A 72,089-nucleotide genomic window follows, 5' to 3' on the forward strand; every position below is an offset into this window, starting at 1 on the left:
CCTACAAGCACACCAGCTACTGTGCTTCTAAGCCCTCTGTACCTTAAAATCCTGCCACTGGGGAATGGAGGGGTTGCAGTAAAGCTTTGGACTCTCAGATAAATCTGTGCCACATTAATTTCCCACTGCTGTTCTGGGTCATTCCTGAACCTGCTGCACAAACTGCCAGTGGCTTGTATGCCTGAGTTAAGAGCTGTTGGAAACCAGTGGGAAGATACTGTCAATAATTCAGGTAGTATGTTGGTTGCATTGTGAAGGTCTTTAATGCCAATGCTTTCTTTCGTGTTAATGAAGGTTAATGATCCATCTATGTGTAAGAACACACACTATTCCTGGATCCTCTGCCAAGTTATGCTGGTTTCATGTTGGGTATTGTAATTATCTGAGGTAGTTACAATGATGTCGGATTAACTGAATAAAGTGAAAAATGAATATTTGAAATAAAAACTAAATTCTACTTGAGATTTTCAATAGCCTCCATCACTGTAGAGTGCCTCACAGTTTATGTTGCATTTAGCCTGACAACAACACTTTACTGTCATTATGCCTCTTTATTGTTTAGGGAATTTGCATCAGGCTAACAAAGTAATTTCCAAGACTGTGCCAGAGTTGAACTAGAACATTTATTTTTCCAATCCCAAATAAGCATCTTGATCAGCTTGAGGGGTTATCCTCATCACCCAGAAGTATGCATGGGATTCTCGGTGATGGGATGGGAAACTACTGAAACCAGATTACAACCTGGCATCAACACACCCTTTGCAGCCAAGGCCAGGCTGAATGTCTTGGCCCTGCTACTTATCTTTGGAGTTTCTCATGTAAATCCATATTAATTTACAAAAATGCATAGCTCTTTTTGAAGACTTTTCAGATTTAGTTATTTGAGAATATTTGTGAAGTTTTGGGAAGTATGTATAAAAGATAGAAGACTTATTAATTAGTTAATCTCCTTCAGCACTTTACACCTTTAAGACTCTCTAACTCAGGGGAAAGGAAAAGAAACATGAAACCTCTAAACTTTTTTTCCCCCCATCTTATAATTTATAATGGCTAAATGGATTATTTTTGAATGTGTGTAATAAAACTCACTCTTAGGCTGAAACACTGTATTTCAGGTTCAAGCTGAATCCAGTTTTTACAGGCAACCTGTTAACCTCTAGGCCAAAAATAGGTAGGGTCGTAATGGAGACACTGATGAACCTTAATAAAACAACTCTACCAAACTACACAGTTTCACCTGTGTACTTATGTATATATGTGTACTTATATATGTATACATATATATGTGTACTTATGCTATATGACTCCTATTATACATACTGTAAATGACACATGAACAAGACAAAATAATGTCAAATACAACAAATATGTGTCACATTGGTGCAGAGATTTTTAAAATGCAGTGAACGAGGGAAAACCTTTTATGGTAAAATAAGAATACCATTTTGTAAGCTCTTCTCCTTGCAGTACAATTAATTGCTGAGTTCATTAATTAATGAACATATTAGAGAAAGAACACCATTACTGACCAGTGGAGACCTGATATATTACTGAGACAATAAACTATCGAACATGAAACAGAACCTTTCAGGAGAATTTTTTTCTCACAAACCACAAACACATGTATTATTCTTGCATGGTCAGCACTTCTTTGGTACTGTTATATTTTGTATTACTAGTTCTTTTAATCACACATATATGCAGCAGTGTTTTATAACCTAGCTAATGAGTAATCGGACAGGTGACATTGGGACCAAGGCCCTGTAGCGTCAGGCATAATAGAGCAGGATATTTTTTTCCCCACTATGTTTTTGAGAGTAAAAGGCAGTGAAAAAGCAGATAGGATAGGAGGGAGAGGGGATTCTTGTACTAGAAATTTGTGAGACAAATACAGATTTTAAGTGGATCAGTGAACTATAAATGGCTTTAAATTGCTGTCTGATGCAGATAAATAAGTAGAGGTAAAACATTTTAAATAACTCTGAACCTTTTCCATTGTCAGCAACCAAGGAGTTTAGCTTTGTGAAGATAAAGGTGAATGTAATTTTGTTTAAGTCAGTATAGTTAAGGTAATTCTTTTTTGGTAAGGAAAGTGGGTGTGAGTGGATGTTAATTGTTTGGAAAAGGCAAAAGCCTTAATAATGCTTCAGTATTTCAGTAGCCATAGGTACCAAGCACCCGTCCCCCACCTTAGCCCCCAAGTAATCATTGATTGCATCTAAATCTATAGAGATATCTTTTCCTGGCAGCTCTGGTAGTTACAGTAGATTGTTAATCTGAGAATGATCAGAATAAACCTCTGTGTCTCAGAAATCTCCATGCAAATTACATCTAAATGCATGCCATAAATTTATTGGTAGCAGTTTAAAGTGCACAGGTCATCTACACTATTTAAAAACATATGTCTGTCACACATTAAAAAGAGTCTCATTCAATTTATAGTCACTTTTCTGTGGAAATAGCTAGCCCCTGTCAAAGTAAAACTGTAGTTTTTGAAATTATTTTAGAAAGGGAGATGAGATATTAATAAGGTGTATTATTTAAGCAAATTCTAGATCTCTGCATGGGACTAGAGTTCTAGCATAACTACTATGAAATAGTTTCATCTTTAGCTAAACAGAGAAATGTATGTTTGACAAACAGGGAGTGCTAAGAGGTAAAGGGTTATGCCTAGATATTAGAAAAAGTGATAGCTGCAAAGGAAAGTTAAAGGATGTTTTATGAACCAGTCCTATTCTTGTACTTTGATAATTTTATCCTATTTTGAGAACAGATCAAATCCATGACTCTTTTCAGTCGCGAAGTTATATCTTATGTGTACTCCAAAAAGAAAACAAGAATAACCTTTGTATACCATAGGGGAAGGGGAAAGAGATGTGTAGTTTTCCTTTCTGTATGTTTTTGTTTCCTCATTTTACTCTTGGTCTTAATCAAGCTGATATGCTGATACAGTAAGACATCACTACTAACATTTTCCTTCAGGCAGTTGATGCAAAACCAGGAAATTTGTGGAACACCTACAGAATCCTCATCCTACAACTTTTTTTTTTTCCTAAAGGAAATAGAGCATTTTTTTTGCATACTTTAGGAATGTATTCATCTCCATGGGACAACAGACTATGTTATTACTGAAGAAGCATTTTGGTTGTCATTGCTCAAGGTTACCCATATATGTTTTTGAAAGAAAATTAATCTCTACTTAAAGGAATGAACAATGCTTTGATTGTTTGAAGGCTGATTTTTTGTCGTACAGCTAATACTCTTTTAACCCTCATAACGGACATGTACGAGAAGAAATAAAGACATTAATATGTGTTTTCTGTTTCTTTTTCCAGGCCATCCGCTGTACACTGGTAAATTGCACATGTGAATGTTTTCAGCCAGGGAAGATTAACCTGAGAACCTGTGATCAGTGTAAACATGGCTGGGTGGCACATGGTAAGAAATGTCTGTTCCAGGCTTGTCATCTCTATTCTGTCCACCTTTCCAGTATCTTTAAATATTGAGAGCTGGAGCTGCATAGACAGTAGTGGTGTCTGTTTGTCTATACATGCATGTGTGTGCATTCTGGGTTTCTGCATGCGTGTGCATGTACCTGCTATTTTACAGCTATTTCTGAGATGGAAAAGTGAAGGTCTGTTATTCTGGCAATAGCTTCAAGTGCCACTGGAGTTCAGCAGCTTATGTACAGCTCGAAAGGATATTGTAGCCTCCCTGAAATAATGTAGTTCAAGCAAGATTTTGCAGAAAGGCAGAAAGTTTATTGTGTGGTTGCACAACACAGTTTGTATTGCAAAGAAGCATCAGCCCATAAATCACTAAGCCTAATGGAAATTAAGACAAAGCTTTCAGAGCTTGAGTGTCAGAATGGAATTAATATATCCTATATGGCTCAACAGAAGTTTGCATATATGATCTGTGAGTTGAACCTCTCTTCCCATGTTTAAGTAGCTAAATAAAGAAAGGAGGGATTAGAATGCCCAGATCCTATATAAAGGCATCAAAATGCACTTATGGATCTTCCATTTTATTTATCCTTTACTATTTTATGTTTGGTGGTTTTTTTTTCATTACAGTTTTGATTAAGCTATGCATGACAGAGGAAGAGAGAGAGCTGTATACACAGTTAGAAGGCAAATAAGGACAATATCTAAAGTGGTCGAAAAAAAAAGAAAAAAGGGAAAAGAGAGAAAGATTACTATGTTTGCAGAAAAAATTAGTGTTGGAGTTTTCTTCTCATGGTCTACTTTATTGACACCCAAGCAAGCACTGTCTTCTTTCCCCAGTTGTGGTAGACATTTATATTCTATAAATTTTATTTTATTTTGATGAGACCTAGGGTTGAAGCTTAGTACTTTCCTCCTAAGATGCACTTGATCTCTATTCATATAGTTCATGTCTGAGTGTGTTTATGTCCAAGCATGCTGGCATATGCCAAGTGTCAATGCTCAACAAATTCAGCAGCACAAACTGCCAGAGACGTTGATAAAACATTCACATACATGAAAAGGAAAGCGGGAATGCAGGTACCATGCAGTCCCATATCACTGTATAGTAATATATACAGCCTGCCTAGAGATACCCTAACACCACCAATCTGGTAACTGGTTGCAGCTTTATTATATACTAGATTCTCTAGAGGCACAGCTTATTTTCACTCCTTTTAATTCCCAGAAAGATACCTATAGTCACAGTATAACCAGACTCACCTTTCTTGAAAGGATCACTAAAGCTTGCAAAATTTCTATAGTTCAGGTATGCTTCAGGCTTTGTGTAGAATCAGCATCTGAGATTTTGCTGATCCACAGATAGGGAAGACTTGTCTAGCCATTTTGCAGGGTGTCCTCCTGTTGAGTAATAGAAATTAGCAGTCTAACACTTAAATTCTGGCATATGGGCATCTCACATTTTCCTTTTAACCAGTACATCTTAGAAGAGTGTGATCAGATTATCCTCATAGATTCTTCCCTGTTGAATTCAAAATCAGAATACTTGACAGTAATCTGAGATCACCACAGTGTGTACAATAGAAATGTCCCTGTTTTACAAATCCAGAAAGTTGAAAGGTGAATGTGATGATCAAGGATAACACCACCTGCTCCCATACATGAGTGCTTAACATTCTGAATAGAAATCTTAATACAGCTATTTATTATTAGACAGTGTTTGTTTTACTACTGCACCAAGCGAAGAATGCTCTGATTTTTTTTTTGTAGTACGCTTTCTGTACATTCCTCTGGAGTATTTACATTTTATAGCAGAGCAATACAAGTCAGATGTATGTTTCATATACATATTCAAAGACAGGCTTATAAATTACTTCCTGGAGACTATGATGCATCTGCTTCAGTTCTTGATCTTAGCTGTTATCCAAGATTTTGAGGGCACCATTCAGGAGACTGACCAATTCATTGCATTGTAGCGCCTGGATTTCGAAATGACTGAATCAGGTTGCTGTTCAGAAGTGATTTTATTTAAACCGTTAGCATGGTACTTTCAGAAGTTGTTCCTTGAATGCAAATAGTATTTCCTGCTGCTTTAATTAAAGGGTTTCCTTCTGATTTTTATTAATGAATTTCAACTCAGCTCCTTGACACATGAGGTACTACTTTACTGAATGTAATTATCAAAGAATAGGTGTTTCCAACAGGAAGTACCATGCTTATTCAGTTGTGATGACCTGGAATCATCATTAACTGAATAGATCAAAAATAGCTTAGTACTGCAGTCTTCTCATGCTGTACTTGACTAATCTGTGCAGAGTTAATTCATGTTAACAACTGCCATTTAAAATGCTGGAGTTCTTGGAGTGAGGAAGGAAGGGCATGCAGCCACCACAGTATTATTGCAGTTAACAACTACTGGCCTGTTTTCTTTTTTCCTGCTTCCGTTGTCTTTCTCATGTTTTTCTTCACTCACCTAAAATGAGCTGCCTACATCTTGAAATGGAAGGTTTCCTACAAGTTCAGTTTTTCTGTCTGGAATTGCCAAATGTAGGATTGTCAATATATGAACAGATTTATCAGGGGACTTCTTTTGTGGCAAGATAAATGTTTCTGTTGGCAAAAGTTCAGCTTATCAAGTTTTGACCCTGCCCCCTGTGCTACAGTGGTAATCCTACCATCAGTGTTTTTAAGGCTGAAGCCAAAACTGCATAGAGCATAGCAGCCTTCTCTAGTGCTGCTGTGTGTAATGGAGAATGGGTTATTGCTAGTGTGCATCTGGATACTTTAAGGGATGTGGATAACTAAACTGTTTAAATTTGTTTTCAGCTGAAGCCAGGTTTTCATGTTGTCAGCTTGGGTAGAGATTTATTTTCTAAAGCAAAATATAAATGTTTTTAATTTGATGAGACATTTCCTAGGCTTCAAGCAGGCAAACTGGTAACAGTTAGAAGTTTTTCCTTCTACTTTTTGTTAATGGATAACATACTTTCTATAGTCCATAGGGTGAAAAGTAAAATCTTATTAAAATATTAATGGTTTGTGTTTGGTTTTTTTTAAGAAAGGGGATTTTTTAACACAGGTAATTGCTATTTTGTGGCTTTAAAATAATGTAGGGATAAGATGACTACAAAAAATTAAGACTCTCTTAAGCACTTGAATTGATTTCTTCTGATTTTTTAATATTAAATGTGACATACTATGCTATGAAGATAGTCACGACATTTTACTAGCCTTAGCACAAAAATCACGTATTCTAACTTTGTTGGAAATAATGATAAATACTGACTTTATTTGCTGCCCCGTTCCCCTAGCAGAAGTATATTACCCTGTGAGGAAAGAAATTAAGCAAGTCTGCAGTAAAAAGATTTTGATTTCATTGACTTTGCAGTTTGCCTTGTATGCTTGTCATTAATGTCAGAATAACATCTACCATACTGCTAGCAGAAATACTCTTATTATGCCTAGTCCAACAGATCAAAGGACCGAGTGCAGTATCAATGGGAAATACAGTCTACCCTTTCATAACCATTTTGATCTAAAAAGGTGTGCCCAGGTGACATATAGTGGACTAAATCTATTATTTGTTACATTAATTCTATTTATTTTAGTTGCAGTCTCTCAGAATTTGAAGTAATTTTAAAAAACACAGAATAATAACATTTTTAAGTTTCTCAGAAATCGTCACCTTGTTTCAAAGAGAGTCCAAAAATCAGAAATACTACTTCTCTGTCTTGCCCTCAAACTGATCACTAGTAAAATTAATTCATTCAGACAGCAGCAGCATGTTTTTCAGATGTTTTTGTTACACTGTGCATTCTTGAACTAGCTGAATTTCACACAGTTCAATCTACTCTTGGAAAGAAAGTATCCTGTGAACATTTTTGCTGTCTTCCTTTTTTTTTTCCTCTCAGAGAAAACTGATCCTATGTCCTCTTCTGATCTCTGATGTCTTTTCATCTGGATCTTGCCAATTGACATGGCTTGGGGCTGGGCTCTTTATTAAAGCAGGCTTTAGTACCTCTCTGAGGTATGATGAGGCCACTATGGCCCCTCCTCCAGTCCAGGCCTTTTCTCTAGTAACTTTGAGATTAGGTTACTTTCAGTTTTAATGAAAATTACATTAACTAGTAGATGTTGGCAGTATGTAGGGCAAATCCATTACTCTTTCTCAGTTTAAAAGCTGCCATCCAGTGAATACTCATACTCAAGAGACTTGCCATGTGAGTTACACTTTCACCTTGTGAAGAAAATTTTCTGCTGCCAGCATTTATAAAATGTGTGTACTAGCTTTTTGTAAAGGAGACTAGCAATGAAAAGAGCAACCTCCACTAGAAAGCGGAGAATGCTCTGTCATGAAGTGAGGTGCATGACATGACTGTCATTTCCTAATTCAGAATGGTTGAGTATTCTGAATTTCTACACGGCAGTTCATGAAATTGTCAGGTAAAAGAAACACGAAGTGAGAACAAAAGAAAAGAAGGACAGGTATAAATAAATAAAGAAAAGAAAAAGAAGAACACTGTAGAAATTTTAGGAATCACGTCTCTCCATTACCCTGAAGTTGCTGAAAGGACATGGTCCAGGAGGAAGGTTTAGATTTCAAATGTGAGCTGCAAGGGATTGAGGCCCGAAAGAAGAGGAGTGCTGTATTGAAATAAAAATCAGCAGGATTCCTGTATTTGTCTCAGTCCAAAGATGTTAAGTGAAAGAAATCCAGGTTTGCAAAACAAAACGAAACAGAACCACATCACAGATTTTAGAGTCTCTCTAAAAGCTGGCAGAACTGCCATGTTGTTTCTTATTAAAAAATGGAGGTAGTAGAGAGAAAACTGTAAAAAGGGAAACGAGAAATGTAATCCTATTATTGTATTATTACTGATAAAATAATTGGGTTATTTTTGTATTATTCCTTTGGATAGAAGAAATAATCACAATTTTAGCATACTGAACATTCTTATTTCCTTCAGTTTATTTAATTCTATAAAATTACTCGAGTAATTATCAAACTAATTATCTACAATTCATTGATAACAAAGGTTAACTCTTCAGGTCTTTTAAAGCAAAACCAGTCTAGATCTGGTCTGGCTTTTTGCTGTCTTTTACATACAAAATAATTTTAATCCATCTGTTATGAATTCCTTTTGACTCTGAAGGCTGAGGCATATTTTTCATTACTCAGTTGCTTCCAGGGACCATACCTGATTAACATTTATTACTGGTAAACACTTTTTAAATTCCCCCTCTTCTGCCTATGCCATCCCTTTTTACTTTCCTTCAGCAGCAATTCCCAAAACAGCCAGTGCAGCACAGAGAAGATGTACTCTGTTACCTTGTGGGTACACTGACCCAGTGTCTGGTTTTAAAGCCTGCCACATTGGTAGAAATGATGTGATGTAGTGTTTGCTTTGGGTTACTCTGAGATCAGCCTTAATGCAAGTAAAGCTGAGGTAAAAGCAAATGAGAATATCCAAGTATTAGGGCATCCAAGACAAATAATACTCTTTCAGAGGTTTGAAAGACAAGTGACAGCCCTTTGCCTGAAAAACTTAATTTACTAATCACACCTCGTATCTCACAGAACTGGCATAAATACAGTCAGATACTCATTGGCAACTCTGAAATACATATAAGGCCACTTTTATAGCTATGATTTCCCTTGTCTAGCTATAAAATGCCCAGAGAGGTTTAGACTAAAGGCATTTCAGAAGTGCAAGATGCTGTTATTTGGTGCTCATCATTATTGAATTTACATTTTTCAGAGAAGGCTTCATCCCATTCAATACACCCAGTACTGTAGGAACAAATGCTAGTAGGTGTCTTGGACAATGATGTCTTACCCTCTCTTCTTAAGGAGAGAATCAAGTAATGAAAAAAATAGACTTGCTATGTGCAAGATGGAGAATCACAGAATCACACACAGAATCACAGAATCACAGAACGTTAGGGATTGGAAGGGGCCTCAAAAGATCATCTAGTCCAATCCCCCTGCCAGAGCAGGAACACTGAGATGAGGTTACACAGGAAGGCGTCCAGGCGGGTTTTGAATATCTCCAGAGAAGGAGACTCCACAACCTCTCTGGGCAGCCTGTTCCAGTGCTCTGTCACCCTCACTGAGAAGAAGTTTCTTCTCAAATTTAAGTGGAACCTCCTGTGTTCCAGCTTGTGTCCGAGAAAGAAAAGGCAATAAAACCAGTGTATTTTTAATTAGCACTTGAAATTCTTCTTTCTAGCCATCATAGAGGCTGCTTTCTGGAAAGGTAATCAGATCTTGCCCTCTTAAGTGTGGTGATAGGAAGTTCACTACATGACATAGCTTCAGATAGGAGCAAATGAATGTGTGGTGCTTGCTGCTTGATTTCCAAATAAGCAGGATAAATTCTGCGGGACCTGAGAGTGAAAATTGCCAATGGATTTGTGGGGCAGCAGTGGTGGACTTCTGCAGCATGCATCTGCAATTCTCTGAGATGTTTATGTGACAGTACCTGCTTACTGGTCTCTTTAAACACCTATGCTGCTGCACATGAATTGCTGTGATGTGCTAACCACTTTATCATTTTATTATACTTTATTACATCATAAATTTTTATATCTTCTTAACGATCCTACAAGAGGCTTAATTGTTTATAGGAACATCTTAATTAACTAGAGTTCAGTAGGTTAAGCAGAACACAAATTGAAAGAGCTCTAAATGAAACAAACCTTACCACTCCATTCCGTATAGCTTTGTAAGGTTAAAATGGGATTTTACTGCAAGAATGAAAAATTTATACTGTTTTCAGATGTTACAAAGTAAAGATAATGCCATGGGTAACTTTACCTCAGCTGTTTGTTTTTCAAATGTGAAATTCAGTGGGAAAAACGTATTTGTTTGGTTTATCGCCTATTAGGAAGATTTTCAGTTTGAGCTGTAGCAGTATGAGGATCGCCCCAGATTAATTTAACAAACAATACTGTTGTTTTATTATCCCATTTCCATCTGGATTTTACAAATGGAAAAGATAATACAAGAAATGTATAACATAAGTCTCAAAGACTAATTATATTCTAATTGATTACATTCCCTTTTTCTGAAGTATATTTAGCAGTAACTTTGTGAAATGTACATGAATTGGGGTGCAAAAGATTGTTGCAAATTAATGGTAGAACTAGCTGTGTGAACCGGTATTTGCAAGGTCTGAACATCTTCAGCTGTCAGCAACTTTAGGACAGCAGGTTTTCCTGCAAAAACTGAGGTGGGAGAGCATTTCATAGCACTGGAGTTACACTAGACTGAAACACCATCACGGTCTTGTCTTGCCTTTGTGAAATGTTGCTACAACACAGTACTCCATCCAAAAAGAATTATGTTAATGGAGGGGCAGTGCCTGTTGCATTTTCATTACAGTTTTCAAGGCTGCATAAAAGATGCTTGTAGAAATGGTAGAATTTTCCCCGCTATAAATGTCAAAGACTCAGCTTGACAGGGCCAGAGATAACCTAATCTGAGGCCCTGCTTTCAACAAAAGGCTGCACCAGACAATCTGCAGAAATCCCTTCCAACCTAGTCTTTCTGTGACTCTGTGAATCACAGTTAATGAAATTTGAGGTGCGTTTGGATTAAGATACAAAGCAGTATGAAATTCTCCAAATATAGACCACAATCCAGGACTCCCAAATGGGCTTCTGTCTCACTGTATATTTTATGCCAACCAGATGATATTAGGACCATTTAGATACATATTAACTGCTATCTAACCATTATTAAGGGAGAGAATAATTTTAAGAAGGTGTTAATGGCTGATAGAAAGGAGACGTTTGACTTTGGAGACAAGAGATCAGGAAGATTAAAGATGAATGCCTTGTCAAGGTAATAGAGATATATTAATTTAGTGTCTTCCATTATAAATTGTTGATTTCAACAATGACATTGTCAATCCATGTGTCAAGGAGCAGCAAAAGTAGAGCTGCTCAACTAAGAGTTCTGAGCCAAGAGTCAAGGGCAACTCTAGCACTGGCCGTGTCTGCACCCTTGGTGCAGTTCCTCAAGGTCTGATCATGATAGACAGAACCAGCTGCTGGTAGCTGAGTCCCCTGACAACCTCTGGCATGGCAAGGAAAAGAGTCAGGTCAAGGGTCCATCCAGGTGCTCCAGTCAGGAACAAAAGAAGGTAGAGTCAGAGACAGGGCTGAAGACCAGGCTGTAACATGGATCTGAGCATTGTCTAGAAGATAGGACTACATACAGGCACATCTATGATGTACCTCAGGTAGAGAATGAAGATCTAGGCCTGAGCGCTAGTAGAGGTCCTGAACTCATGGACTGAGAATGCAGGATGCCTCTGAAGAGGCTGGTCAGTGCAGTGAAGGCCAGTTGATGCACTCAGGGCTGTTACATCATGAGCTGATCAATAGTTGCTACCTCTAGAGGTTATGATGGATAATACCAACACACGCAAAAGCAGCTGTGTGTTGGGATGCTCACATGATTAATCTACATGTGTTTCTCCATCAGTGTGATCATCAGTGCTGAAGTCCTCCTTAAAACAGGCACAAATGCACACACTGATGGAAAGGACTACAAGGTCCAAATCCCACAGAAGAGAAGAGGCTTAGTTTGGTCTTCCCTACCATGGTCCCCATAGTCAACCATAGGTGTCTGCAGTGATGCAGTGTGCCCATGCAGGAAGTGTCTAGTAGCCCCGGTGCTTTCCTGAGAGCTTGGAATGAAGATCCTTTACAGCTTGTTCCTTTGAACAAATTGACTATCAACAAGGAGGAGGGAGAAAAAGCCTACCACTTTATTTATATAAGGGGTCAATTCTTTATTAAAAACATGCTCATGTTGTGTCACTACACAAAGTTAAGTCTAAGCTTCATTTTTAGGAGAAAGGGTTTTGGGCATATTTTGTTCTTTTGTTCTTTTTTTTTTCCTCTGAAATCATGTTTTCTACTATCAGAAGAAAAGGTTTTTTGTATACAAAGAAAACATAAAAGAAAGCACCTGTTTGACTTGCAAGAATTGGCCAGGGAGGCTGTTTTCCTGACAGGCCAAAAGCGACCAGCACAGGGCCCCTTTAAAAAAAAAGACATTTTTTTTTCCCCTATTTCATGTGAGCATTGGCAGAAACTCTGACAAGCAGTTCTTCATATTTTATTATGTTCTTGTCTGGCAGAATCTCTGTCAGGCAAAAACCTTGTCAGCGGAAAACCTGTCGTAGGATCAGAGGAGACAAAAACAGGTGTCACAGAGGCAGTCAAAACTGAAGGAAAAAAAAAAAGATTAGGCTAAAGAGAGAAAGGCAGACAATTACATTAATGCTATTGCTTTTATCTTATAGATGTGTGTTATTATCTCGGGGTGCTGAGTGCGCAATTGCCTCAAAGAAAAGTAGACAGGAGACAAGGGGAAACTTGATAGTTATTAACTGAAGAGGCAGTGTGTCAAAGCTGGATGGGGTTCAAAGTTTTGCAGAGGCATAAAAAAAATTGCAGACAGCAAGCAACGTCTGTGAACAAACTGTGGTTCTGCTTTTGGCTGCGAAAACCTAGTAGCTATCTAAATGTTTCAACTTGGAATCAGATCATAGACAGAAAAATTAATGAAAGTTTTCATTCAGACTTTTTTAAATAACATTTATTTTGTGTACATGCAACTGAAGTGCTGGGGATTTTTTTTGATCTGTTATAAAAATGTTGTTAGAGCATGAGGCATGGTGAGGCATGAAGACATTTATCAGTTTAGTTGCTGTGTTGTTTGGGTTTGAAACAGCTATTATCAACACACATTTAATTTTAAAATGCTATTAAGAATCCTTTTACTAAGTGTGAACATCTGTACATGCAAGCTGTAAATTAGAAGATCACACATGTGTCCCTCTGTCAGAGACTAAATGCATGTGGCAAATGGTTTCCATTATTAGCTTTTAAGTACAGTGAAAGGCAGAAAGAAAAGTTGGTTTTGCCTATGAATCGAAATATGCTTCACTTACTCTTCTTCCATGCTCTTCTGAAATCTACAGTGTCTTAGTGAACATTTTTCTTCTATCTGGATTAAAATGTGAAAGGGATGAAGACAGAAGTGAAATGGATGCTGTGTTGTAGCTGGAATTTATGCCCAGACTGATTCAGGATGTTCACTCACCCATATAAATGTTAATGTCCCATGCTCTCTGCGCTTGTACCAGGGGTAAATGGGATAATTTCCTACACCATGAAAATATTTGAGCCATTCAGTAAACACTGGCAAGTTTTCCTGTCCTTAGTCATCTTCTAAGCATGATATTTTTGAAAAGCAGTTTTTTCCACGTACAAAATGCACCACATTACACCATGTTACAGGTGATATTAAACCTGCATCCTGAGGAAGGCTAGCTTAGACCATCTCTTACGACTGCAGCAGTTTGCCTGACCCTCTAGCATTTTAGTCATTCGTAAGCTACCTTCTGTTCTTGAAAGGATTTGTTACTTCTTTTTCTGCATTGATGGAAAAGAAAATCTTGAACTCTGAAAACATGAAGCTGTTCATGTACATCTGTAAAATCAACAGCAAATTGCAGTGCTCCACATTGCCATTAATAATACCGTATCTGTTTTACCATACTCAACATGCAGTTGTTGCAGCAGTATTATGGAATCTTTTTATGTTGGTATTATATATTTATTTTCTGTCCATTTCAGTTTCTCTTGCTGCAGAAAGTGGCGCAGTTATTTAGATTAAAAAAAATGTTAGGAAAGCTCTCTGTTATTGTCTGGACACAGACTACATAAAATTTCTTTTTCATTTTCCTGTTGACCCTTCAACAAATCTAATCATCTGGAAAGATTATGATGTTAATGAAATTCTGTATTGTCATGTATATGTGTGTATGCACTTAAACTGTATCCCTCTTTGGTAAGATAGAGAACTGGATAGAGAGCACGCAAGAAAATCTCGAGTGGGACTATTGCAGAGTCCAGTTTTAAAACTGAAGCGACAAGAGATCTATAATGACCTGTTCATTGCAACATACTGACTCTTTTCTGTGTTCTGAGATACACAGCCAGTCAGATCAGCTGAGAGAAAAGGCCTCACTAGACCTTTTCATCACTCTCTAGTATATGTAAATACTTATCTAGGATCAGGAAATTAGCAAGAGGTATGTATACTTACAACTCTAATTGCACTAAGAGCATGATTTTTAAAATTCTTTTCTATTCAGTAAAGGCAAAATGTCATGCTTTTAGTGTAGTTATTCAAAAAACAATATGAGCATATTAAATATATATGTACTTCTGTACAATAATTAATAAGTATATATGTACTTCTGTACAGTAAAGTACAGAATTTATCATGGCATACTTGTATTTCTTTTGCTTAACAAAAAATGGAATCTACCCAGAGAAAGGGCTTTTAATTTGGTTGATCTTGTCCACTGCATATTGGGAAATAAGAGATCTAAAGTCAATGAGTAAATTTGCATATCTGAGGCTAGGAACTGGCCACAGTGTAGATGAAATGAAAGATTTTTGTCTTTATTTTCTATCTTTTGATACATTGAAGAAGTATTTGAGTCTTATTTTAATGTATCATTTGTACTTAATTTCCTTTAAATTACACAGAGTCCTAAAACTTCAATAAAATATAAATGGAGTAGAAGTAGATTTCGCCTCCCTATTTTACTACCAAAACCCAAAATAAAAAAAACCAAAAAACCTCAAAACAACAAAAGGAACCCCAAATACAAATGGAACATATAAGTTCACTCCTTGATTTGTTACAAATAGTTCTAAAGTTTTCTGCTGGAGTTTTGCATAACAAGAATGTTACAGGCTGGAATGTGGAGATTTAGATGCTATCAATTTCAGATTTCTCTTTACAATTCAGATTATACTGAACAGAGTCTCTGTAAAATCTGAGGGATTTTGTTTACTGTTCAAGAAGGTAAAGGGTGGATAAACCAACATGGGGAGGTTCAGACGGGACATTAGGAAGAATTTCTTTACAGAGAGGGTGGTCAGACACTGGAACAGTGTCTAAATTATTATGCTGCACACATGTTACTTCAGAGTTAGGTAAGAAAATAATCACTGAAAGATTCATAGTTCCTATACTAATTAACCAATTAATAATTTCTGGGTGTTGAAGGCAATCTTCTGTAATGCCTTCTACTTCTTTATCAACCTTTTTTGCCCCCTTTTTTCATAGTTAAAATTTCTGAAACAAGTACTTGAAATTTAGAATTCACCATGGAAATATTATTCAGCTGTATGCTGTTATGGTAAAACACAAGGGCTTTTTTAGGCAGTTCCACAAAAAATATTTATTACTCAGGAAGTTCATTATTTTAAGATTCATTAGATCTCTTCTTCCTCTTATCAGTGAACAGCTTTCTACTCATACTGAGGTGAAGAGTATCAAACTACTCTCTGGTGCTAAGAATTTAATTGGGCTGTCAAAAGGCAGCCTTCTTAGTTTAAGCACCTAACTGAACCCATCATAGTCATGTTTTCAGAAAAGATTGTGCAGGTTATGACCAAAAAGTCACAAACACGTTAAGACTTTTCTGGGTGAACTTTGGAGCCCACTGAATGCGTAAGAAGTATGAGTAATACCTCATGCTGCTCCAGGAAAGGACATTTAATATGCGGGTTATGATCTTCAGTCACTGATATCTTCTTAATAAGGGCACATCTGTTTATGTCATTTTTCAAGTATGATAAAGCTCTTTTATATAGCATGTTTCATCTTGAATTCTCCTAAAGCACTTATGAAATAGTACACTGCTGTAGATACTGTTGAATGTATTCACCTGTGAAACATGGCATTGTTCGTTAACATATAGGAATTGAACAAATAGTTTAGAACAGAAAATGGTGAGGAAGGCACTATCTACATGGGCAATTCAGTACAGCAGAATACAACTATCTACTCTGAGATTTAGCAAGAAGGCTAAAGTTGATACTCTTGTTCTTGCAGAAAAATCAACAATGAGACTTAAGTCTCTTCTCTCTTCTAACTTATTTGAAGAAGTATGTGTCTAACAATATAAAGGGCCTCTTGAAACCACCTAGAACACCAGCATTGGTTCACTAATGACAGCAGAGGAGAAATCAGTTAGAAGTACTACAGAAGGCAACTTCTCTCTGTCAACTATTTTCGTGGCAATCTCTTTCAAAGAAACAAGATAATTTTTGTAAACTACAAATTATAGTGAAAAGTTTCATTCTCCTGCCAAGTGCAAGGAGTTTCAATAGTCAGTGATCTGAAAGAATTTCAGATGCTTACCATACTATTATTTCTAATATGAGTGCAAGTGCATTTTCTTTCTCTTCATATACAACCTTTTCCTTTATTTTTTTGTCTGTAACATGGAGTCTGTCTGTAGTTTGCAAATGTTCTTACACACCCATGCAAAAATATGTGCTTTGTTGTGTTACAAATTACAATCTCAGTGCATATCCTGACTTGTACTTCAAAAGGATAAAATACACTGCATATTTGTTTATTACATAATGTGCAGAGTAAGGCCACAAATTAAAATCTGAGGTAATTCCACCACTGTCACTTGGAATGTTAATCCAACATCAGCAACAACACTATTATTTGTGCATGTGTGTTTTGAGAAGCAGATGTCTATAGATTATATTGCTTGAAAACAAATGTCGCAGATAAATGGAATAGTGCAGGGTGTCTGTCTTGTGAAAACTGCTGTCCACTGGTCAAAGAGTGTACTTAGTAATTTAATAGGACCTTTTTTATTTCCTTTTTTTACTTCTGTTTCATCTCAGCCTTTCTTAAGCTATTATCCTCAGAGTGGTCACGTTACATGAAGTGGGTAAATGTCCACAGAGTTTTGTAATCTCATTCTAGATATTAGTTTTATGATCTAGACAATCTAGGTAAAGATATTGTACAGTCATTCTGATTTGGGCCGAAGTAGAATCATGACCTCAAAATCTTCAGCAAGCCAAGTCTTCTTTAGCTGGAAGAACTTGCTTTTCCTCACTGCAAGCAGAATGTTTACTATTAAGAGAAACAAAAACAAACATTAAGATATATTAGAAGTACAGTATGATGCAGCGATTAAAATCCATTGAGTATTCAGAAAATATTAATTTGGGTCTTGACTCTGGTATGAGTTTGTGTAAACTTGGGGAAGCCAGTTAACCTTTCTGGACCCAGTTCTTATTCTGCAAGGCTAAAGGTGGAGCACTCAAGGTGATCCAGATCTGCTTAATTATTTTGATAGTCTGGTGTTACATCTATTAACCCTAATGTTATTTACAGCATTCTTATTGTGAGTAATAGTAGTATTAAAAAAATAATTAATATTTTGCTTTATTTTACCCCTTCCTAAAGGTTGCTCTGCTCCCCAAGTACATCTATATGCATATCACCACACGTACAGCATAGCCTGCACAGTAACAGAATCAATTTTCCGGGCTTTTCTAGCTGAGTACTTTGATGACTTATCTGTTCCAGTAGTAGCAACATAACCATGTGGCAAAAATATCATACATAAAAGGGGTAAAAAAATTAAAAAGTAGGGAAGTATTTGACCTGTTCAAGCTTCAGTCAAATCCCATTCATTAGACGTTGTAAATAAATCAATCCCACATCATGAAGCCTATGTAGCTGAAGTACTTTGGAAGAAGAGGTCTGGAAGAAAAATCCCACTCTTCACATTCTGCAGTATAAATGTCCTGTGGAGAGACATAGGACTGCAGTCCCTAGGCTTGCCAATTCCTTATCTTTTTTGAATGCTAAATTAATATTTAAAGCTATTAATTCAAAGTTGACTTAACCACTAGAATAGGAAAGATCAGACAAATCAGTTGCAAGAAATGAAGTGTGAGGAAACCAGAACTCTTTGACAAAGTATTCCTTGGAGTAAATGTGTTGAATGAAGCCAGCGAGTAAATGATAAGGGCCCTTGCGCTCTGTATGTAAGAAAGCAATTTATCAAGAGTACATGAACTCTCCAGTGACCATAAACCAAGAAGAAACCAAAGTACAGGAAAAGAAGTCCCTATAAAATTATTTTAAATGCTCAGAAAGTTTTGTTTTAAAAAAGCAGTGAGAAGTCTAGGTGTGCAACATAGTCCATAAAATGTAAAGAAAATTAAATTTAAACATTTATATTCAGCAAAGTGCATGATGTCATATGCAATTCCATCGTATTTAAGATCATAAGGGGATAAGAATTACCTTCATCCTGCAAACCTCTCCTCCCCTCATCTCTAAATTATTCATGTCACAGTGAATAACATGATATTCACACAGAAGGGTAAAACAAACTAACAAGCTCAAGTAGCAGTGAATTCGTGATAGAATTTCTGGTAAATCAGGGGACTAATTTTTAACATGTTTGAAAGGCTGGAGTTTAGGGAGTATCTGTTTTCTTCCCCCCCCAAAAAAAAACCCCCCCGAGATTAAGTCTCAAACCTTTAATAGTCCAAATCAATTTTGCATAACTTCAATCTCAGTCATCATCAAATTTCTTTTGAACTTACTTTCTTTACTACTTACTGTAGTCTCTGGGGCTCAGCTGAGTACCCTTCTGCTGTAGGAATTGAATTTAATCATACTTTTTGGAAATTAAGCTTGTTTCGGACTGCATCTGTGAAAAAGAATCACTCAGTGGTGAGTGGTGTCCCTCAGGCATCTGTATTGTATCTATTTAATAACTTCATCAGTGACATAGACAGTGGAATTGAGTGCACCCTCAGCAAATTTGCAGATGACACCGAATTGAGTAGTGTGGTTGACACGTTAGAGGAACAGGATGCCATTCAGTGAGACCAGAACAAGCTGGAGAAGTAGGCCCCTGTGAACCTCATGAGATTCAACAGGTCCAAGTACAAGGTCCTACACCTGGGTTGAGGCCTCTGGTATCAGTACAGTCTAGGGGATGAAGGGATTGAGAGCAGCTCTGCAGAGAAGGACTTGAGGGTAGTGGTGGATGAAAAGTTGGACATGAACTGGCAATGTGTGCTCACAGCCAGGAAAGCCAACCATATCCTGGGCTGCATCAAAAGCAGCATGGCCAGCAGGTCAAGGAAGGTGATTCTTCTTCTCTACTCTGCTCTGGTGAGACCTCACCTGGAGTACTGCATCCAGCTCTGGAGTCCCCAGTACAAGATAGACATGGACCTGTTGAAGTAGGTCTAGAGGAGGGCCACCTGGAGGGCTCGAACACCTCTCCTATGAGTGCAGGCTGAGAGAGTTGGAATTGCTAAGCCTTGACAAGAGAAGGCTCTGGGGAGACCTTATTGCAGCCTTTCAATACTTAAAGAGGGCTTATAAGAAAGATGAGGACAAACTTTTTAATAGGGCCTCTAGCAATACGACAAGGGGTGATGGTTTTAAACTGAAAGGGGCTTGATTCAGGCTGGATATAATGAAGACATTTTTTACAAGGAGGGTGGTGGAACACTGGAACAGTTTGCCCATAACAGAGAGGTTGTAGATGCCCTGTCTCTGGAAACATGGATTGGGCTCTGAGCAACCTGATCTAGTTGAAGATGTCTTGTGTTTATTGCAAGGGGGTTGGACTAGATGACCTTTAAAGGTCCTTTCTAACCCAAGCCATTCTATGATTCAATGAATCATCCAGGTGATATTTCTCTGGAAAATAAGTGCATCCTCCAAATTCAATGTGTTTAGATAATTTTTGGGGATTATTTTCTTGTATTTCCTTTAGCTCTTCTCTTATACTTAATCTCTTTTCTTTCAGCCTTGGACAAGCTTAGTACTCAGCATCTCTACCACCCAACCCAAGTGGAGATTGTGCAGTCCAACGTTGTGTTTGACATCAGCAGCCTGATGCTCTACGGTACTCAGGCTGTGCCTGTGAGACTGAAGATACTGCTTGACCGTCTCTTCAGTGTACTGAAGCAAGAGGAGGTGTTGCATATTCTACATGGCTTAGGCTGGACACTTCGAGACTATGTTCGAGGCTACATCCTTCAGGTAGGAAACAAAGCAAAGCATGCTCCCAAACACAGGTAACTGGTTTTTTTTTCATACAGACATTGTAACTGTGCACCCAAGGAAGTAGAAGGATATGAAGTAAATTTAGTGTGGCACGTTGAAGACTATTGATGATGTTGGCAAAATAAAACATTCAATTTTTCCTAAGCTAAAAAAATGTAGGCTTCTTCGTACCATAGTATTTATTTGTACTTGCTTACTCTTATTGTAGGAAACACCTTAAATGCTGCAAATACTGAGGTTAGCTAGCTGCAAGCCTGATTTGGTCATCAAAGGCAACTGGCAAGTTTTCAAGGGCTACTGTTTGACTGAAGAAACAAGGATTCAAGTCAGCAGCTCTTTCATTTTTTCTTTCCTTTTTTAGCAAGATATCTAGTAAAGGGTAGATTAAATGGTTGTGATAATGGTTTTGTTGGGAAGTATCCTTACACTGTAATGTATAAATAGGAAAATCCTGTTTATAAGGACATTTTTAAAAGGTAGCTTTAAATAAAGTTTTACATGTAGATTGGTTTAGATAAGATAAGCAGACAAAACGTAAAATAAGTAAATAAAAAAACGGACATGTTTGCTTTATGACTGTGGTCATGTATAGGTATGGTTGCTTATTTGAAGAATTTCATAATCTGTTGGGTTCCAAATTAAATTACATTTGATGAACTATTTCTGATTGAAAATCTAGTACTATATACTTCTGAGTTCTCTAGAAGTCATCCAGTTATTGAAGTGGACATGCCTGAAAAAGTTTGAAAATTCTAGTTTCTAACTTATTTGTTTACTTTCTTAGGCAATAATATCGTGCTTAGCACTTTACAAAAAATATGAGAATCTTTATTCCTGCTCTGAGCAATTCTGGCTATATTTTTTAATTCCTCTTCAATATTCTGTCCTTTGCTTGAAAGAAGGAAATTAGCTTTATTTAATTCTATGGAAACTTTCATATTCTATGTTCTTAAATATTTTCTTAAGTACTCTATACACAGATTCTCATAGACAAGTACTCTGTATTGTAGAACAGTCCTAGAGAAAGACTAATAAAAAGGCTGTTACTTTAGTAATGAGATCCTATTATTCTTATTAGGATATGTACAGAATGAAGCTCTTTAATTATTTTAGGACTCTCAGGCATCTGTTTTGTAAAAGCTAAGCGTTACACATGTCCAAATACAACAGAATCCATTTTTTCTATTTCCAGTCCAAAACTTACATATAAGTATATATCCATGGTATTTATACAGTAGACATTTATAAATGTTTGTATGATATTTATGGATGGATATGTCTCCATAAACATTAGATATTATATATAATTTAGATATATGATATATATCTACAGAGATATGTATTGTAATGGCATTATGTGCATATTGCATCATATTTTAGATTCCTAGATTCTGAATGCTAGTGATCAAGAGGTCTGGAGAAATAGGATTGGCAAAGGTGTGCACATTTAAAAATACATCCTTTCTAAGATATGACATTAGAAAATTACTGTTTACTAAATGCAATTAATAGTTAGGCATAATATATTACAAACATAGGATGTAATTCAGTGTCTCTTATAGACAAGAAAACTGACTGAAATCAGTAGTTTTCTTGTTTTAAAGATCATAAAACCAGGCTTATATTGTTTGGGTTTTAATTATCTTTTGGAATGATTTAATATATGTAAGAATGGGTTGTAATATAATTGCATAGATGTTTATACAGAGTGAGATTGTGACCTATGCATCTGAGTGGTGTAAAGGCCTGTAATACGCACTTAGGTCAGAGTTCAGTTTATCTGGCTAAAACTCAATCACACTGTAGCCCTCAAGGCATGAATTTTACCATTACTACATTCAACAACAGTATATTGAATATTATGTCAGTTAAAGGAGAATAATTACCAGTGAAAGTTAAGAGCAGCTGTTACAGTCTTGCCACATATTGACTTGGTTAGCGCTTGACTGTGGATTGTGTTAGTGGGTGAATGAAGACCTATGGTAAGTGTAGTCGAGCCTACCTGTTTGTTTAGCTCTCTGATTTCAAAGAATCACAGATTTGTCAAGGTTAGAAGGGAGGGATCATCTTGTCTACACCGCTGCTCAAGCAAGGCCACCTAGAGGGGATTGCCTAGGACTGTGTTTGGATGGCTTTTGAATAGCTCCAAGGATGGGGACTCAACAGCCTCTCTGGGTGAAAAACGCATTTTGTTTCCATTAAAGCTAGGAATAGTATGTGGCAATATATGGCAGAAAGGGAAACTGCATATTGAAACATATATGAAAAGAAAGCTTAGGAAAACTAATCAAATCTATGATAATAAAAAAGCTTTATTTTAAAAGTAACTTTATTGCAACTATCTGATATAAAGGAGATAAGGGGCAGGGAAACGTGAAAGGAAATGCATAGTAACACTAGCACGGTACAGACGCATAAAGATGAGGACTACAGGTAACATATCCTTCAAGCAAAAGATGTTCTTCCCATGAAGCTCATCATTGTAGAACTGCAACTCTTCACACAATTGATTGAGGCTTTCAAACTCAGCTTTTCCACACAGAAAGCTTCTGATGAAAGAGCCTCCTATAGGAGAAGCAAAAGTATCAAGTACCAAAATAAATCATCCAGAATGTTGCAGAGCTATGGGACTGTTGGTAGGCAGTGAATTCAGGAACATCTGACAGTCAGTCTGGAAACACAGTTCTTTTTAACTTCTTGGTGCAAACCTGTCTAAATTATAACCTAATCCAGTCAACACAGTTAAGTTTACCATACACTCATACATACTCATTGTACATCCAATACACAAACTATATCTCTAAGAAAAGGTTTAAATTTGCTATAATACTGTCGTTAGAAAAGCGTAAACCTAGGTCGTTTGTCTCTAATGTATTTAAAAAAATATTTTAAACTTGTAATGACAAAAGGATGGATGTCACTGTTTGGCATAGGGAAGAAAACAAAGGAAGATTAGAAGCTTTGGGAACATGTGCTGAGAAATACAGAAGTTATTTGGAGCATACAGACTCTGTATCCTAAGTCTCTTCTGCAAGGACTAAGAGAGGTAACAGAATAGGGAAAGGGTACTTCCCTTGTTTGTGACAGATTCCAGAATCTGGAATCCTGGTTGAAGTGCCAGTGTTCACCAGTTACTTGCAGTGCAAAAGATTTGTAAGCTAGTACCAAATTGGAGTTCCATGCTTTGGGAAAGGTCTGAGACATCAATCTGTGCTGAATTTCCCCTGAATTATGGTGGAAGTGTTAAAATATTTTAACATTTTCCCTAAATTGAGTTGAAAGGGAAAAAAAAAATAGAGTAGATTTTTCCACTCAAAATCAATTATTTTAGTATTGTGAGACATTTTATTTTCTGTTCAAGAACCATAATGAAACCCTTCTTCCCGTGAAAGAAAGAAAATACTTTTTCTCAATAACTTTTGAAAAAAACCTGGCTGTTTGCTCCACTTGAGAAACAAGAGAGAACCAGTGCCTCTCTCAAGTTGTGTATTAGTGCTGCAAGGTGGGTGGGATTATTTGTAATACCCTCATTTTGACTAATAGTGTTTCTAAATAGAAAATCCAAAAGCAGTAGGCAGAGAAAAAAAATGCAATATTTATTGCTTCATTCAGTGGATGCAATAGTGGAGCACAGGAAGCGAAGGAACTCTGAAGCCAGCAGAGGTAATGTGATACTTGGCCTTTCACATTTGGGCACAGTCACAACAGTGTCAGTAATGTCTGAAAGGCATTAAGGCCTGGCAAGCTTTCTCTGGCCTCTGTGCAGTAAACCTAGTTTCTGGTGAATAGATGCCTATCTCCAAAATGTCAGTGAGTGACAATTAGAGCAGCAGTCTCATCAGGTTGCTAACAGGATTAATGTTTTAGAGTAGGAGTTCTTGTCTCATCTTTAGAAATTATCCTCAAAAAAGCCTTACTCCGTAGGGAAACCTTCTGTGTCTGCTCCATGGGCATCCAGAGTGCTTCAGTTTCTAGACTTGCTTATCCAGTACCTATCTCAAGGAACCAAGATCCTGTATTTGGTGTGGGGCCATTAGTAGTCATAGGTTTTCTCTTTGGGAACAGCCAACGCAACAACTGTCTTTACAGGATGAGAAATTATTCTGTCAACAACAGTAGCTGTTTTGGGTCAGATCCTGCACCTGCTACTCAAAGAGATGTGAATAGTGGCTCTGTTGATTTGGGTGAAGTTACTTTTGCTGTAAAGAACAGCTCAACTATGAGTAAGTCTCCAGCCCTATTTGGTTCTAGCTGAGCTGAGTGAAGAAGTAACTTTGCCAGCTGTTCTTTTCTGCTCCACCACTGAATAATACTTTATCCCACCCATCTGCTACTGCAGCTGCATGTGTAAGTGCTCCGCAGCCAGGTTCTCTCTAAACAAGCCAGGTTAGAAAAATCCTCCTGCTAAACACGTGCAAGTTAACTCTGATTATTCTGTGAGGAAAGGACCAGAGAGCAGTTACACCACGAGCAGTGAACAGCTGGGGCGTTCAGCTTGTACACTGGCCCAGCTGCAGACAAGAGAACATGTGACCACAACGTAGAGGCCATAAACTGACTCTTTGAAAATAATGATTCAGTGTTTTGAGTAACAGCTCAACATTTTCTCAACTGTTTTGTGATCAAATAGTTGTATTCCCTTGGTGTAATAGAGGGAAATGAATATTATCTTTACAGTATAAAGAGGGAAGCAGAGGCACAGTACAGAACATTGACAGAATCAGGAAAAGGAGCTAGACCTAGAATTCCCACTCTTACCGTCGTTCCCTCACAAAAAGTAGCTCATCGTTTTGCCTGCCAGACTCACTGGTGCCCCTCAGAGCTATGAGAAATTAAAAAAAAAATACATCCCCAAAATAAAAATAAAAACTAAAGCCAACTGGAAAAGTATTGGTATTTTATTGACCCAAAAACTGGCTCACTTTTCCATGGCAATGTCAATGCAGAAAACTGACAAAGTTCAAAGTTATTAGATACCATTTTCTGCTTTGAGAAGACTGGAAATGGGAGTATGATGCTTTTCCTGCCTTGTGGTTCCAGTGTCAAGACTGCTAATTTTAAAAATAAGAAAAAAGCCTCTGAAATTAATGACATCCTCTGCCACCGCAAAGCTTGGGCTTGTGTGTTTCTTTACCCACAGATCATCAGCACAATCCCTACTTTGTGAATTCAGTTAACTATTCAGATGTTGACCACGGTGGACTGCAGTTTACACTTCCATTACTGTGTTGGTTCTGTATGGTTAAAACAACTGTTGAGCAAGAAGAACCGTTTCAGTCCCTGAAGTCAGCTAAGAGTAAACTCTCAGGAGGTATACATTGAGGGGGCAGGGAATGTAGACATTTTTTCAAAAGACAACATCCCGTTAGCTAAACCAAACTAATTCAAATTGTGAAATACATAGGGCAGGTTAAATAACTCAGTTCTGCTATTTTACAAGAAAAAATGGTTATATGCATAGTCAGAATACATACTTATATATATTGGTGTTATATTTGACTGACAGTTTCTCAGATTTTTGTAAAATGTAGTTGTTCTTGGTGGAATGGCTTGTTTTCATTTGCTGTCCTAGTTTACTACAGCTAGATTGTTCATGAACACCATTCTTCCATCCAGATTAGGTCATGAGATTTGGGGAGAGACTAAAGAAAGAAATTTGAGTGCCTTTAATAATACTGTTCTTAATTTCTTTTCTGTTCTTTCTCTGAGTAATCCCTTAGCACCTCATCCATTCTAAGCAGGTGAAATATTAGCCATATGCACAGATGGAAATTGCTTTACTGTTCTTAAAATTAAATATTGCCCACCATTGGCTTGTCTGTGGAGGATTACAGAAAAGCATGGGTTCTGCTGCTGTCTGACCTCTTAGAGACTTTAGAGTCTTAGTTTTCCTGTCTGTACTCATTTGCCTCCTTTAAGAAGTTTGAACTTCTGCTACAGAGCCCAAATGCAAGGTCTGTTTAATTAAATAGCTTGTCAGATAGCCTCCATTGCTTAAATGCGAGGAACTCTAGAAAGAACACAAACTAACAGCAGCTTCACAAGTCATGTGAAGATTCTGACAGTTGTTTTTCTTCCCAAGTGCCATCTGTTGATTTGTTTTTTTCTTTATGACAAGGTGTTCACCTTTAAGACTGTGGTTTGCTGCATCATTTGTGATAAAGAAAATTAAGAAAAATAGGCAAATTGTGATACAGATGGGGAAAAGAAAAATTTAGCTTTCCAATCCAGAAAAGGTTTGATGACAATTATGCACCATTAATACAGTAAAAATGGCTTTTGAAAGTGAAATTTGTGCATTTATTTAATTGATATTGCTTCTCATTCCTCATTGGTCTGTTTTTCAGTCTCTTAATACTTTGCATTTGTTTAGCTGTGGCCACTGAAGGATTTCCTTGCATTTTAAGAAGTAGTCACTTTCTTGGTCTTTCCATGTCTCTATGAGTATTATGCCCTTTTTATGTATAGTAAAACTGATGCGATTAATGGTTAAGTTTAACTGGTAAAGACTGTAACAAAGCCAAAGCACAACCAAAATCTTTCACCTGCAAGCTTTTATTTCCCATAATAACTGCCACGCACATTTGATTACGTGGTAATGAACAGAGAGTTACACTTTTAGAGCTTTATTTACTCTTTTCAGCCTTGTTAGATACACTTCTATATTGTGTTTTCTTTTCCCCCTTGTAATTATCATTAACAGTCATGTGTGTTCTTTTGTTCCAACATTATTTTTTGACAGTGGCCCTCAGAGCGACCAAGGCTCACGACTGGGTAATATTTATCCAGTCTACTCTCCCAGTACAGATGGGATTTAAATCTGGGTCTCTTTACTATGTGCGCTGCCTATTTCTTTTTCTCTGTGCCTGTCTGTTCCCTCCTCTCTCTTTCCACTCCAGCTTACTTAGTCTGTTGTCATTGCCTCCCATTTCCCCCTCCTCACTCTTGCTTATCTTCCCTTCTTTAGCCTCACCTCAGTTTCACTGCCCCTCCTTCTCTGATTTTGCTTCTTTAGCATGAAGAGATGAAAAGGATCTGTTAGATGATGTGTCCATCTCCTGAGTTTTCCATTCCTCCCACAGTATCACTGCATGCTAATATTCACGGCTGTGATCATCTAGAAGAGTTTCTCTTCTCCCATGTGAGTCAGTTTAGCATGACTCCCCTGCACCTCTGTGGAACAGAGATTCTCTGCTATGTCCCTTGCTCTTTTGTATTCATCTTGTCTGTACTGAGCTAGGAGTGACTATCCTATCTCTACTCTAAACAGAGGGTGGAAAAAGCTCAGATAAACCTTTAAGAACTGAAGAGGGAGATAGGAAACAGAGCACAACTGCTGAGCCAGAGGGAGGCATTGCTGTGTGTTTGGGCAAAGCAGTGCCACTTGTTCTGCAGTCTGAAGTGCTTTTAGGTTTTCTCTCTATCTGCACTAACTTGACTAACACCTCCCTGCTGCTTTTAATGCTGTACCTCTAATAGTAACACTACCAATCACACTGGTGCTACATGACTCTTTTTATCACTACTGTTAGCACTTGAACTGGGAAAGAATATAAATAAAGTCCAAAGAGTTTGCTGGCACTTCTGAATGCCAACAGGACAAGTTACGTGGCAACAGATGTCTCAGTAACATGCAACGATCATTTGGATTTCCAGAATATGTGCAGCTGGAGAGCTGTGCTATTGCCGCTCTGTGTCTTGCATCTTGCAAGGGTAATGAAGCAGAGGGCTGTATAACCTCTGGTGATCAACAGCAGTATACATGATGCTAGTTCTTAATGACTACTATGAAATAGTCAGCCTTTATAACCATAGTGTTTCATATGGCTTTGAAATGCAAAGATGGCCTTTTTAATGGCAAACATTTCTGGCTGTCAAAGGCCAGAAGGAAAAAAGAGAGAGAGAGACTTTAGTATAGCTGTGTTTCTCCTACCTGGAATGTGTACTGTTTACAGTACTGGGAGTGAACAGCCATGATTCCACTTGCTGATGTAGTTTCACACAGCTGGGCACAGCTACTGGGATGCAGAGCATGAAAATGGCTGTTACTGAAGGTCCATCAGAGGCATATGCCAGGACTATGCTTGCTTGGTTTTTAAAATGGAGCTGAAAACCTCTTCACCTGCCAAGGCTTGAGTTCATGGTCCTTTGTGTCTCTTGTGATAGTTGATGAAATCACAAACACCTAAAGCAGAGTGAGGGATGAAGGAGGTGGGACGAATTGTTCACTCCCTAGGCTGTTTTAGGTGTGAGTGATGCCATCAAGCATTGCAGGAGAAACAGAGCCCTCAACTTGGGTCTTGGCAGGTAAGCCAAGGAGGAAACTATTTCCAGCTTTCTTGCTCCAGACTTTCAATTTCTGTTAACCATTTATAAGCACTGAAGTTTTCCCGTAAAACACCTATAAACGTGCATGTATATATATGCACATACTTAAATAATCTGTAAAATTTATTTATATGTCTAATAGATCGTGAGTGTGTGTGTCTGTGACAAAAGTCTCCATTTTTGAGACTGACCTTTTGCAGATGAGAGGAAGAAAGAGAAGGGCTTTTGTCCTAGCCTGGAAAATCACTTTTCTTGCTGACATTGCCATGTGGAAGCTCTACCAGAACGTATCCTGCACTATGTCAAAGAAGTATTACCATTGAGTTGAGAACAGGATTTTGGGGTTACTGTCCCTCTAAATTTTCTTGTAGTAAGTGCAGTGACCTGTTATAAAGAAAACAAAAGGACATAAAGCTATTTATTGAAGGGAAATGTGTGTGCGCCCATGTGGAGGAGAGAAAGTTGTGCCAAGAATCCAAGGAATTAACATCATTTTTCTCAGAAAATACAGCTCAGAGATGAGAACTTCTGCTTTTTATAGACTACTCTCTTCACAGAAAACCTCAGGCTGAATTTAAATCATGGTCCTGGAGGTGATAAGGTTGTGATATTAACCATTCAGTTACACATCAGTGGAGATTAACTCAGAGAGTATGGAGTACAGACCATGACACTTTAATGGATTTAAGACTTTTCCCAGTTTAGACACCTCTTGCTCTGAGTTTAGGGAGATTTTGATTGTCTGTGTGTCAGCAGTGGCTTCAGGCACTTAAGAAATTTAGGCCCACAGACACTTAGGAATCAGGAAGGGCCACAGAGAATCAAACTTGTCATCTGTCCAGCATCAGTCGATTTACTGCTTTTCTTGAAGTCCAGGGGATCTCAAGGGGACCTTTTTCCCTTGCAGCACTGATCTTTCAATGAGGTGCTAGTGCCTGTCCTGAGCAATAACAAGGAATAACAGTGAAGTGTGAGTGACTCTTATTAGGAGGGGTAAATGTCATTAGCACTTACTGTTGCCTTCTAGGCAGTAAGAGCACAGCATTGAATGTAGACAGACAACCTCCTTTTACTTATCAAGGTACATTTTGAATCTAATGAAGATGAACTCTTATATTTTAATTAAGAAATTTACTTTCTTTTTCCCTGTGCTGAAATACCTTCTATGATTTGGTTGTCATTTTGCACCATGTCTTAGGATTTTGAATACTTAACTTGAAGCCAGGAAATGTATTATTCTACTGGCTCTAATATATTAACTTGCTGCATGAGTCCTTTGTGCTTCAGCTTGATTTCTCTCCTCCCCCACGGCTTTTACAAAATGTTCTTATCATCCCAATTAATACTTGGATGTTGTTAATTAATGTTTATGAAGTGCTTTGAGATCCTCTAATGAAATAGAATGTGTAATTACAATTGTTCTTTAGTCAAATTCTGAAACATCACCATCACTGGAACAGTAGTTTCACTAAATATTTGTTTTAATAATCTTTTTATCAAATTAAAGAGGAAGAATTTGTTTCATTTCTTTCATTTTTACCTTTTATAGTAGGAGTAAGTATGTCTGTTTATATCCAGTCTTGCTGGATTCATGATGAATCTTACCAGAATTGCACCCCGAAATCTTACATTCCTTCTGCTGGAAAGGGTATGGAAACCTGTGCTACTGACTGACTGTCGTCCTGCAGAGAAGGAAGTCACTTTTAGGACAGGTAGCTTTTTAAGACTGCTAGCCCTGTATATATCAGCTTGCTAGGTCTTGTGTGTATCTGTGTAGCTTGCCTGGTGATGTGGATATAGTAATAGAGTTAACACAATTACTTTTTTATCCACACAGTCTGAATGTTGGATGCCTTTAACTTGTGTCCAGGTTTATATATGGTGCTGACAAACAGGAATAAAGGAAATGAGCCTGCTTATCACATTGCTTGCAACTTAGTTGATATTGCACCAGGCTTTCCATTAAAACAGAATGGCTCTCAGAGTACTTGGAAATAGGTAGAACAATGCCTGGGCAACCTACTCTCAATATATAGCTGAATGAGTGCTTGGTGAATGGCTTCAGAAAAGGATAGTTACTATAGAAGTTCATCATATTCATATGAAGCAGTTTAGTATTACTAGCCACAAACATTCGAAGATCGTAAATTCAGATTCTGAATATTGGGGAATTAGTTTAAAAGATTAATTTAATAGAATTTATTGTTTTTCTTTCCATTTTATACTGGAGAAAGTTAGTTTGTATTTTCAAGTTGGTTCTTCCTGTTACCAAATCTACCATAAAAACAGTGAAAAATGAAAACTTCTTTAGATAAAATGAGAATTAACGCAAGAACTTGAGGAAGCAGGTACAGAAAAAAAAAACCCCAAACCAAAACACCTTGTTATATCAAGAGATTTTTTTATAAGATTGCAAGAATTTACTATTCTGCAGTAGTGTTCCCTAGCATGAAATAAAACATGATAAGTATGTAAGGTTACAATCTACAAAAATACTTTTGTCCAGCCCGTCTCTTTTAGAAAGCATTTTACAAAATAAAATAAATTCCGTTTTAAAGAATTTAATAGTACTAATTCAGTCATGTGTGTGAGCTGGTTTCCTCTTATAGGAATATTTTAAAAAGTACCGCAAAACAGAGCTTTTCTCTCCCCTTCATAGGCTCTAAGGTTGGTGATATAAGACGGATATAAGACCCGTGACATCCATTTTCTGCCACAGCTGAAGGCAGAGATGTATTTCTTGGGAGAAAGGGGTGGGGCATTAATAATGTCTATAGCAGATTGTTCACACTATTGCGTTTGTTGTGAGGCTGCAGAGAACCTGGGTGTTAAAGAACACGAGGAGGTGTTCTGGGACAACTGACCAGCAGAGATGGTGTGGTCCAGAGACAACAGCAGCTGCTTATGATATGCAAACCATCTCTGACTTGGTCACTTCCAGCCTTTGTTTGGAGCCTGTGGCTTGAAGAGCCTATGTTCTCCGCGAGTCACTTACGGCTAGCAAGTTGATTTTACTTAATTGCTTAAGACACGTCTTGAAAGAGTAGGTTTCTCATAGTGCCTACTTGTATATGTTCTTGAAGCCCGGTACTCAATGTGTTATGAACTGAACAGCCCCATAGGCCTGTGTATATTTCAATTTGCTGATTTTGTCACTGTGTTACAACACAGTATTATTGCATATAGTATTAATACTGTCCCGTAACAATTATTAAATGGAAGACTTTTTATTCTGGTAGTTGGATGAGTCTCTGTGCAGCTGAAATAAAGAGGTAGCTCGCTCATTGGGACAATACAACCATTTTTCTTAGGCATGGAAACATGGTGACATACATAAGTAACCTGAGCTTTACACTTTTCCTGGAGTCACAGAGATAATAAAAATATAGATTTTTTTAATTTTTTTTTTTTATTATTTGGTTGGGGTTTTTGTGGTGAGTAATAACCTAAAGGATCAAATAGATCAATGAAAAGGTAGTACATTAGAATAGAACTGCTTGTTATAGCAATGTTAGAATTTGTTTGGAGCCGGGTAAAAATGTCAGTGCAAAAGAAAAGTTTTGCAGGCTTTGAAGCACTTGTGAGAATTTAAATGTCAAACCAGTTTGAGATGCTTCAGAAGTGCTTCAAACTGAAAATTTGAAATTAAAGTATACATGTACTCCTGTGTCTGAACAATAGCTTCAGTAACATAGTAAAAATTTCCAATACTAGTCACACCAGACATTAGGTGTGTGTCTGTATGGTTTTCCCCTGTCACCAGTCTCCTTTATGTTGTAGTACTCTGTAAGTCCCTCTCTAAGGTACTCACTTTCACTTCGGTAGAGCATTTACCCTCCACTTGTACAAGATAATTGTACTGTAATTTCAACAGCTAGTGCACTGTTCAAAAGTCCTTGGGTTTTTTATCCAGCTATTCAAAGGAACAGGACTGATATGACAATGCTTTGTATAACTACTTTCAGCTTAGTTCAAGAGGCGGAAAGGAAGGTGCTGCAAATATATGAAGTCTCTATATGCTTTGTGTATGTGGCCAGGTAGTGGAGAGAGACACTGATAGTTCCTACACTGAAGAAAATGCAACACTCATACCTTTTGAGGCACCAAAGAAATTATACTAGACAGACAGGGGAGAAAGAGTTTATGAAGATGCAAACCAAAAGAATTCTCAGCTTATTGGACACTTAAGACATAAAACTACAGGGAGCCAAATTTAATTTTTTACCCAGAGAACTTCTCAGTCACTGTCAGAGAGTGGGTCCTGATTCGGCAAGGTGCATAAGCACCTACCCAACTTTAAGCAGTTAATGCCCTTGTCTTCAACAGAGCTCTACTCTCATGTTTAGTGTTAAGCATAGACTTATATTTTTTCTGAATTGGGGCATCAGTGAATGTATGTATGTCAGCTTGGTCAGCTGAGGTCACACAGCAGTTCCCTTCCTGTAAGAATTGCCCTTTATTTGAAGAGGAATGAATAGTAGGTTGTGAGAACGATATGAGAGTCTGTTTCAATTAAAAATTATAGGTTTCTGAAATTTCTTTCTTTATTGTTAATTGTTTTCACAGGAGCAGACTCTTATCTCTTTCTGCACTGACATTTATTACATCTTTCAAAACAAGCCATGGATCATTTGTGGCATATTTTGCACTTGGAGACTCAGCTAATGAAGCAGATTCTTATGAGGTCTCCAAGTCAGCTTGGTCATGTCCACGAAGAACAGGGTCTCACTAAAGAAAGGTCTTAACTTCTTTGGTTCAGGTTGCTGCTTTTTTTCTTTTCTGCCCCAAGCAGGAGTTTTGTGGTGTAGGTGGAAGAAATAATCAGTGAGCAGAAGGTCCTTGGCCACCGGGCCATCCTCTCCCCAGCGTCTGTCAGGAATGGATAGCTGCTTGATCCACGATTCCTTTCCCTGCAAGTTGGGTGCCTGCAGACCGCCCTAGAGCACAGTTCTTTGTCTTCGGCTGCGCAAGGAACCAAGACTTTGCCCACAGTGCAGAGCTGATTCCATAGTGCATAGAAATTAAGAGATGAGTTTCTGTTCCCTTTTGAAACATGTGGTCTTAATTTACCACATAACCTCTGTGAAAAAGAAGAAGAGGTTTGCAAAAGTGGTTGAAGTGCTTGTTAATACATGACCGACTGAGGTAATGTGAAGACCACAATACAGCTAGGGATCAAATACAGGGAAGGGAAGAGTCCTTAAGTGTTACATTTCCAACAAACTTTGGCATGTTTAGAAATCGGCCTTCCTTCCAAGTATCCTGGCCTTTTATTGCTATTGATGGCTTGTCCTTTGTGTCACTCAAGAACTGATAATGGATCCATAAAAAACAAATAGTACTGTATTTTGTTTGAAGGAAAACAGGAGACTTCTGCTTTACTGGATGTACTTACTTGGTGTGTGTTGTAAAGAATACAATGTTGGATGTATGTTGTGCATACACATCCTCGGAATATTAATTCTGACCTGGTTACGTGGTAAATAATGATTGATATAAAATAAACACACTTAAGTTTTGCACTATATGTCTTAGAATAATTTTTGTAGTTTTGTTTGTTTGTTTTTGCAGAAAGGTAGCAGACAGATAGAACTTTGAAGTTACTCTTTTTACATATACAATTTTTTAAAAGTAAGTTACTGTTTTACTTTTTGAGCGTGATAGCAGCAGGCACTGATAACTCCATACAGCCTTGACTATCAAAATCTCTGCTTTCAAGTATGGACATCTATCCCTGAAGATGCAATAAAGAAACTGACATTTCAGTTTTCATGTATGAATACAAGAAAATTGTCATTTAGAGTCAGACTCTGATATTTGTTTTAGCAGTGCCTTACTTTACAAGCAGTGGAACCACTTGTGCAGTAAGGCACTGTTTAGTTGAAATGGAGATATCAAAACTAAGCTCAGCTTGTTCAGCCTAAATTCCATGCTTTTTGACAGTTAAAGGTAGTGAATTAACTTTTCACATTTCTCTCTTTGTGAAATTTGGCTTATGCTTTCTAAGCCTTTAGCCAAGCTCCTCTAGCATGTATCTGTTTAAGCAAAAATAAATTTAAAAATAGGAGGAAAGGGAAACAAGGATTTAATCAATAATAACTGGGGATATCAGTGCACATACAGAATTTTCAGAAGGCTACTGAAATCCCACCTTTATTCATTTCCTGAATCTCTCACTGTACCTATAAAAACAATGTTGTGACTGTTTGATTTTTTTTATGCCTAAAAGTTAAGTTGTGTGAAAAGCAGATTCCACAATACATAGTACTTAATAAAAATAATTTAATGGCCAATTGTTCCATGATCCTATGATAAAATGTAGCAGTCTCACTCAGCTTTAGCTATATATTTAAATACTGATTCACGGTGTGAGAAGTTCAGACACTGAGGAATTATACCTGTTGTTAATGAGAACCGTAATGAAACAGATGAGGAAAAATAATTAAATATTATGAAAAGCAGAAAACAAGTTATGAGTAAGCTTGTCTAGTATCACATCCACCCCCAGCATACACACACATGCACACACAGGGCTATTTGCCTTTTACTGATGTTCACTTTGGAATGCCTGAACTGAAAGATTTGGACCAAATCCTGCAAACAGTTATGGTGCTGAGTCAGTTTGTGTCCTTGTATTTTAAAGCCTCAGAAGCTTTTTGAAGTGTACCTCCTCCAGAGCATGTGAGAGCGCAATGCCCCTATGGCAAAGAAATGAGAAGTGGCAGTAACCACAGATATGAAGAGTTTCTTCCCTCCACTTTGGAGGAACTCAGCTGTTGCTGACTAGACCTCTTTTTTCCTGGCATTTTTCAACCTGTTTGAAGCTGCATTTAAAGAAAAAATTAATTTGGAGCTTAAACATTTAGTCTGTTGCCTTTTCTCCTAGTAGTTAATTTTGTTTGTTTGTTTGTTTGCTTGTTTTTTAAGATTAACTGTTTGGCGCATTTTGTTGAAGATCAGAAGTGCTTCTTTCTGGTTAGACTTCCAGTGCAAGGATTCCCAGCCCATGCTTTACAGAATCCTAGAAGTCGGTGGAGCACCTGCTTATTGCCTTGGCACCTGGCTGGTCTTGCTGGTATTTAACTGCTCTACTGCGTTAAAAGACCGCAAAAAAAGGCATCGCATTCTTTCTGAGTTTTTCTCTTCTATGTAAGCTTTTACTGCAGAGATGTATCTTTGCAATCGGATAGGAAAGGGCTCAGAAAGAGTTTATTTCAGGATGAAGTTCACATTATGGTAACATTTCCAAAATCTTGATGTGTTTTGGGTTTAGGTTTTGTTTTTTTTCTGATTCTCTTAGTGCAGGATTGTACAAGAGAAATAGATGTGAAAGATTTTTGTCCGGGCCACTATTAATGTACTCAGTAGTACAATGCCTCATTCCTTCAGGAAATACTGGGCAACTATATTATTGTAGGTATTGTAAGAACATTACAATGTAAGCTTAACAATGTGGCTTTCAAACTTGGGAAGGGGCTAGAGATAGAAGAAATTATCTCCACAATAGAAATATATTATTTCTCATATCAAAGGAAAACTTCTTCGAAAACATTTCCTTTGCTTATTATATTTTCCCCCCCATTTATTCTTGTCAGTGCAGGACACATTCAGCATCTGTTCTCTTGCAAAAGCCCTCAGGAAAAATTAAAAAGCCGTTCTTGCAAATTCATCATTATTATTAAGAAATATAATTCACCTCATGGTTATCTCAGCCCTTCTTTAGCTCTTATCTGCACTCTATGATGACACTGCCTTCTTGAGCAAGGCATCGTTCCAGCCTCATCTCATCTCTCCCACCTTAATTTGTACCGATGCGTTGCAGTTTGGTGACAGGCAGTTGTTCGTGCTTGAATAACCCAAGATTTGAATTCTACAGTTTGTGGCATCCATGTAATGCTTAGCAGTGGGTACAGCTGTTAACTATTCGCTTATAAATAATCTTTTTCCCCTCTCAACCTGTCTCCCAGGTAGTGTACTTGTCACCATTAATAACTCATCGGCATCTCCCCAGTGATTTGACTCATCACTTGTCATTCACAGTGGAGCACTGCTCCGGCCTGCAACTGCAGCTCACACAAGCCTCTTAGGCTATTCACTCATCCTGGCAGCTGCGTTGCTCTATGTCCCCAACTCGCGGGAAATTGTACTGATGGGTCCCACCGTTAGACGCCTCAGTTGTCCCCCCTCATCGCTGACTGCGTGCCAAGCCTTGCCTTTGGGAAGTATAATCTTTCCAGACAGTGAGTTACATAGCAAATTGTTTTAAATCAGCTCTCACCCAGCCTCGTTGATTTCACTGGAAGTGTAACCCTGGAGGTCATTTGGACCAATACATATAGCAATTATGTGCGCACACCTATTTAATACTAAAAAATTTGTCTTGCTGTATATTTTTACTGTGGTAGTAGCCTTACTGATGTACATACTCCAGAAATCAAAGCAAAAAGACAACTGAGACTCTGCAGTGATTACCTGTTTGGGCATGGGAAGGGGAGGAAAGATAGAAGTGACTTTGGTTGCCACCTTGCTATAAAAGATTAATTTATTACTCCATTACTCTGCATAATAGAATAGTTGTCCCTTCTCTTTGAGAGTGATATGCTTCCTTTCCTAAGGAGCCCTGGCTGGGGTACTTACTGTTACCTTGCTTAGTAGAAACTTACTGTAAGCACATTGCTGTCTGTGGACAGGAAATCACTCAGGGTCCAGGCAATAAAGAGACAGGTCTCTTGAACAAAAATAGTGCTTTGGAGAGGCACTCTAAAGTGAAGTGGTACACAGGTAGCTGCTATATTATATCTGTAGCTGTTGGATTAAGACAATTTCTGCTATACCCGTTTCCTGAATAGAAACTAGGGCAAAGTAACTTGTACTGTTAGCAACTATATTTGAATTAGTAGAGATAGTACTCTTTGGTTTGAACACTGAGCTTGATTTAATTGCTAATGTAAAGATTTTCTGGGTGTCCTTCTAACAAATAAGTGAAAATCAAAGCTTTTCTGCAGCAATGACACCACAGGAATGGCACTGCAGGAATGAAAAAGGGAGAAAGTGCCTGTGCTGAGTTTGTTTGGATGATGAGTAAATGGCAACTCCAAGAGACAGATATCCCAGGCAAAAAGACCCAAAGGTGAAATAGTCCCTCCAAGCTCTTCGTAAAACTCTAAGCCATTGATTGTATGGAGGCATATTGTTAATGCATGAGCACTACTGATTCCTCACAAGAATGTTATACCATGAGTACTGAAGTCTTTTTCTCTGGGCTACAAGCTGAGTAGTAATCTCCAGTGACGAACAGTAAGTTAGCAGAAGTGAATTACCCAAAATAACATTTAGTGACATGAGTCAGCAGTGATATATTTGACCCCTAATTCTGTGATCTTGTAACACTCATTGCTGGCCTTACTCGGTTAGGTGCAAATCCCATTGAATTCACTGGGAGCAATTCCACTGCATGCAGGGAATCAGCGTAGGAGGTAGATACCACTTCAGACTTTATTTGAGGATGCAGTGCAGGCTGTGTTGAGGTGATGGTGGCCCTATATGGAGTGGGAACTTTGGCTTGTGAAGGAACAGGCATAGATCTTCCTTTTGGGCATCAGTACACTGGACTGTTCCAGTCTCTTGGGGTTGCTGGTTGGAAGATCTTCTTTTTTTTGAAATAAAAGCTTCTTTCTCACAATTAATTATTAAATGTTCCAGGGCTCTATTATGTATTTATATGTTCTTGAGAGCTCTCCTCTTACATGTGCTCGCTCTCTTTCTCTCTTGGTGTGATAATGTCATTCTGATAGCTGTTCACTCACTTCATTTCCCTCTGTCAGTTTGTGGTCTTGTCACCCAAACAAAAGGACGTGGTATTGCAAGGGGCTGATAAGAGACCAGTAAGGGCTTCAGGCGTTGTAAACTAATGGAAGACTATTTTTAATTCTAACAAATGCAAATTCTGTATTGATTTGAAATATTTAGATTCTACTTACCGTAGACTAGCTACTCCATGTATTTTGCAGATCTCTTTAAGTACACAATAGTAACTTTTTTGCTCCAATTGTTTTCAGGAGGGTAAAAAATCATCTGTCCCCAAGTTTATTACCCATGTATGTTCTTTTTTCCGTTCTTCTCTGTCACACCTTTCTTTTTTCTTGCACCTCTGTTGGTGTGGGTAGTCATTCCTCAAAGAAATCTTTGAATGTACACACACATGCGCACTGACATTGACTCACAATCTCCACTACCTCTTCAGCAGTTGCTCTCAAAAAGCACTCAGCAGCACTTCTCAGACAGTAATGTGTGTTGCTGGTTTGCTTTATTGCACTTGCTTTGGTTTAAAGAACTTGCTTTCTGCTGGACACAGTGGGGTTAAAGAAAAAGTCAGTGGTTTGGCACTTTCCAGCTGCTTCTCAGGAGAATATAAAGTGCCTGTGGATCAGATCCAAACCAGTGGATGTTTAAGAGAAGGAGGAAAAAAAAAAAGCTAGCTGAAGAGCAACATTCTTTTGTGACTTCGTTACCTTCTGTCGTGTTAAAAAAAATTGTTTTGCTTTGCAGTTTTAAACACTCAAAAAAAGTTAGAAGCACCAAATGACCTCCAGGCCTGTTGGCTCTCCAGACTCAGTTTATCAAGTTTCCTCCGCCTTTTTCCCTGTAAAAATCCAGAGTGAAGTGTGAAAAGCATCAGAAAGTCTCATTTGTGCCAGTGCAGCCTTTTAGTCGCTTGCCAGCACCTTCATCTCTTCATATGTTTCTAGCTAAGGTCTAACATGGAACAAAAACCCGACAGCAATAGAGACCAGATGCTGGTATTTCTTCTCTGTCACTTGGCTGCTGAGCAGATGGAATTTATATCAATCGGGCATGCTAGGAGGAAGAGGCCGTGTCAGCCAACATGTGGAACTGGGGCTGAGTGACATTTTTGCTAATGTTTTGTCCTTGTAGAACATTATGCTTCCTCTTTGCTTATGAGCTGTGGTTTTCCTGACTCAGACGAGGTTCCAAGCCCAGCTGGAATGGTTGTCTCCCCACCGCCCCCCTTTTAAGGGAGTGCTGGGAGCGGTGGAGGAGTAGTGGGGCCCTACACAATGGAGCTCTTTATAAAAATACCTGACATCTGCATGCAATGCACCCAAATCATCTTAGCCGAGCAAAGAAATTCACTGGGCATTAGCAGTCACTTTTTGTCTGTTTTTGTATGCTTGTTTGATTTATATGATGAGTGAATGCATCTGGCAATGGAGTACTTTGAGCATATTGTTAGACAGGAGCAATTTTCCAAGAGGTATTGTCATACATGGTCTCAGAATAACAGTATTAAAGGGGTGGGGGGGGAGTAAAACAGGCTTTTTCTTTCTGTTTTCAATCACCTCTTGGAGCAAAAAAAAGGCAAAAAAGCACAAAACCTTGAAAAAGCTTCATAAAGCATAAACTACTCCAGTGCCTACTCACTGTGGCCATTCTGCAAGCAGAAATCATGTAGTGCAGGAGCCATAGAATGAACGTGGGCAGGGAAGTTTCAGGAAGTGGTGTCAAGACTACCTATGCACAAGAAGTAAGTTCCCAATGAGATTTGCCAAGATCAGCAAAGAAACAAAGCAATTAGAGTTAGTTCATTTCAAAAGTAGGAGAAAAATAGAAAAAGAAGTTGTGGAGGGAGCACCACGGTAGTGTGGTATCTGTTCTAGCTGTGAAACTGTTAATTCGCCATGTGAACAGCAGTATGATTAGTAAACAGGGAGCTTCTTGTGAGTAAGGAGCTGCACAAATCAGATTTCAGTATCAGGAATTTATGGTTGTGCCCAAGTTAAATGGTTTATAATTACTCATGCAATTAATTTTAAATCAAGCTTAGATTTACATTACATAAAAGTAAAATAAATACTAGGACTTGAGCACTTCAGTTTGACAGAATTTGTTGCGCTCTTTAAAGGGGGAAAGTGGTGCAGGAAACATGAGTTTTTGGATCCCCAGAGACTTCTGTTTGACCTGCTTGTCTCATCCTAAACTCTCCAGCCAGCCAGCCTCCCTTCATCTGAGAATGCCTTTGTAGCTTGTCAGTTTCTCTCCTGATTCATCTGGAGGGGTCACTAGAGAGTTGGTTTGAGGTGTTACCTCCTCTATCATGTTGTGAGTGAGTTGTCTGATGGCAGCTTTGAGCTGATTTAGGAATGGAGGGCTGAATGCATCCTCGAACTGCAGCCTTGTAAGTGCTGTAAAGCATCCATGTCATGACTGAACTGCTATCTCGTCCAGGAGTTCTGCACAGGTCCGGTGTTTTGCATATTGACCCAGCCAGTCACATGGATTGCAAGACGTTTAGCAAATCAACTCAGGTAACAAGTCAACACAATACACATTTTTGATGAATATTAATTATAGTGGCTTCCTTTTATAAGGCAGCATGCCATATTTAATAACGTGGCAGTAAAGCAACATGTGAGTGTTAGGTGCTGGTAAGATGAACTGAACTTCAGTGCAGCCCAATGCAACATGCAGAGGCCACATGGATTTGAGGCACAGTTGTACGATATCTTGCATGTCATCAGCTGAGTTGTATTTCGTTCCAGTGTAAGCACAAATAGCACCTTCTAGAACTGAACCTTTTTTTTTTTTCCTTCTCTTACCTGGCAGTGCTCTTTGCTTGGTCGAAGTGAGACTATAATGGACTAATTTTTTAGACTTCCTCGAAGTACATCCGTTTGTGACCAGGAAAGTGGCACTTTTTTGTTGTGGTTTTTTTTTTCCTCTCTTCTCTAGTCATTATGAGAGAACATGTAACCAATAAAACACTTTTAAATCTGATCTGTAAAATGAAGCTGGAGGAAATCTATTACAGAATTCTCTGTGCTTCTCACTGGGGGGGTTGCTTCTGATAAGTAACATTTCCACCATGGTTTTGTCACATTAAAATATAGGAGGAGAAAAAATTCGTTGGGGTAAAACCATATTCATGATTAGACTGATTTCTTATCAGTTTCACCCTGTGCTATTTCAGAGTAGTGCAAAAACAGGAGAAAAAGGAGGAATTATCATAGGTCATAGACTTTGCCAGTAAGTTTACAATTATTCATAAAGGAACTCCAATAGGGGAGCAGACTTAATGGGTGGCTCTGGTTTTCCCTTGAAGAATGGGATGCATGTCTTGACTCCCAACTCCTGAACTCTTGCATACACAGAGGTAAACAAATGAGCTTTGTACGTCCCATTGCAGTAAAATCCATAGTTCTTCACATCACTTGAGGAAATGCTTTTTTAAAAAATAATTTTTAAATATTTTTTTTGCTCAGAGTAAAAATCAATTAACCTGTGTTTGTGACAGTACATTATTAAGAGCTTTCTGGTACTGATTTTCATTCTTGCTGATTGAAAATAAGAGATTCATGCACATGGAAACAAATAACATTGTGTCACTTCCTCACATCCTTTTAAGTGTCACTAGGGCTGCAGATTTTGGCTATTATTTAATTGTGTTTTGCTTACACACAGTATGAGAGAAAAATTGCCATATAGGGGTATGTAAATCGCTGATGTTTTCCAACCCAGCTGAGCTAGCCTCTCTCCTTCACATGCACACAGACAGACACACACACATGCCACTGTAAAACAGTGCATAAACTTAATAAATCTGAATCTTATCTGAATCTGCAACATTTGGGGGAATTGCAAGGAAGGCTGTCAGCACAAACAGCCTGTGAAACCTCACATAGGTTTAGAACACAGCTCCCAGATATTCCAGCCATGACATGGTAGTTCAATTTACACTCACTCTTGAGCTCTGTGTTTTGTATGCAGCGTGTCACGTCGCTGCTTTAGTTGTGTCAGGATGGCGCTGATCAGTTTAAGTCACAGTAACAAATACTGCATTTTAATACTAAAGGTAATGAAACTCTGCACTGGTCTTTAGATTTTTTTCGTCAGGGAATGGCTGCCAATATTGTTTCTGATTCTGAGGGATGCAGCCTGGTCTTTTTATCTGGGGAAGAAAATAAGCTGTGGGTAATGTGAAATCATGAAAAAGGACATTTTAGAAGAACATACAGAAAGGCAAAAAATATGCTTGAATACACCAAAATTACTATTTGCAGTTGCTTCTGTGCCAGCTGTTTATTTTACACTTAAAAATGCAAGGTATTTAAATGTGCAGATAGGGGAAAATACTGATTATTTATTTTTAGAGGTGGTTTTCAAAGTTAGCTCCAAATTTTTCTTTCTGTCCCAAGCAAATTAGCCCCTGCGTTGGTATGTCTAGTACGCCATTTTCTTCATAAAGCCTTGGAAAGAACTCCATTACTAATTGTAATGCTCCCTTGCTGTGAATAAGGAAAACAAAATTAGAGTATGGATCATGGTAAGATTGTTCAAATCAGGCTCTTTGTCTGTGTTAGCATATGATGGCACAGCATAAGGAAGCAATAGCATGGACATGTCAGAGGACACAAGCAACAGTCCTCTCAGACTTTTAGCAAGTGGTATATATAGCACTACATGTCTAGAAAGAAATCAGTGCAAGAAACACAGTGGTGTTTTTCTGTGAAGAAGTCCAAGCAGTATGAAAATAAATAGGACATTTGGATATTTGATGACCATATATGCAACACAGGGGCAGATTAAAAAAAAAACAGTAAATAATATGCTTTTTCACTGGATTCACAATTCTCTTTGTAACCTCACTGAGTTAAAAAAAAAAATCATGCTCATAGAGCTGAATATTTAACAGAATTTTGTGGCAGAGGACTGGAAAATACAGAAGAGCTCTTGTGTTTACCAGGCCACCCCGAAAGGCAAGAGGGCATAAGGCACTTATAAACAGTGGCAGAGCACAAGTAATGTTGTCTTTGAAAAGTTTTCATTTTTCCTGTGAATCAGCTACAGTCTCTTGCTTGAGGTCACCACAGTTTGCAATCTTTGGCAGAAGGCTTCTTCCATTTTTGGTAGTGGCAGTCTGAATTTTTTGGAAGTGTTTTCTTCTCAAACTGCCATTATCTTCCAAACCTGTTTCATGTTATCATTGTCAGATGCTTCTTCCCTGAGTTTCTCAGGACAAAATGTTGTGTTTTCCTGGGATTGGGCTGTGGGTTTTTTTTAAGCTTGGAATTGAGAGTCATATGGTTATGATTTGAGAATGTCAAGCCTGATTTTTTTTTAAAGCAGTACCTTTTTCTCTGGGCAGTGAGCTCACTGCAGAAACATCAAAGGGAATGTGTGCTGCTGGATCAAGGTGTTTTTTTTTTCTCGACCACATCGTTGCCAGCTGTGGTGTTTATGATTAGAGGCAGGCGTTCCAGACACCTCTGAGTCCTTGCTAAGCGTCAGATCTTTAACGGGATCCATCCCAGCTGAGTGACACTAAACAGACAGCCAGCGGGAGTTGGTGGGGTATAGCAACAGAGGAGGGGGTCTTTGGTACTCAGTGCACTCACCTGCCAAGCTCATAATAAACTCTGCTAATGCTGGGCTTTAGGCTGCCTAGAGGCCCTGCATTATGCCTTTCAGGACTGCTTTCATTAGCAGAGGGGTTGACTACAGCCCAGCAAATGCTGTCATTGATCCTCTCAGACTGAGTGCATGGATGTGCAGCATTCAGATCACAGCCTACTCAGCTTTGAAGCAGCTCCATTTCACACTCCTGACAGCCACATACTGCCGACTCACCAGGGCTGACACAATTCCCTCTCCGATCTGATGCTCTTCTCTGTGTAGCTAACTACACTGAGTTCCCCATGGATGCTCCTTACACTAGAAATATTAACACTTGTTTACTGGTCCTGTTGACATAAGAATTCTGCAAATAGCGAGCACTTCTGATAGCAGCACTCCATTTCATGTGTTCTTTTTACTGCCCTTGTTGCCCACTTTTGGAGAATATTTTAACTGTGTCAGTGCTAAATTGTTTTCCTGAGCAGAAAAGAGGTGGTACTATCTTCCTCAGAATAAAAGTTAGAAAGTTTAGATCCAGAGTACCTACAGAGTTATGGATTTTTTTGCTTTTAATTGGGACTTTGTTGAGGGGAGGAAGTTTTGAATCCAGCAATTAGCACAGAAGTCAGCTGGCTTGTACCTGAGGTAATGGTGTGGAAGGAGCTATTGTATATGGTACCTTAGAGGCCATCCGGAATAAAGGTCACATAATAAAGGTGCCAGTTAGAGCAAAACCCAGAAGAAGAATGTAAATTAGTCAAACATCACTGTTAAAAAATATCAAGACAGTACATTGTGCTGAAATGGCTCTTTTCCATTGCCATTGTAGCAGATCTTTGGAAGCCCACTTAAAAAGGGCTTTAAAAAATTCTGATGAGTGAAGATTGTTTTCAACCATATGCTGATTTTGCATTTCATTGTCTTCTAACACTCCTGGGCTTGTGCTGGAGCAGTGGAGATCCAAATCTGTACAGAGGAACTCAATTACTTTGTGGCATATAGTAGTAAATACTTACTCAAGTCAGGCATCTCAGTGTAAGGATTTCTTGGTTTTGTTTTGATTCAGAATAAACAATAATAGTTGTTTCAGTCTAAGAGAGAAGAGTTCCTGAAATCAATCAAGTTCCATTAATGTAAAATCAGTGCAAGGTGAGAATCAAGCTGATGTGGCCACATGGTGAGGAAGACAGGCTCTGAGCCTGTCTTTCTGTTTCATTCTCTCCTAATGGTGGTGAGCCTCAAAAAAGTTGGATGCTTTGATTCAGGAAAATATTTTCCTGCCATTTCTGGAATTGAAGCTTTTCAACTTTTTTTCAGAAATCAACACTGAAAACTTGACTTGGGTAAACACAGCTTTGAGGGATATTATTTCTCTTTATTATAAAATTGAGATTGTTTTCAGGATTCACAATCTTGAAAGTGCATTTAAAAAATGCCTTCAGGTAATTTCCACAATCTAGCCAAGTCTGGACCTAATGAGCCAACCAGTTCTTTGCAAGATCTTCAGCCTAGCATACAAATTGAAAATTTTGATATTCATTCATCACTACTAAGGACCATTTCACCATCTCCCAGCTTATTTCCCACCACCACTTGTCAGGACATTTGTCTGCTTTTTGTATTGCCTTGATCTTTCTGACTGTCTCTTGCCTTGTAACTAACTCAGCTCTTTTCAGCCTCTGGTCAAGCTATTCTTTATTTTTTCCTGTGCTGCCTGTAATCATCAACCTGCATAATCCATTTTTGCTGCTTTACCACCGTCTTATTTTTTTATAAAACTACCCCAGGAAGAAGGAAATTGAAAAAAAGAGATTTGTCCTCCCTGAAACAGAAGAGAATAAATGAACAGGATACAGCTCTTTCACATCATATCCTATCTCTTCTCTAATTCACTTCTCCAGCAATCTAGGAACAGCAACCTGGAGGTGCTGGCTGCTGTTCTCAACAATGGGGAACATTGCAGGTAAAGAGGTGAGCTGTTGAGTGATCCACGTACCAAACCTGAGAAAGAGAAATGGTCTTACTGATTAAGTAGTTCTGCAGTTCAACACTAAACTGTTAGCTGTGTGTCCCAGTGTAATTATTCAGATAAAGGGGGAACGGAGGATAAAGGAGGGAAATGGAAAGGGTAACAACTTTTAAATTGTTGCTATTATGTCAGTTAGCTTTACAATTGGCGTTATTTTATGGTATGTTTTGCAGCTCCTTAATGAATTAATAGCTTAATGAATTAATAATTAAGTCCATTTTAGAAGTCTCTGCAAAGATTTTTTTTTTCACAGTTTATGATATATATGCAGAACTACAGGAGTGCAAGACTAAATGTAGGAGATGTTCAATAGAAGAAGTTTTCATTAGGACACACCAGCTTGACAAAACTGAGGGAAAATATTAGTGAAAATGATCCAGTTTCATTAGTCTTGGAGCCAAGACATCCTCATCAAACCTTGCGAATGAGCTAAATATCCCCAAAAATACCTGGTAGCCAAAACTCCTTTTCCCCTTCAGAATTAAAGATCTTGTTCTACCTAATGAGAACCTAAACCTGTGTTACTTTTACCACCATACTTTTGGACATTCTGAGGTGGTTCTTCCATAGTTTCATCTGAAATTCTTGCTTTTGGAAAAGAGGAAGAGGGATTAGAGGGGAATAGAGGTCTTGGATGATTGCTTTGGCTAAGAAAGGGAAGAGGAGGTATAAGCTTTTGAGGGTTTTTTGGTAAATGAAATAGTCAGCTCATTAGGTAACCTAGTATCAGTGTGGTAAGCATCACCAGATAATTTAAAAAAGAAAAGGTAGGATACAAAGAGACTAGGTGGAAGTTTCAACTAATTATTACTCTGTAGTGATGACTAAATATTCAAGACTTCATATTTTATTTCATTTCTAATAAGAGAGTCCACCTAACAAATAACATCTAGCCCCACTGATCCTTGTGGGTAGAATTTATAGAATAGGAACATCTATGAAAATGTGGCTGGCCTAAGAATGCAAGAGTTTGAAAGAAGGCTCCTTCTCTACCTGAAAATAATTTCAGATAAATGGACTTCATAATAATTTTATTTAAGGTGACCATATTCAACAAACTAGAAAATTAGGATTTTTACTTAGGAGGAAAAAGCAGATGGAAAAGAAATAATGTAAAATGTTGAAGTTAAGGGAATTTTGGTGGTAGGCAAAATGAGTGTATTTTTGTTGACACAAACCATGTTTAGAAATTCGATGAAATCTCTAGCTTTTGAGTGTTCTAATTATCTTCTTCTCAGAAGTAACTGAATACAGAAGGAGACAAAAGGAATAGGCAAAGAATTTGGAAAACTACACATGTTGACTTCTGAAAAAGAGTGTATTTAATACTGGCGTAAGTATCACAAACATGCTATACAAGTATCCCCTTGTGTTAACATTTCATACGCTAAGTGAGTTCATTTGATTCAATAGTATACAGGCTGATCGGAGGTGCCATAAATAACACCAGAGAAAGAACCACAGGCAATACTTTGAAGTTTCTTGGCAAGAAAATTTGTTTGGGCTGCTAATGGCTATTTCTTGAAGTTTTTTGTTCTTCATATTTTGGCTAAAATGTGCAACCAATCCTTGAAAGTTATATAAAATATGTACCCATACAGTCTGGGTGGTATGGTAAGTATCACAGAAAGCACAATTAAAGTATATTCACATTGCAGGGTAAAGCACTCAGTAGCCAAGAAATTCCGTACCTGAGATTGAATGTTAACTTCAGTTCCCTGCCCTTGAGCATATATATACACGATATATTTCTTGGTTCCATGACCACATGCTGGTGGGGTGAGGGGTTTGTTGGGGTTTTGCTTTTGGGTTTTTTTTATTTTATTGCCAGTAGTGGCTATTCAGTATTTAGTTTGTCCTTCTAATGGATGATTCTAGGAATTCTTTTGCTTCATGATATAAAACCTACTCTGACAATAGAAATACTGGTTTAATTCTGGTCTTTTCTGTGGTGCTCATTGAAATAGGTAGCAGAAGGGTTCCAAAACACTGATGATATTTTTTCCCTGCCTTCTTACAAAGTAAGTAGGTGGTTTTACTTCCACTTTGTAAGATGCTGAAAATAATCTTACAAGATATCTGATATAAAAGAGAAATATTTTGGTCACTTCTTTTGATGTTGCTTTTGCCCGATCTTCAGGAACCAGAACGTGGTGTAAGATTTGGTCTGTTTAATGTCAGTTATGAGTGTTTTGCTGTTCTTCCCATCCCATTCTAAAGAGTGCATTTCAGCTCACCTGACTCTGAGGATGTATGTGATAGTCCTTCCTTATGGGCTGATCATGTAGTCTTCTCCTGTCAGAGGAATGAAACGTGTCCTTCAGTGATGAGATTTCTCTTACCCTGCAGCAGATGTTTAAAGTGTTCATTTGAGAAATGATCTAGAAATGCCACATTTTCTGCACTGACTCGAGGAACTGTTTACGTGAATCACACAGAAAGAAGCAGGCACAGCAGGAACAACCTGAAGTTCCACCAAGAACCTTACAGGGTGGGAAACACCATGATTGAATGCTTGCTTGTACAAGATTAACATCCCCTTAACAGAGATACTGTCATTTTTAAAGGAAGCGTCAAGAAATTCTTACCTTTATGATCCATTTGTATAGCAGGAATCTTCACAGCCACAGTGCAGTTTTGCAGCATTTAAGCCTTGTCCCTGTCCTGTCTCTGGCATCTTCTCCTCTGTTTTTCTTCATTGTGCAGACCACACACTGAATCGCCAACTGGATTCACCATCCCCACCACTAGTTCCTTTCTCCAGTCTTATTTTCTCCTTGACGAAGATTTCACTCTCGTCTCTGTATTTGCTGGGAATCTCTTCTCTCTGATGCAGCCATAATTTCCTCCTCCTGGCTATTATAAGGAGCATTTGCAGAGAACTGCTTCTTCAATGCCAGCCACATTAGGCTGGTGCACCTTCAATTCAGATTGGAGCTTTAGGGAAGGTAGCTCTGGAGCTCTTAACATGTTTCTGCAAAGTGTATGCAAACAGGCTTATGTCCTGGCTTGATGGTGCTTGAGCTGGTTTCCACAGGTGCCTCAAGGAGTATCTTCAGATAATAGTCACAAATAAGTTAGCTATTGATACCGAACCTTTTACTACTGCTTCAACAACTATTATTACAGAACAGCCAGAAACTGACACTTGGCTCAGGCAAGAAGCTCGGCACAAACAGGCTCAAGGCAAGCAAAATGAAACATGTTTGTAACCAGAAAGTTTTCAAGATCTTCAATGTGATCACTTCCAAAGTCATAGCTATTACTCTTCGTATTGGCTGAGGGTCAGAGTGAGTACTTTTTATTTCACAATGTCATGGTCACTGAGAACAGTTTAGAGTGGGAATTGTTGGAGAGTTTAGAAGAGTGTTAAGAAAAGAGTTGTGGTATTACAACAAAACAAGTTGGGTGTTCCTTACTGTGTATAAATAATAGGTTTCACAGTGTTGACACCTTAGTTTTGCTCCAAGATAGCCTAGCATGTGTGGCTGGTACTTACTGAGTTGATCACCAGAGGTCTCACTGACCTTGGCAGCCTTATATGACTCAGACTTTCACATGGATGAACTGTTCCTGAACAATTTCTTCCAAACTACTGGACACAAACAGTCATTTTACTTACTTTACATCAGGAGGCAACTGCTGTTTTTTCAATTTTCTCTCTTTAGACTTTTTTTAAAAAACTCTTTTTTTCTTTTTTTACGTCATTGTTGCTGAACTGTTTTATTACAGTCAGTACAAGAAGTTTCCAGGTTATGGTTGCTTTCAGATCTCCATTAATTTTTTACCTAAAGAAAGGCAGAAGGAGGTTTCATTCTCAGTGCAGAAGTAAACAGTATTTATGTTTAAGTGGAAGTCTGTGCTATTATAACAGCCCTTAATGTATTTGTTTTGATATATGAGAGCAAAGTGAGGTGTTGTTAAAGTCTTTACTTAAAATAGTAGCAAATTTATCAGATGCTGAAATATTTTTGTCCACTTGTGCTCTCACTAAATTTAAACTGGTACACCTGAAGTTGTGTATGGTCCTTGGCTCTTTAACAGCATTTTGGTTTTTGGAATGTTTAATAGTAATTGAACAGGGGTTTTGGGTTACCAGAGCTCGGGAGCCAAGAAGAAAACCAAAAATGTTTTAAATTATTCACCATTAAAAATGTTTTGCACTTTTTCTGGAGCAGCATATCAGCTTCATCAAGAAATTCTGTTGTCTGTGTTTTTTTTCCTAGATCAGAACTTAATGTCTTAGAAGTTTTAGGAGTAGGTTCTGTACTTAATAGTTGGAATTATAAATCCACAGAATATAACTTTTTAGTGATACATTTGCTTGTCTTGCAGTGTTTTAAGTTTGCTATCATACATCTTAATCATACTGTGCTAGTGAACTGTTTTATGGTGATGTGAAACTAAATTATTTAGTAAAACCTTACTATAACATTTAGGTTCATGAACTGAAAGGAATTCATAGGCCTTGCCTACATTGCCTTAATAAAGGCCATTTTGGATTATGAAAAACTGAGAAATCATCATGCCTAACTTTACCTTGCTGACTGCTGATCTCATGTGCAGTACTTAATCAAAGCTGCATATGTTGAAGCAGACAGGTCATGTTACAAAGTATGTATTTGGTTCTAAATCTTTCAACAAAACCATACAAAACCGATATAAATCTCCTCCCTACCCCCCCCAAAAAAGGAGTTCTATAGATAGGGTTAATATTTTACATTTAAATGAAGAACTTCCATATGCAGATACTCAGACAGCTGACAGAAATAGTCTTTAAAAGAGAGGTAGCATTTTCAGGTGGTAAAGTTTTATAATGGAAAATTTGGATATTCTTCAGATCAAGTAATTTTAGTTGGTCAAAATATTGGTAAGGAGTTTTGAGTAGTTTAATATTAATGATTAAATTATTAAATTAATTCTTAATTAATTAAAATAGTGTTCTAAAATATGAAAGATTTGTATTTAAAACTCTATCAATAAAAAGCTCCTGAACCTATTACTGAACTATAGACAATACGCCAAAATACAGTGCCTCTGAGGCCAGCACAGTAGCTTCCCATTCCTGGCCTGACATGGCTTAATGTTGGAAGAACTTGATACCCTACCACAGGTTTGTGGGAGATGAGAAGGAAGCATGGATCAGGATTTCTTTTCACTACCTGTCCTGTGAAGTTTTATTTGAGAAGCAAAGATGACCAGAGTGGAGCCTGTTACATTCTTGACCATCCTGTGAAGCCTGTAGAAAGAGGTGCCAATCCTCTCTCAGTGCCCAAGACACTTTCTGGTGTGCCACAGGCATTACAGAAGGAGCTGTTAGGCATATATATAGTATGATGCAGAGCTGTGCAATAGCTCTTGTAGAAATCATAATCTTATGGGAGCATTTCTAGTTTTGGTGTCTGATCTCACTGGAAAGATGCTTAATTTGCATGAATTGAATAGCATGGAAAGTTGTCTGAGAGGCCTTGAAATTTTCGTACACCAAAAGCTGGATTTAATTGAGATTGTACTTGGTCTGTTTCTAAACATATTTGCACTTGTGAACTAGGAAGCTGTAATTCAAATACACAGGTTCTGTGGTTTTTTTGTCTTGCTGAAGTTCGATGGCCTGAAGATTCATAGTTCCACTTCTGGACCGTAGCTTTGATGCTATAGCAGTGTTTATTTACTATTCTTCTATGTCTGTTTTTCCTTTCAAACACGGTCCATAAATCCATATTAACTGATGTAAAAGCCACTTTTGCCTGTTACAAAGTGCCATTGTCTCTCTGTCACTGCCAAAAGAATTGGCGAAGGCCAGTTTCAGAGACTGCAACGGCAGTGTAAATATGTAAAGTGCAATATGTAAATCACATTTAACTATACAGGTCCATTGGTCAAAAAGTCACCTGAATTCTGTGAGCAAGAGCCTACTTTTCCATATATTGAATGCCTAGAGCTGAAAATCAAATAACATTGTTTATTAAGTGATTATTCATATATGCAAATATATAACTGCCTTCTACAGTTACAAGCTCCTTGGAAAAGGGTTGCAGCAGTTCTCAGGGCTGTTTGCTATTAAATATTACTTATTAAATTAACTATTGAATGTACTGTGTGGAAGAACAGAAAGTCTTTCTGGTCTGCCTGAAGACCAGAGTCTCTCAGGGCTTGTGCACTGCAGACATGACTGACACCAAAGGCCATGTATCATGTTGTATTTGACATAATCTCTTAAGTTTTGCGAGATAAATATTCATGAGTATTTTTAAAGTCCAGTTCTTTTGTGTAAACAAAGAAAGAATTCTCTTAAATGGTTTCATTTTTCAAATGTTCTCAAAGAAGTTCTATGTATAATACAAAAATTCATTACTGGTAAAAGTTCTTAAATGTGCCATATCCAAAATTCAGCTTTAAGGTGATTTCCTGGGGATAAAAATAACATCTTAGCCACTACATTTTTTTATTAAAAATTTCTTATGAAGTTTTCCTTTTTTCCTTTTACGTGCCTTTCATACCAGGCCTTTATATGGTGCAGATTTCCATGTTTGAAGGGTTAAAAAGCCAACTTAATGTCTATAAATCAGAAGATAGTTTTACTTATCAGAGTGCTGTTTTTTACTTCAATAATCTGCTGGTTCTGTCATTGGTGTCAGGCTCTGCCTTATCGCAAAGCCATCAGCCCTGCATAGTGGAATGCTCTTTGTTTGGAGTATTTACTTCTACTATAAACAAAGATTAGAGCAAAAAATTTCAACTACGGGGCCCATGCACTGTCAAACTGTTGCTGGAAAATCACTGTCATGTGTTGCATAAAGTTGCTTGCTTTTCGAAACCACAACTGGAAATAGGACATTTGTTTTTCAGTACTGGCGTATTTCATACATGGTAAGAATGATGAGAGAATGGCCTAGGTTTTTATATCTGTAATATCTTTTTTTTTTCTTTTTTTAAATTACATAGTCAGTTATCAAATGTGAAACACAGTGAACATTGTATGTATGAAAAGTGAACCACATCATACTGGGAACTTCTATTTGATGAATTAGCTATGAATTAACTGAGATTTTTTATACTGAAATAATGAGAGATTTCTGGGACAATTTTATTTCAGATAAATTGATAACAGATTGTAGATAGTCTTTCTTTTATGATGTTTCAGTGTCTCCTTTTCTATTTGGAAGTCAACAAATGTTTGGAGAAACTAAAGCTGGAGAGTCAAATAATTTTCAGACATGCAAAGATGTGGATGTATGTTACAGTAGCAGTTAATTCCTGTATTACTTACTGAGTTCAGACATCCCAGATTAACCAAAGCATTTATGGGTTTGCATTCGTAACCACATGTAGCATAACATTTTACGTCCAGAGATGTCTGTTCGAGATGTAGGTCAAAGGCATGAGAATCTTCAACTCTTACTTGCCTGCATCTCATTTCTGGCAATTATCTTGCCTTGAAATTCAGTAGTAAGTTTTTTTTCTGTGAAACGTGGCTTAAGTAGCACAAAAAGTGTGAATTCCTCTTCAGTTTTTTCTAGCGTTGCTCAGCAGGATGACAATTTTTTTTCAGTATTAAGTTAGGGGTTTGATTCCTCAAAATATGAGAGGTTTTGCTTTCCGGAGATGCCCTTTCTAAACACATAATTGGGCACAGAAATGTAAATCAGAAATGTGGTTAGGTTTCCATACCACTTTTTACTTTAATGAGAGAAGTGTACTGTGAAACAAAAAAGACTTTTCTATTCATAGGCTATTGAAATAGTTCCTTTTTGCTTCATAACTGAATTTTCTGGAATGTCTTTTTCTAGAAAGCTCAACTTTAAACTGTTTTAACTCCCTTTCTAGACAGAACTCATGGTAATTAATAAGCTTCTTTCTAAATGTTTTTCATGGGCTTACTGAAATACTAAAAATTATGCATTATATTGGTGGCACATAGTTTGGCCAGTTTAATTGATTAATAATGGCACTTAAAATATTTATAAAGGCAGTACTGAGTTGGTGTATGTATCTATAAACATACCATGGCAATGGCAAAATCCATTAACAAATGACCCACTCACAAATTCTAATGATAGTATAAATTATATATAGTATATTACCTACACAAACGTTATAAAAATGTGTATATATAATTTAATGACTTCTAAAGGGATTTTGCTGTGTCTTGAAAAGATTCTCATCAGCATGGCTGATATATTGCAACTATCAAGAAGGAGAATGTCCATTTTAGTTTCATTGAAATGATGTGTTTTGGTGTACTCTGGTTTAAAAATTCTCCGTGAAATGGTGTGTTGCTAGGAGTATGTATTTTATTAAATAGTCCACTGACCAGATTTTACTTTTTTGGGTTTTTTCACCCTGTAGGAGCATGAAACTAAAAACAAATATCAAATCCATCTGTCTGAAACAACATTATTTTCCTACTAAATTTCTCATTTTCTTGCTGCCATTTTGTAATAATCTGTGCAGTTTGCTCTGAGATTGGAGAAGACCACCTCCATCTTCTGGGTCAACCATGAAAGAAATTGATTGTGTTGTGCAGGATTCCAGATTAGGAAACTACAGTGGATCCTTCTGGGCTCAGACTGTCTCAGCTTCACCACCATAGCCTTTGCAATTAGAGACAGCAGTCTTCCAAGCATCGTGCAGGATTTACGCTTCCTTTATCTATCTGAGGAGAGGCTCTTCTTACAATCATGCCTACAAATTTGTGATGATTATCATAACAGGAGAGTAACCATCTTACCGAACAGTTAGAGAGATATTGTGGTTATCTGTGAAAAGATGATAAAATTATTAAGTTGGCAGAAGTTATAAATTTAGTGGTATAAAAAAATGGATCATTAAGTGAAAAAAACAGTTAAAATATTGTCTTTTTCTTTACTTTGGACAGCATCTGTAAACAACATATTGTTTTCGGGTTACCACATTTAGCCCACAGAGAGGAAGTGGTTATTCAAGCCATTAGATAATTTCACACTAAGAATTTTCTCCTTTTGAGAAACAATACAGTTTTCACAGGTGAAGATGCCTTTTTCTATTTGCAAATGATGTCTTCTTCCAGGAAAACTATAAATGTGGAACTAAGGAAAAATAAGAACAATTTTAGAGACTCACATGCTCTCAATGTGACATTTCTGCCACCTCTTTCTACCCAACTACCCCTCCCGTGTTGATGCCTTAATGACTATCCAGTCTTCTTCATTGATACAAAATAGCAAATTTTTTTAGGTTTTGTGCTTAAGGCTTCAAATATGCTAGGTCTGGAAACATTACAGAACATAAATTTCCTACTTTGTTAGCTAGGATGTGAATGTCCTGTTTGAAAACCAATACTACATGCAATGCCTTCTGCTTCCTGAATTGCCAAGTTGTGCTTTAAGTTAGAAAGAGCTATGAAGAATTGTCTGTCTTTTGGAAGGACTGCCAGAATGTGCCTCACAGCGTTCTAATAAAACCTGGAGAAGTATCATGGGTGTCTGGCTGATTAGAGAACTTAAAATTGGATCTTTGAAGGATTTTAAAGGAATTAAGCAACCAAATTCCACTGGATTTCAGTAACAGTGATGAAGAGTCACAGGACATCCACATTGCTTACTTCAAATACCTAACACAGATGTCTACATTTGGAGCTTTGACTGCCTAAACTGAGGAGAGGCATTGGAGGTCACCTAAGTTAGGTGCCTACAGTTAAGTAACAACCCATTTTTTTTCTTTTGTAGTTCTAATAAATTCCTTCCAGAGCCCCACATTTCCCTAGGCAATGTAGCTGGAGACTAGTGGGGATTTCTTCCATGTGTATTTTTTCTTCTGAGAAATGGGGAGAAGATTCTAACCCATAACTTAGTCCAAGTTTCTCCCACCTAGTTTTGTGCTCCCACAAGTCTTGGACTGGACGGGTTGGCATATTGTTGGTGAATTTGTTTTTTATTGTCCATGTCTCTCTGGAAAAAAAAATATTGGAAAGGAGTTAGTTAATTAACTTTATTTCATGATTTTGCAGCTATTTTAGAGATTAAAAGAACAACAACAACAATTACGAAAGACCCATCCCATGGAAGAAAGTTGTAATGCTCAGTAGTACAATGGATTGCTTTGGGTCATTTAAATAGCTCAACAATGTTCTCAGTGTTGTTGCTGGGAGTAATACTTACCTAGTGTCTGTCCACATTCATCTGCATTAAAGTTGACTGGAACAAAGATCTACCATATTTCTCCTGGAAAATTCTGAAGCTATTGTGCAGAGAACCTACATGATGACGTTAACTCTTCAGACAATGCTGAGGTGCAATGCTGTTACTTCAAATCTGGAATAGCTCAGAAATGCATTTTAGGCCTACTCTCTTCTCTCTCAGCTCTTAGAATTGTGTTTCAGCAAATAAGCAAACATTAATATTGTGTTTCTTTCGTAAACCTGCTTTTGATTAATAATTACGACTTCTGAGAAGGAGTTAAATATCTTCTTTTCTTTTTGAAATCTAGGCCAGAACAAAACTCTTTGAACTTGCAGAACACAGATAAAACAAATGAAGGTATATTTGTTGGCTGATTTCTGATTACATGCAAAAAAGATAGATCTGCAGGTGGCTTTGAGACATAAGACAAAAATATACAATTAGATGAAAACTTAGATTGTAGCTGAGCTGTACTGAGAATAGTGGATGAGATAGCAAATGAGACTTACAAGTAATAAGATTTGTGAGTGAAGTTTTTAGCCTATGTAAAGTGTTACCCAAAAGAGGAGAGTGGACCTTGTGCATCAATCAGTAAATAAGAAAAATAAATGAATAAGCAGAAAAAGATGACAGAAGAAAACATTCTTGCACAGTGGCAGGCATTTATTTTGGTGTGTAAGAAAGGAAAACAGATTCACAGCAGATGGTGTGGCTTTCTCCCATGGTTTAGAAAGAGATCTGCATTCTGCAGAAGTTAACTTAGCCCAAGCCTTTATATCCCTCTTCTTTAAAGCTCTTTATGTCTCCACAACTACCAGAAGAGCTTAAGAGGTATCAGGTTTGTTTGAAGAAATAGCAGGTGGACCAAGGCAGGCAACAAGACATTACTGGCAGTGAACACATACCTGTATGTCCTTTGTTCTGTCATTTTGGTCTACAGGAATATGAGGATGGTGCAATACCTCCCATTTTCTTTAAGTCAGTTGAAAAGGATATGTTCTTCAACACATATAATCCCTGTCTTGCCAGTTACTGAGAGAGCAGAAGTGTACAAGGAAATCTTGGCTCTGATCTCAATGAAAAGCAGTTTTGGAAGCTTCATCCTCCCCATCTTCCCACAGCTAGGAAGATTGGATGATGCTGTGGCAGGGGGTACAGAGAGCTGGAATTATTTTTTGCTGTATTTAGGCTATAGTATAAGGCTATAATTTACTCAAATTATTTCCTTTCCTTGTAGTAGTACACCCCAACCATTTAACTTACTGCTGAGATATACTCAAGCAGCTGCAGAGGAGTTTTTGTGAAGTTGTCAATATTCTCATTACAGGCACCCAAATAAAATCCTCGTCTGTCAAAAATAAAGGATATCAATATACACAATGCATTTTATATCTGTGTGGTGACCTTCAGACAAAGCAAGAGAATGAGAAATGAATAGAATATAGTAGCCTGCCTGTCAAGAAAGAGGAAGTGTTATTTTTTTAAGATAGCTTGAAATAATACTTGTGGTAGCTTTTTTCAGGATAGGTGTTTGTTGGGGTTCAATGTACTCTTTGGTCTTATTTGAATGGTATTTTACCAGTCAGACAAAATAGTATTAAACTATAATATAGTTCTGCTAAAACAGATTAGAATAAAGATTTAATATGCTACTTTCTGTGAAGAATCTGATGCCCACCATGTAGCGCTGTAATAAAACGGAAATAAATGAGCCAACTCAAAGTTATGACTCTCCATGGTTTTTAGGTCTCTCATACATTTTTATAAAACACATATGAGAACTTCTGAATTCTCAAATTCTTGTGGTTTTTTTTAATGAAATTGTATTCCAGTACAGATCTAAAGTAAAATTCTGTTTCCGGTTTTGTCTGCAGTGTGAAGTACTAGCACTTCAGCAACATGAATACCCTGTATTCTGAGCAAAATTTAAAAACAAATAATTATTTTGCATAAGTGAATATATGCTTAGATAACAATGTGTTCTTTAATCAGCAAGTTGCTGATCTTGCAGGTTAAATATTCTGTGCAAAAATGGTTTTGTTTCTGGATATTACTATCTTTTTTGTAAATATTGATTTATGTGAACACTAGTACGATCTTTGTGCAGATAGGTACATCTGAAGTAAGCTAAGTGTAGCTCCTAGTGTTCACAGAAGGGTAAACAAGATGGCTTAAGAGTAATAAATGTACAGCTCGCTTGAGTAATAATGGCAACAGTTTGCCTCTGGTTTCATACATCAAACTGGAAGTGGAGTACTGTCATCTTCTCCCTTAAAATTATTATTTTTTCTTCATATAACACTATTGCAGGTTTGGGGATTTTGTTGGGTTTCTTAAGCGATTGAATGTTCATCACTACACTCCTAGTAAATGTCTTTTCCTCTGAGACAGCAAAAATTGTCTAAAGAAAAGGTTATTAAGGAATGACTACCAACTCTGGTAATTTAAGTTTAGCATTTGGCATTCTTTTTCTTCCAACAGCACTGTAAATGCTGGTAGTTTATTTTTACTCCTAAGTTAGCTTTGCATCAGAACAAACATCCCTAAAATGCATTAGCCTTACAGCAAAGGAGTGGAAACCTATGAAGGAGGAAGCCTTACAAAGTCTTCGGGGAAATCTTGAGTGCTTTTGGGAATGATTTATTTTCAAAGGGCTTAAGCAAAATCAGCTCCAGAAAATATATGAATGTTTCAAGCAGGGTTCAGGGAAAAGACATTGTGACTCCAACATAGACTTTGCCTTTTACAAATTATTTTACTACAACCACAGAACACACTTTTGTATTTTTACAGGCACTTGTTCACAGAGGAGCACAGGTTATCAAGAGTGTGACAGTTTTTATTAGAAGCCATAAGATAAAGCATTAAAAACTGTAAGTCAAGACAGTCTGTGAATACATTAGACAACTGACTAGAAGAACTAGGTATAATAAGTGTAACCATGGAGATTCTTGTACTTTTAGGTCAGAAATTTTACAGGAACAACAGATTCAGTTTCACAGACCAGAGGGAGGGCTGGTAGACATGGGTAGGAGTGGTATGTTATCAGGGCAACCTGCAAGGTTGTTTCAGCAGCACATCTGTTCCCAATGAAATAATAAGGGAAAGTGAGTGGATTCTGTTCTTAATTAGGAGTGATACCTGAAGATACCAATATTGCAGAGATAAAGAGCCAATGACAAAAAGCACATGTGTGGCTAGCAGTCAGCACCATGTGAGCATAAGCATTTCTGCTTTGTGTTTCAGCATGAAGAATATTAATTTCTTTCCACGGTTCTCAGATGGTCTCTGCCTCTCTTTCTCTTTTTTTTTTTCCTTTCTTTCTTTTGAAAGATGTCAATTTAGCCTAAGAAGCATAAAAAATTATTGCCCTTAAATTATTACTTCACAAATACAGTTTACAAGCTCTAGTATTTTCAAAAATGCGTAAGTAAGAACTTGAGTTTTATTTTCAGAAGTAATTTAGAACTTAAGAGTTTAAATCCTGTTCATTATTAGTGAGGTTTAGGCCCCTAAATTAAGGTCCTTTCAGGCCTTTTTACAGTTTCCCCACATGTCTTTTATAATAATCTTGAGATAGACATTTTGTTGCTTGATAGACTTGTCCCTTAATTCATTACCTCCTGCTTTCAGTAGCAGCTGTTTTGGACAGAGGCAACTTAACTCCCCAAGATTCTTGTCATTTTCCTTGTGATGATTGTCAAGTCAACTGGCTATTGCTTTGACCTTGCAAGTGGTGCAGAGTCTGTTTCTGGACCAAATGCAATTTGCCTCTACAGTCAGACTTGTTGGCAGCAGCACCTTGTATTTTTGAAGAGTGACATTAAAATTCAGTTTTAAAGAAGGCTGATTACTGAGCTCTGAATTTACACCTTTGTAGCTCTGGAGACTGTTATTACTGCCTAAAAGTAAAATTTGACAGTTGTTAGCTGGGGAGAACAGCTAGCAGCTGTTACAAAGTGAAGTATAGGTATATCCCTCTGAAAACTCCTCAAGTCCTTCTGTTACTGTTCTCCATAATCAGATACGTGTATTTACTGCTGCTTAAGATTACAATGTGGAGCTCCTTAATGCAAGCAAAATTGTGAGAGATGACCTGAGACAAGTTTGTCTGATTCTGATCTATTGGATCAGATGGTGCTCAAGCACAATGTGAAGGTTTTGAGTAAGTCATACAGGTAACTTAATAACTGAAGATTTTACCCTAAAACATAGAGGAATTGCTACACAGTATCTTCAAATAAGACCTATCTGTTGCAAGAAAAGGTGGAGGTATTCACAGCTTATTTACAAATAGCATTTCCTCTGACTTCTGTATGTAAATATGTGGGTGTGTGCGTGTATATATTTATATACACAAGAAAATTTATGCTTTCTTTATATAAAATTACTGATTTAGGAAACTTTGGAGTTGGAAATGATTGAAATTCCTGGAATCTATTTGATGACTTGCTATATGAACCACAGTTTTAATTTTGTGTAGCAGTTAAATAAAATAGTTATAAGATATTCCAGACAGTAAACTGAATCAGCTCTATGGTTCATGATGGAATGAGGGGTGCATGCTCTGGGTTCTTTTGAAGTACACATGGATGACAAGTAGCAAGATGTTTCTCACTGTTAGTGGATGAGTGAATTGTAGTGCAAAGTTCTGCAATACACATGGAGTGCTGTATCCTAACAGTGAGTCTTAGTGTCTTCAACCTCAAATATTTGTCTTTAGGTACATTTGGAAGTCTTGACTTTTAGCGTTATGACCACAATCTTTTAACAGTACCGATGTAAATACATTAATTAATGTTAATTGCAATGAGTAATAAGCCATGTGAGAATATACCATACAATTTTACTAGGTAAGTAACTCCCTATTGTTTCCCTCAGCGTTTAAAAACCTCGTAGCTTTATGAACTGAACATGCATTTTGCTTGATTTCAAATTACAGTATGTGAACCGTGAAGCATACAGGTTTCTTATGATGTGTTAGAAGAGTATATAAATTCCCAGAGTAAAAATTATTTGCCTGATAAAAATTATGGCAGCTGAAAATATGTGGATCTTACCAAGTTACAGATGCAGTCTCTTGCAATCTGAGCAAAGGCTGGCAGAAATTTTCGGAACTCTTTTTCTGGTTTTACCATCAAGCAAGCTCCTCTTTATGTTGCAACCTATACATTGGCCACTATAAGCTCATTACATTTTATACCACCAACCTTGTAAAACAAAGATTAAGTTTATGTAGGCTTTCTCAGAAAGTAGGAATTTTCTTTACCAGCAGTTAGTTGTGTCTCAATGTTTGTATATTCTGTACTTTCTTACTTTTTAAAAATGGAATGTCTTCCAAAGCAATTTACTTTTACAAACTTGATGTGGTTGTTTGCAAACCTACCATACCTCTCTAAGAGTTAGTAACTCAAAACTTGCAGATATTAAACCTGTAATCACAGAGATAACTGAACATTTTCAATACAGCGTGATAGGAATACTGTATATGATGGTCCAGCAGGATAATTTTCACAAAAGTCATGAATGAAACATTTTAAAATTCCTAGATTATTATTTCATTAATAACAAGAAACGTTTGAAACTGTAGTTGAGATATTAGCAGTGGCAAAAGTTTTTCTTCTCTAATTATCTTCAAATTACTCAACAGAAGCAATAGTTAAAAGACTCTGGACTGGAGATCAGAAATATCTGAGGAGGAAAATGTCTGTTTGTTTTCTACACAAACAGCTAGAGGAATTTAAACCCCAAAATTTTTAATTAATGTTGTTTTAACTTAACAAAGTGTAGTTGACCAGAAGTTCTGTACTGACAATGGTCACCCAGGGAAATCTTTCACAGTTTTGTGATCGCAAGCAATTAGTAATACTGCAGTGTTCACAAGACATGACTTAGGAAAACCCATGAATTTTGGAATAATGTTAATTATTTGCCACCAGCTATAGTAAAGGTTTAATGTCAAGCACTGTAGACCAAGATATTCCTCTAAAATACATCTGCTAGTTTTCAGTAACAATCTTCTTCCACAAAAGCAGGACAATTAAAAATACGTGCAATATGCAAAGTGTATATATGTAGTCACCCATTCTCTTCAAACATATGGCAGAATGTATGTTTTGTTCCTTCATGGACAACTTCTTCAGCACCACTGTATTTCCTGGAATGTGAACAGTGGGTTTTTTAAAAAATAAAGGAAAAAAAAAAGAAAAAAGGGCAGCATACTGTATAAGCCAGCTAGCTCTGTTTTTTAACACATGATTATTTTATTGGGGTGTACATTAATTAATCCTGAAATAAGATCCTGTGTGACATTCAAAGTTGTGTTGAGTAGCACAGAGTTTAAATATTTTAGTTTCACAACTCTGTTATGCTGACAGCAAACAATAGCATCTCAGTGAAGTCAGCATATGAACACTGCTTGTGATGACATCTGGAAGGCTTGTTTTATCTATAAGCACAGTTGTAGACAAATGAAAGCAGACAGATGTAAGGCTGGTGTGGCATCTTCGCCTCAAGCATTCTCTGGCTGTACATTTTCCAGTGTGTCAAAAACAGGGAGCTTTTTTCTGGAATAAAAACATTCTGTCACATCTGTACACCAACTACTGTGCTGCCTTCTCTGAGCTCTGAGGTGTAAAATGGCATATATTGTTCAAAATTTAGCACAAAGCCAAATTTCAAAATGCTGAGAACTACCTGTGTGCTTGTAGTGTGAGTCATCAAGGGAGAATAAAAAGCACAAATTATGAGCTTACATTGCTAGTCTTATTAATACTGCCTGGTAGGGGTATGGCATTGGTGTTTATGGCAAGGATACACAGATATTTCTGAGTTCCTTTCACACTGATATTTCATTTAAGTAACAAATGCATCTGAGGGAGGATGAGAAAAAAATTCTGTCTGTGTAGCAAGGTCTATGAATGCCTCATCCTTTAAAAAGTGTAGCCTGAATCTTAGCACAAGTCATACTTTATATGGAGTGACACTCTTAACAGGCCTGATGCTCTTCTGTGTAGATTAATTTTCTGAACAGAAAAATACTATATGTTTGAAGGAGATAAGCAGGGAGGAAAGTGTAGGCATTATTGTGTGTGAGTTTTTATATTTTTTAAAATGAATTGCTTTGCTATAATTTTCACCAGGGATCTTAGCTGATACAAGCAGTAAGATGCATGGCACCTGCTATGGTGCATGCAATTCAGGCACAAGTCTCTGGAGGTTCATGGATTAAATACTCCATCCAGTATATGTGTCACCTAAGCTTTTGCTAATTACATTTAAGTGTATTTTTAAAGGGAAACTCTGGATAGACCCCAGCCTTTGCTAGAAAGGTTTCATGTATTGTACGCTAAGCTAAGTAAAAAAAATTGAATTAAAAAAATAAGTTGAGCATTGGTAGATTTAAGTCAGCAATAACAGAAATAATAGCAATCAGGAGAAAAGTCCAGAATCCATCCCTGACACTTTTGACTTTCTCAGTATCCTTTGCCTGAATAGAAGCTGTCTGCTTTCCATTATAGCATATCTTTCTACTGTGGAAGAATCAGTAGCAAAAGGTGATGAAGTGCACAAGTTTTTTAGTAATAAAGGATCATTATGCTATTAACCTGGGAAATACACAGTTGTCCATTTCCTGTTTGTCCCCACCGCAGTACCATCAATCTACTCAGAGTGCTTTGTATTCAGAGCCCAAGGGCCCCAGATAAGTGCCTTTGTGTACATAAAATGGCACTTTTTTGTTTTACATGCTGTTAGCATAGGGCAAAGGAAGTGAGTGTGTAATCGCATATGTACAGCAAATAGCCATTTGTACCTGCAAGGAGCAAATGGGCCCACTCAGATGGATTGGTTGGCCTTTAATAGCACTTGAGTGAGCTGATAGGCAGACATAGATGTACCTGTTACACCAGAGACCTAAGGGCCTTGTACCTTTGCATGACTTTTCACTTAAAAACTACTGTTTGTGGTTCAGTGGCTCCATCACTCTGTTTGTGTTCCTTTGCTTGTAAGACCATGGACTGCTCCTGAGAGTCCTGGTTTCTAAAATTTTAATGCTGTAACGCTGACCCCTTGGTAATGTTCCCACATTGGAAAGCACATTAGCCTTAACTTGAAGGATGTAGTTTAACAGCCAGCAGTAAATATTTTACTTTGTTCATGTTTTTGTCTGTTTTGGTTTTTTTTTTTAAAATGTCCAAACTGTAACAGAAGTAGCAAATCCTGTAGTCTGACCACAGACCATAGTTTCACAACCACTAAAATTTCATCTCTCATCACCTAGTTGATTTAGCAGAGGAGTGAACATATAGTGACTGCAAAATATGTAGGTATAGACCTGTGCACTGACACATCACGAGTCATCTATACATAAGGAAAGAATTAAAACTAATACAAATTCTGTGATATTCTGTGATTTGTTGTTTGTGTTGTTACTGCAATAGTTTTGTTGTGTTATGATAGCAAGCATTTTCACTTTTTCAGTTCAGTATTTCTGGCCTATTCAGTATTTCTAGGATGAGAGCAAGTAGACAAATATGTTGCTTTGGCCTGCATATGATACATTGCAGACCTACTGAAAGCCCACCTGAGACCAGAACTACTGTAATTTGCTTACAATTGACTGATCTTTTGCTTCCAACACAATACATCTGTATTTTCCTGCTTATTATATTAACTGGTTTTTGTGGTTTTAAAAAACATTTTTTAAGTCTCTTGGCTGTAAGTGTTTTTGTTAGTGTCTCTCACAGCTAATTGACAACAGATTTTAATTGTAAAACACGTTGCAGATTTTTTTGGTAGCTATTTGTGTTGTTAATGTTTATTATTTATATTATGGTAACATTGTGACACTCAAGCTTAGAATTTGGGCATGCCTATGCTAACAGCAATGCACACAGCACTTGACTACCTAGATATATCAAAAGTAAATACTATGGTAAGTTCATTTTCATATATGATTTTATAAATACATAATCGTATATGTACAAGAAATTCATATTGTGAGTAAACAGCTGTTGGAATCTTCATTAACTGTTATGGATTTGGTTTTCCTTGGTTTTCTCACACTGTATAGTAATAGATAATTGTTAATTCATGTCAAGTCTTACCCAGTTTATTTGAGACAGTCTCAAAAAGACAATTCTGTCCAGAAGACCAAAGAAAGCTAAATACAGACTTGCTATTTTATATAGTGTGGACAGTATGCTACGAGTTTAAAATACTTTAGCAAATATATGCTGCTAACTGGACTGTCGTATCTTCACATGTTGACTCTGGTTTCTGATTGCCTTGTTATAAAGCTGGGGGACATTTGTTTCTGTTGCAATAGAGAGCCATGGGTCTTTTGTATGTGTTCGTTGTAAGCATAATCAATCTGGCATAATGCAGTATGACTGGCAGCATATTTTAAAAGGAGAACCTCCGAACTGAGGCACTCATCAGAGGCAACTCATCAGAGGCAAATTTTCGGTACAGACAAGTGTGCCATGCTTGGTACCTGCCCGTGCTTTGGGTTTCATTCTCATCAGAGAAGTTACCACTTTCTCCATTACAATTTCATAGGTTTCTGTTGAGCTGAGTTGAAACATAGAAAAATGCTCTCAGCTCAAGTGAGAAAGCAACAGGTCTTTTAATTGCATTTTGTCATCACTAAACACAATTACTACTTTTCCCTTTATTTTCTTTTTCTAAACAGAAAACAAATTCATTATATAGCTTTACCTTTACAGAGGCTGGCAGGAGAGTTGAAAATTTATCACACCTCATGCATTACAGTAAGATAAGTAGTTCTTCTAGTATATGAGGATGTATAAACATACACGCACGCACGCACGCGCACACGCATACACGCACACGCACACAACTAATACTAGGGTTTCATGCTTTTTTTTTCCCTCTGGTGGAATGAAACTAACCTTCTGCATCTTCATCTGTCCCATCAGTTTTGTCCTGCTTAGCTCAGCCAGTAGCTCCCAATAGTCTAGGAATGGTGTTTCTTCCCCCTTACACTAAGTGGAAAGCTCTCTCTTCTTATTGCAAAGACTGATTTATTGTAATACATAATATAATCATTTTGGTGGTACAAAACCATGCTTGTGTCCTTATGATGTCTTCTGGTACAGTCCACCCGCATCCATGTGGCTAATTTAGGTCTTGTGCTTCCTCAGCTAAAAAGCACCTGTACAGGAGATGATCTACACTTATTACATCTAACAGTCCTTTCATCTTACAATTTGCATTAAAAGATGTTTTTAAGCAGAACGTTCTGTGTTCACTGAAGGATGAAGTCAGAGATTAAGTAACAGACTATTCAGGAAAAAGGCAACAATTTAGACTCTTTCAGCCTGAGTGTTCTGAGTTTGGGTATTTTCCTTTTCATCTTCCATGTATTTCCAGTCTGATTCGTTTCTCCCTTGTGCTGACATAAATCAGTAACAACTAATATTTACATGTCTTCAAGTGAGATGCACCTCAGGCTCAGTAGCACCCATGGCTTGCAGAATTTCAGTGTTTAAAGCAAAATGCAGGCCACAGGTCTCTGTAGGGAAATTGGTGTTAACAGAGGTTCGATGGAAGCACACCATAATGCAGTCAGGTGATGTGGTGACTCTCCATTTTATAAATGAGTACATGATTTTCGTTGGATTTGCCACATTTCTGTGGTTATCTTGGCAAATTTACGAAGAGTTTCTCAGGCCTAGTACATTCTGTGTAGAAAAGTGTGGTCAGTCATTCTGCTTGATAGAAGGGAGCAGGTGTCAAGGATGTAGCTGAAGAAGTGTGAAGGGAAAAAAGTAAAACAGCAGGAGCAAAAACAAGCTCAGTAATGAAGAACAAAAAGTTGATAAATTGCAGTATTGCTGTTTTTCTTATGCTTTATCTTGTGAGAGACTTGAAGGATTCAGTCAGACCTGCAATGAGTCCACTGGTCAGAGATACTGGGGTCCAGCCTGGGAAGGTTATGACACTACTGAGTTATACTTATCCTTGTTAATTAATCTGTTCTTTAGCTGCATTCCCACTGACTTTGCCAATATGAAAGTTATTTTTTTGCCTGTATGAAATCTCAAGATATTTTAACGTTATTTCTGTCTTAGTCAGGGATCGGCTGACTGACTTTTTCTTTGCCTTTCCTATAGCACTAGACACGATTGTGCTCATAGCTCAGGTACTGCAGCCCCCTCCACACAGACCTCTTCTTCACACACAGTCACAGTGTCAAGAGATGCTCTGAACTGGACCTGATTTAAGCTAATCTGGTTCACTGAGGGAGAGTAACCAGGAAGACTAGGTATGTTGTGAATCTGAGATTGAAGGTGAATTTGAAATAGAGCTCTCTTGTTTGCCTTACTGACAGTGGTATTTCATTCCAGAGATCACACTTACTCTTACTTTCATTGCTTTACTTTTCAAATGTTTATTTGCCATATTACCAGCCAGTGGGTACCGACTCACTGGGACCAGAAGTTGCTTTTGATCCTTTAAGAATTCCTAATTGATTTTCTGTGATACATTTGGCAGAAGATTTATCCAAATGCATTAATTCAATACTGGTAAGGAAATGGACTATAATGATGGTAAAGACTGTTATCAGAGAAAGGGTAAATACATTTGGCATACATACTTGTACTTCATTATTTGCACACAAATATCAGTACGACTTGAACAAGGAGCATAGGAAGGCACGTTACCATGTGTCCTCATAGAGGAAATTATTTCCTTTTGATTTTTCAATAAGGACTTCAAACATCAGAAGATTTTTATAATTATGAAGCCCAGCAGTCTCTTCATAAGAGAATATTGCAATCAAAATTGCAGTATGAAACCTATGTCAGTCCCTTTTAAGTGTGGAAAAAATAAATTGTGATAGTTTGAAAATACTAATATTTTCAGAATGAATATAAGCTGAAAATTTGAAGAAATTCAAGTGGTTTTGAATAAAAAGAGATTTTAATCATGTCAGATTAGTTTTTTGTTGATTAAAGCACAGAAAATTCAGGTTTTTAAATTCAGTGAAAATAAAGTAGTATATGGAGACCTTTTACATGGAAACTTTTGTATAAAATGTGACTTAGTAAGGAAAGTCTTCCAACATCTGTGCACAGCATTAAGAAAACAAAACCTTTGAAGCCATGTATCATTTGTTTGGTGACCCAACAGCAGGTAAAAGCACAATGATTGCTGTCAGGCCTGAATGCATTTGATGTTGAACCCTTCTTGGCAGCAGCCCAGAAGCACTTTTCCTTCCTACTTTGGCCCATGCAAAATTGCTGTATATACTCTCTAGTAGTTGACTCAGGCCAAACAAACACGATCTCAGTTACCCAGGAGGAAAGGATAGGCATGGTTTATGCATGCAGTAGAAAAATGTGCATTTAGGCCTGGACTCGGGAAGGGCTCGGGTTCAAGCTTACTCCTCTGTGCTATTCCAACACAAGTCTGAGGGTATGCGCTTCCTTCTGCAGGCTTCATTGAGACCAGATTTGACCCCTAATGTTTTTAGCATGTTATTATTTAGTAAAATCTTTAGCAAAGCGTATAGTCTTGGCTAAAGAGCTCTTCCTAGAGACTTAAGAAGAGCTAAGTGTGTGTAAATATTGATAAGCTGTATCTTAAATGATTGCTTCTCTTGGCTTTATAATACATATTTGAATTAATTATACATGTCTTGTTACATATTTTTCAAAAGCAAATTTCTTCCTGTTGTAATCTTAACTTTACAAATTTATTTAGCAGTATTTTGACTAGTAATTTAACAAGAAAAAAATGCATGTGATTTGATATAGTGAAGCTTTGGAAGGAGTAATGAAGACATGCAAAAACTGTGATCTACCTCTCTTAAAAAAAAACAACAAACAACCCAACTAGCAAACAACCCAAAACAACTTACATCCTATCCTTGAACAATAGCACAAAGTATATTCATGTGCTAGGGAGAAATATTTCAGTAAAGAGATATTTCAGTTCATGAGAGTGTTCGACTACAGTGGGGGAAAAAAAAGTTTAAACAAAGCTGTTATTTTAGAAAAATAATGGGCTCTACAGTTGCGATGCTTGTGAGAGGTGAGGCAGAATGATCTATATTTTTTAACTACAAAATAACAAGATGATCAAGTTGCTATGTAGTTTTAGTAGGATTAAGTCAGTGTCTACCCAGCCTCTAATTCCTGAAAAATTAGAGAGAAGCTTCAGCTGAAGCAAATAATCTAGATGTTTAAGTGATCTCAGATTTTAAGACCCACTTCAGTCTTCAAATTTTGCTTTGTTATAAAATAGTCCAGTCATCTAGAATATAGATTTTAAGCTGTTTTTAGAATGACGGTTGTACCAATAGCAGTTGGGTTGCTTAGGTAATTGAGCAGTGATAAGTACTAAAACAACTCTCAACACAGGAATAGTTAAAATGTATAGTTTTAGCCTTAATTTTTCTTTCCTAATTAGTTGCTATTGAATTAGATTTTTACTGTTTATATGAAATTCAGGTATATGTTTGTTTTTATACATGTGCATGCTTGGTATCTGTAATTTGATTCTAAAGCTTTATGAATCAACCTCTTTCTACTGTATCATGCAAGTGAACTTTAGATCTAATGTTAAAAGTTATTATGAGGACACTTAAATATATTGTTATGCCTGAACCATGTTTTTACTGAAACCTTTTTACACCACTCAAGTGATTAAAACAAAAAAAAAGGTAAATGCAATTAGCTTTTTCTGTTTTATATATTTTTTCACAGAAGAAACAAAATTTTTAAAACTCTTTCTGCTGCCACCCACACTGATAAAATTTAACTTTACAGTAAAAATTAAAAAAATCTTACAAAAAACTGCACTCGTGTTTTCTGTTCATGGAAAAGTCTGAGGAAGAAATAAAAGCAAACAAAATGTGGGTGCTTTTTCACTTCACATGCAGTTGTAGTAAACTGGGATAAATGCTTCTAACTTCCTAACTGGTTAGTTTGGCCTGCATCATTTATAATGAAGCAGTTTGACATTGAGATTGGGAAGCACTGGCAGACTGTAGAAGGTAGGTGCTGTGTGCCCTGAGTCTTGTTAGAAAGCTTATCTGTATGTTAAGGAGACATGATAAGATATGATCACTGGGCTGATCTGCAACATGAACCAACTAATACCTTTGCTTAGGTTCACCACTGCTCCTCTGTTTTCTTTGCAAAATCTGAATTCAAAAAGTAAGTGATTTTGCAAAATCAAAACCACCCATAGCTTTACTCTTCTCTAGTGACCAGAGGACCTAATAAAGGAAAATTAATTTAAATAATTACAGGAATATGGCATTAAGGACTAGCTCCTGCTATAACTTTAGGAATCACAAGGTTATCAGTATTCTGCATCCTCCAGGTTCTCACTACGGTACAGTACAGGCTTTAGAGACTGTTCTTTCTTTTGAGCAGTGGCTCTGAGTGTAGTTTTCTCTGTTGCATGGTAAAATATTCCCAACGTGTGTCCTGAATTGCACTGAGGAATGAGGATAAAAGACAGTGTTTGATTTATTAATTTCTGGTGGATTAGAACTACAAATGTTTGTTATGTTTTTAATTTGAGAAGTAGAGAGAATCACAGCAGCTTTTAATTATGCATTTTGTGTAATGCAGCCCTGAATAGAGCAGAGCAAAATTAAAATTGTGGATCAAGTGCTAAATCTGAGTAGAGACTGAAGTGAGCTGTAGTGTAATGCTAATGGTTTTGCATCTTCCTGGCATTATGTCAATAATAACTCTAATCACATTAAAGAGAGAGCCCATTAGCTTATTCTCTTCAACAACATGCACCATAGCAACGTATTGTGAGCCTTGAAATAACTTGAAATTTCTTTCAAAAGCATTGCTGCCTGTGAGCTAAGAAGGGTGTGGTATGAAACTTCATGATAAAATATCCCTAAACCTAGGAAAGCCTTCTTTGTATCTTCTTAATTAAGCTTCTGTTAGCTTCAATTTCATTTAAGAACTTTAATTTCTACTCTTGGCCTGATTTCAGTAATTTTAGTGAGAATCCGTGACAGTTTTGTGAGACAGAGTGATTCTTGCACTGACTGTACCTGAAAAATTGTCTTTTACAGGATTTTTTGAAGGCCAGGGACCTTCTCAGTCACGTTTATTAAATTACTTTTCTGCCAACCTGCTCCAGCATGTAGCATTGCTGTTATATTATTATATGTACCTAGAAAAACTGCAATGATATTGAACAACTTTCCCTTGTTGGCCTTTTAGCATCCCATTCAGAATTTGCCACAGACTAAGTAGATGGTTCTCTATACCTCTTTGAAGGTGACAGAATTGGTCACAATTTATACCAGCATGAATCAGAGGAGAGAGCCAAATTCTGGCCTTGGATGCTCCCACATATTTCTTGTCTACATCAGTAGAGACTGCAGGTTTTTGTGTGTCGTGGCAAAATTTGACCACTGTATCTCTAGCCCTTTCTCTGCTGTCTCAGCTCATCAGCAACTGACTTCCTCTATCTCCCACCACAGACTGTTTGTCATGGCGCATAAGAACTCTTTTTCCTCTCTAGCTTGTGCACTTAGATACAGTCTATGCTCTGTTAGCGTCTCTATTGCTTTTCAAGTCTCAGCTGAAAACATTCCTTTTACCTGTGCCTCTTAATTTCTCCCTCTGCTGTTATTTACAATATCAGTGTAACACTAGGATATAAGTCTGTGCAGCATTTTAGGATACAGCTTGTTTGACAGATGCTATACTAAATAAAACTGTATTTTATGTCTGCACAGAGAACTATATCCC

At 37.4% G+C, this 72,089-nt stretch overlaps 1 protein-coding gene across 1 annotated transcript; it reads left to right on the plus strand.

The window, feature by feature from the left end:
- Nucleotides 1–3,335: 3,335 nt before the first annotated feature.
- On the plus strand, nucleotides 3,336–20,411 carry LOC104542626 (zinc finger protein basonuclin-2-like; the record flags this gene model as incomplete). Its single annotated transcript, XM_010186995.1, has 2 exons — nucleotides 3,336–3,438; nucleotides 20,141–20,411. Coding segments are annotated over 2 exons (374 nt in total), but the record flags the coding sequence as incomplete, so codon positions are not given.
- Between the last annotated feature and the right edge of the window lie 51,678 nt (nucleotides 20,412–72,089).

The sequence above is a fragment of the Mesitornis unicolor genome, unplaced genomic scaffold, assembly GCF_000695765.1.
Source record: "Mesitornis unicolor isolate BGI_N332 unplaced genomic scaffold, ASM69576v1 scaffold30016, whole genome shotgun sequence".
NCBI classification, from domain to species: Eukaryota; Metazoa; Chordata; class Aves; order Mesitornithiformes; family Mesitornithidae; genus Mesitornis; species Mesitornis unicolor.